Source organism: Gnatocerus cornutus, chromosome 3 (genome assembly GCF_029298725.1).
Source record: "Gnatocerus cornutus isolate USDA-ARS CGAHR chromosome 3, icGnaCorn1.1, whole genome shotgun sequence".
Taxonomy (NCBI): Eukaryota; Metazoa; Arthropoda; class Insecta; order Coleoptera; family Tenebrionidae; genus Gnatocerus; species Gnatocerus cornutus.
In genome coordinates, this window is record NC_142235.1 from 10364968 (window position 1) to 10437056 (window position 72089).

A 72089-nucleotide genomic window follows, 5' to 3' on the forward strand; every position below is an offset into this window, starting at 1 on the left:
AAAACAGCAGAATTCTGCACGAAATCGTCAAAATTCTTAGAGAAAACCGCATATTTCGATGCAAAACGACGATTTCTCGCCGATTTTCGTTGATTTCTGGCTTGAATTCGCAAAAGAGCACGAAATCTACAAAATCATCACTTTTTACCAAGATTCAACGGCTGAATTGCAAGAAAACAGCAGAATTTTGCACGAAATCATCAAAATTCTTAGAGAAAACTGCATATTTCGATGCAAAACAACGATTTCTCGCCGATTTTCGTTGTTTTCTATCTTGAATTCGCCAAGAAGAGCACGAAATCTACAAATTCATGACTTTTTACCTAGATTCAACGACTGAATTGCAAGAAAACAGCAGAATTCTGCACGAAATCATCAAAATTCTTACAGAAAACCGCATATTTCGATGCAAAACAACGATTTCTCGCCGATTTTCGTTGTTTTCTATCTTGAATTCGCCAAGAAGAGCACGAAATCTACAAAATCATGACTTTTTACCTAGATTCAACGGCTGAATTGCAGGAAAACAGCAGAATTCTCCACGAAATCGTCAAAATTCTTACAGAAAACCGCATATTTCGATGCAAAACGACGATTTTTCGCCGATTTTCGTTGTTTTCTGGCTTGAATTCGCAAAGAAGAGCACGAAATCTACAAAAATCATGACTTTTTACCAAGATTCAACGGCTGAATTGCAAGAAAACAGCAGAATTCTGCACGAAATCATCAAAATTTTTACAGAAAACCGCATATTTCGATGCAAAACGACGATTTCTCGCCGATTTTCGTTGTTTTCTGGCATGAATTTGCAAAGAAGAGCACAAAATCCACAAAATCATGACTTTTTACCAAGATTCAACGGCTGAATTGCAAGAAAACAGCAGAATTCTGCACGAAATCATCAAAATTCTTAGAGAAAACCGCATATTTCGATGCAAAACGACGATTTCTCGCTGATTTTCGTTGTTTTCTATCTTGAATTCGCAAAGAAGAGCACAAAATCTACAAAATCATGACTTTTTACCAAGATTCAACGGCTGAATTGCAAGAAAACAGCAGAATTCTGCACGAAATCGTCAAAATTCTTAGAGAAAACCGCATATTTCGATGCAAAACGACGATTTCTCGCCGATTTTCGATGTTTTCTGGCTTGAATTCGCAAAGAAGAGCACGAAATCTACAAAATCATGACTTTTTACCAAGATTCAACGGCTGAATTGCAAGAAAACTGCAGAATTCTGCACGAAATCGTCAAAATTCTTAGAGAAAACCGCATATTTCGATGCAAAACGACGATTTCTCGCCGATTTTCGTTGTTTTCTGGCTTGAATTCGCAAAGAAGAGCACGAAATCTACAAAATCATCACATTTTACCAAGATTCAACGGCTGAATTGCAAGAAAACAGCAGAATTCTGCACGAAATCATCAAAATTCTTAGAGAAAACCGCATATTTCGATGCAAAACGACGATTTCTCGCCGATTTTCGTTGTTTTCTGGCTTGAATTCGCAAAAGAGCACGAAATCTACAAAATCATCACTTTTTACCAAGATTCAACGGCTGAATTGCAAAAAAACAGCAGAATTCTGCAAGAAATCATCAAAATTCTTAGAGAAAACTGCATATTTCGATGCAAAACAACGATTTCTCGCCGATTTTCGTTGTTTTCTATCTTGAATTTGCCAAGAAGAGCACGAAATCTACAAAATCATGACTTTTTACCTAGATTCAACGGCTGAATTGCAAGAAAACAGCAGTATTCTGCACGAAATCATCAAAATTCTTACAGAAAACCGCATATTTCGATGCAAAACAACGATTTCTCGCCGATTTTCGTTGTTTTCTATCTTGAATTCGCCAAGAAGAGCACGAAATCTACAAAATCATGACTTTTTACCTAGATTCAACGGCTGAATTGCAGGAAAACAGCAGAATTCTCCACGAAATCATCAAAATTCTTACAGAAAACCGCATATTTCGATGCAAAACGACGATTTCTCGCCGATTTTCGTTGTTTTCTGGCATGAATTTGCAAAGAAGAGCACGAAATCTACAAAATCATGACTTTTTACCAAGATTCAACGGCTGAATTGCAAGAAAACAGCAGAATTCTGCACGAAATCATCAAAATTCTTAGAGAAAACCGCATATTTCGATGCAAAACGACGATTTCTCGCTGATTTTCATTGTTTTCTATCTTGAATTCGCAAATAAGAGCACAAAATCTACAAAATCATGACTTTTTACCAAGATTCAACGGCTGAATTGCAAGAAAACAGCAGAATTCTGCACGAAATCGTCAAAATTCTTAGAGAAAACCGCATATTTCGATGCAAAACGACGATTTCTCGCCGATTTTCGATGTTTTCTGGCTTGAATTCGCAAAGAAGAGCACGAAATCTACAAAATCATGACTTTTTACCAAGATTCAACGGCCGAATTGCAAGAAAACAGCAGAATTCTGCACGAAATCTTCAAAATTCTTAGAGAAAACCGCATATTTCGATGCAAAACGACGATTTCTCGCCGATTTTCGTTGTTTTCTGGCTTGAATTCGCAAAGAAGAGCACGAAATCTACAAAATCATCACTTTTTACCAAGATTCAAAGGCTGAATTGCAAGAAAACAGCAGAATTTTGCACGAAATCATCAAAATTCTTAGAGAAAACCGCATATTTCGATGCAAAACGACGATTTCTCGCCGATTTTCGTTGTTTTCTGGCTTGAATTCGCAAAGAGGAGCACGAAATCTACAAAATCATGACTTTTTACATAGATTCAACGGCTGAATTGCAAGAAAACAGCAGAATTCTGCACGAAATCATCAAAATTCTTAGAGAAAACTGCATATTTCGATGCAAAACAACGATTTCTCGCCGATTTTCGTTGTTTTCTATCTTGAATTCGCCAAGAAGAGCACGAAATCTACAAAATCATGACTATTTACCTAAATTCAACGGCTGAATTGCAAGAAAACAGCAGAATTCTGCACGAAATCATCAAAATTCTTACAGAAAACCGCATATTTCGATGCAAAACGACGATTTCTCGCCGATTTTCGTTGTTTTCTGGCTTGAATTCGCAAAGAAGAGCACGAAATCTACAAAATCATGACTTTTTACCAAGATTCAACGGCTGAATTGCAAGAAAACAGCAGAATTCTGCACGAAATCATCAAAATTCTTACAGAAAGCCGCATATTTCGATGCAAAACGACGATTTCTCGCCAATTTTCGTTGTTTTCTGGCATGAATTCGCAAAGAAGAGCACGAAATCTACAAAATCATGACTTTTTACCTAGATTCAACGGCTGAATTGCAAGAAAACAGCAGAATTCTGCACGAAATCATCAATATTCTTAGAGAAAACCGCATATTTCGATGCAAAACGACGATTTCTCGCTGATTTTCGTTGTTTTCTATCTTGAATTCGCAAAGAAGAGCACGAAATCTACAAAATCATGACTTTTTACCAAGATTCAACGGCTGAATTGCAAGAAAACAGCAGAATTCTGCACGAAATTGTCAAAATTCTTAGAGAAAACCGCATATTTCGATGCAAAACGACGATTTCTCGCCGATTTTCGTTGTTTTCTGGCTTGAATTCGCAAACAAGAGCACGAAATCTACAAAATCATGACTTTCTGCACGAAATCATAAAAATTCTTACAGAAAACCGCATTTTTCGATGCAAAACGACGATTTCTCGCCGATTTTCGTTGTTTTCTGGCTTGAATTCGCAAAGAAGAGCACGAAATCTACAAAATCATGACTTTTTACCAAGATTCTACGGCTGAATTGCAAGAAAACAGCAGAATTCTGCACGAAATCATCAAAATTCTTGCAGAAAACCGCATATTTCGATGCAAAACGACGATTTCTCGCCGATTTTCGTTGTTTTCTAGCTTGAATTCGCAAAGAAGAGCACGAAATCAACAAAATCATTACTTTTTACCAAGATTCAACGGCTGAATTGCAAGAAAACAGCAGAATTCTGCACGAAATCATCAAAATTCTTAGAGAAAACCGCATATTTCGATGCAAAACGACGATTTCTCGCCGATTTTCGTGGTTTTCTGGCTTGAATTCGCAAAGAAGAGTACGAAATCTATAAAATCATGACATTTTACCAAGATTCAACGGCTGAATTGCAAGAAAACAGCAGAAATCTGCACGAAATCATCAAAATTCTTAGAGAAAACCGCATATTTCGATGCAAAACGACGATTTCTCGCCGATGTTCGTGGTTTTCTGGCTTGAATTCGCAAAGAAGAGTACGAAATCTACAAAATCATGACATTTTACCAAGATTCAACGGCTGAATTGCAAGAAAACAGCAGAATTCTGCACGAAATCATCAAAATTCTTACAGATAACCGCATATTTCGATGCAAAACGATTATTTCTCGCCGATTTTCGTTGTTTTCTGGCTTGAATTCGCAAAGAAGAGCACGAAATCTACAAAATCATGACTTTTTACCAAGATTCAACGGCTGAATTGCAAGAAAACAGCAGAATTCTGCACGAAATCATCAAAAATCTAACAGAAAACCGCATATTTCGATGCAAAACGACGATTTCTCGCCGATTTTCGATGTTTTCTGGCTTGAATTCGCAAAGAAGAGCACGAAATCTACAAAATCATGACTTTTTACCAAGATTCAACGGCTGAATTGCAAGAAAACCGCAGAATTCTGCACGAAATTATCAAAATTCTTACAGAAAACCGCATATTTCGATGCAAAACAACGATTTCTCGCCGATTTTCGTTGTTTTCTGGCTTGAATTCGCAAAGAAGAGCACGAAATCTACAAAATTATCACTTTTTACCAAGATTCTACGTCTGAATTGCAAGAAAACAGCAGAATTCTGCACGAAATCATCAAAATTCTTACAGAAAACCGCATATTTCGATGCAAAACAACGATTTCTCGCCGATTTTCGTTGTTTTCTGGCTTGAATTCGCAAAGAAGAGCACAAAATCTACAAAATCATCACTTTTTACCAAGATTCATAGGCTGAATTGCAAGAAAACAGCAAAATTCTGCACGAAATCATCAAAATTCTTACAGAAAACCGCATATTTCGATGCAAAACGACGATTTCTCGCCGATCTTCGTTGTTTTCTGGCAAGAATTTGCAAAGAAGAGCACGAAATCTACAAAATCATGACTTTTTACCAAGATTCAACGGCTGAATTGCAAGAAAACATCAGAATTCTGCACGAAATCATCAAAATTCTTACAGAAAACCGCATATTTCGATGCAAAACAACGATTTCTCGCCGATTTTCGTTGTTTTCTGGCTTGAATTCGCAAAGAAGAGCACGAAATCTACAAAATCATGACTTTTTACCAAGATTCAACGGCTGAATTGCAAGAAAACAGCAGAATTCTGCACGAAATCGTCAAAATTCTTAGAAAAAACCGCATATTTCGATGCAAAACGACGATTTCCCGCCGATTTTCGTTGTTTCCTGGCTTGAATTCGCAAAAAAGAGCACGAAATCTACAAAATCATCACTTTTTACCAAGATTCAACGGCTGAATTGCAAGAAAACAGCAGAATTCTGCACGAAATCATCAAAATTCTTACAGAAAACCGCATATTTCGATGCAAAACAACGATTTCTCGCCGATTTTCGTTGTTTTCTGGCTTGAATTCGCAAAGAAGAGCACGAAATCTACAAAATCATGACTTTTTACCAAGATTCAACGGCTGAATTGCAAGAAAACAGCAGAATTCTGCACGAAATCATAAAAATTCTTAGAGAAAACTGCATATTTCGATGCAAAACAACGATTTCTCGCCGATTTTCGATGTTTTCTATCTTGAATTCGCCAAGAAGAGCACGAAATCTACAAAATCATGACTTTTTACATAGATTCAACGGCTGAATTGCAAGAAAACAGCAGAATTCTGCACGAAATCATCAAAATTCTTACAGAAAACCGCATATTTCGATGCAAAACAACGATTTCTCGCCGATTTTCGTTGTTTTCTATCTTGAATTCGCCAAGAAGAGCACGAAATCTACAAAATCATGACTTTTTACCTAGATTCAACGGCTGAATTGCAAGAAAACAGCAGAATTCTGCACGAAATCATCAAAATTCTTACAGAAAACCGGATATTTTGATGCAAAACGACGATTTCTCGCTGATTTTCGTTGTTTTCTATCTTGAATTCGCAAAGAAGAGCACGAAATCTACAAAATCATGACTTTTTACCAAGATTCAACGGCTGAATTGCAAGAAAACAGCAGAATTCTGCACGAAATCGTCAAAATTCTTAGAGAAAACCGCATATTTCGATGCAAAACGACGATTTCTCGCCGATTTTCGTTGTTTTCTGGCTTGAATTCGCAAAGAAGAGCACGAAATCTACAAAATCATCACTTTTTACCAAGATTCAACGGCTGAATTGCAAGAAAACAGCGGAATTCTGCACGAAATCATCAAAATTCTTAGAGAAAACCGCATATTTCGATGCAAAACGACGATTTCTCGCCGATTTTCGTTGTTTTCTGGCTTGAATTCGCAAAAGAGCACGAAATCTACAAAATCATCACTTTTTACCAAGATTCAACGGCTGAATTGCAAGAAAACAGCAGAATTTTGCACGAAATCATCAAAATTCTTAGAGAAAACTGCATATTTCGATGCAAAACAACGATTTCTCGCCGATTTTCGTTGTTTTCTATCTTGAATTCGCCAAGAAGAGCACGAAATCTACAAATTCATGACTTTTTACCTAGATTCAACGGCTGAATTGCAAGAAAACAGCAGAATTCTGCACGAAATCATCAAAATTCTTACAGAAAACCGCATATTTCGATGCAAAACAACGATTTCTCGCCGATTTTCGTTGTTTTCTATCTTGAATTCGCCAAGAAGAGCACGAAATCTACAAAATCATGACTTTTTACCTAGATTCAACGGCTGAATTGCAGGAAAACAGCAGAATTCTCCACGAAATCGTCAAAATTCTTACAGAAAACCGCATATTTCGATGCAAAACGACGATTTTTCGCCGATTTTCGTTGTTTTCTGGCTTGAATTCGCAAAGAAGAGCACGAAATCTACAAAATCATGAGTTTTTACCAAGATTCAACGGCTGAATTGCAAGAAATCAGCAGAATTCTGCACGAAATCATCAAAATTTTTACAGAAAACCGCATATTTCGATGCAAAACGACGATTTCTCGCCGATTTTCGTTGTTTTCTGGCATGAATTTGCAAAGAAGAGCACGCAATCCACAAAATCATGACTTTTTACCAAGATTCAACGGCTGAATTGCAAGAAAACAGCAGAATTCTGCACGAAATCATCAAAATTCTTAGAGAAAACCGCATATTTCGATGCAAAACGACGATTTCTCGCTGATTTTCGTTGTTTTCTATCTTGAATTCGCAAAGAAGAGCACAAAATCTACAAAATCATGACTTTTTACCAAGATTCAACGGCTGAATTGCAAGAAAACAGCAGAATTCTGCACGAAATCGTCAAAATTCTTAGAGAAAACCGCATATTTCGATGCAAAACGACGATTTCTCGCCGATTTTCGATGTTTTCTGGCTTGAATTCGCAAAGAAGAGCACGAAATCTACAAAATCATGACTTTTTACCAAGATTCAACGGCTGAATTGCAAGAAAACTGCAGAATTCTGCACGAAATCGTCAAAATTCTTAGAGAAAACCGCATATTTCGATGCAAAACGACGATTTCTCGCCGATTTTCGTTGTTTTCTGGCTTGAATTCGCAAAGAAGAGCACGAAATCTACAAAATCATCACTTTTTACCAAGATTCAACGGCTGAATTGCAAAAAAACAGCAGAATTCTGCACGAAATCATCAAAATTCTTAGAGAAAACTGCATATTTCGATGCAAAACAACGATTTCTCGCCGATTTTCGTTGTTTTCTATCTTGAATTTGCCAAGAAGAGCACGAAATCTACAAAATCATGACTTTTTACCTAGATTCAACGGCTGAATTGCAAGAAAACAGCAGTATTCTGCACGAAATCATCAAAATTCTTACAGAAAACCGCATATTTCGATGCAAAACAACGATTTCTCGCCGATTTTCGTTGTTTTCTATCTTGAATTCGCCAAGAAGAGCACAAAATCTACAAAATCATGACTTTTTACCTAGATTCAACGGCTGAATTGCAGGAAAACAGCAGAATTCTCCACGAAATCATCAAAATTCTTACAGAAAACCGCATATTTCGATGCAAAACGACGATTTCTCGCCGATTTTCGTTGTTTTCTGGCATGAATTTGCAAAGAAGAGCACGAAATCTACAAAATCATGACTTTTTACCAAGATTCAACGGCTGAATTGCAAGAAAACAGCAGAATTCTGCACGAAATCATCAAAATTCTTACAGAAAACCGCATATTTCGATGCAAAACGACGATTTCTCGCCGATCTTCGTTGTTTTCTGGCAAGAATTTGCAAAGAAGAGCACGAAATCTACAAAATCATGACTTTTTACCAAGATTCAACGGCTGAATTGCAAGAAAACATCAGAATTCTGCACGAAATCATCAAAATTCTTACAGAAAACCGCATATTTCGATGCAAAACAACGATTTCTCGCCGATTTTCGTTGTTTTCTGGCTTGAATTCGCAAAGAAGAGCACGAAATCTACAAAATCATGACTATTTTCCAAGATTCAACGGCTGAATTGCAAGAAAACAGCAGAATTCTGCACGAAATCGTCAAAATTCTTAGAAAAAACCGCATATTTCGATGCAAAACGACGATTTCCCGCCGATTTTCGTTGTTTCCTGGCTTGAATTCGCAAAGAAGAGCACGAAATCTACAAAATCATCACTTTTTACCAAGATTCAACGGCTGAATTGCAAGAAAACAGCAGAATTCTGCACGAAATCATCAAAATTCTTACAGAAAACCGGATATTTCGATGCAAAACGACGATTTCTCGCTGATTTTCGTTGTTTTCTATCTTGAATTCGCAAAGAAGAGCACGAAATCTACAAAATCATGACTTTTAACCAAGATTCAACGGCTGAATTGCAAGAAAACAGCAGAATTCTGCACGAAATCGTCAAAATTCTTAGAGAAAACCGCATATTTCGATGCAAAACGACGATTTCTCGCCGATTTTCGTTGTTTTCTGGCTTGAATTCGCAAAGAAGAGCACGAAATCTACAAAATCATCACTTTTTACTAAGATTCAACGGCTGAATTGCAAGAAAACAGCGGAATTCTGCACGAAATCATCAAAATTCTTAGAGAAAACTGCATATTTCGATGCAAAACAACGATTTCTCGCCGATTTTCGTTGTTTTCTATCTTGAATTCGCCAAGAAGAGAACGAAATCTACAAATTCATGACTTTTTACCTAGATTCAACGACTGAATTGCAAGAAAACAGCAGAATTCTCCACGAAATCATCAAAATTCTTACAGAAAACCGCATATTTCGATGCAAAACGACGATTTCTCGCCGATTTTCGTTGTTTTCTGGCATGAATTTGCAAAGAAGAGCACGAAATCTACAAAATCATGACTTTTTACCAAGATTCAACGGCTGAATTGCAAGAAAACAGCAGAATTCTGCACGAAATCATCAAAATTCTTAGAGAAAACCGCATATTTCGATGCAAAACGACGATTTCTCGCTGATTTTCATTGTTTTCTATCTTGAATTCGCAAAGAAGAGCACAAAATCTACAAAATCATGACTTTTTACCAAGATTCAACGGCTGAATTGCAAGAAAACAGCAGAATTCTGCACGAAATCGTCAAAATTCTTAGAGAAAACCGCATATTTCGATGCAAAACGACGATTTCTCGCCGATTTTCGATGTTTTCTGGCTTGAATTCGCAAAGAAGAGCACGAAATCTACAAAATCATGACTTTTTACCTAAATTCAACGGCTGAATTGCAAGAAAACAGCAGAATTCTGCACGAAATCATCAAAATTCTTACAGAAAACCGCATATTTCGATGCAAAACGACGATTTCTCGCCGATTTTCGTTGTTTTCTGGCTTGAATTCGCAAAGAAGAGCACGAAATCTACAAAATCATGACTTTTTACCAAGATTCAACGGCTGAATTGCAAGAAAACAGCAGAATTCTGCACGAAATCATCAATATTCTTACAGAAAGCCGCATATTTCGATGCAAAACGACGATTTCTCGCCAATTTTCGTTGTTTTCTGGCATGAATTCGCAAAGAAGAGCACGAAATCTACAAAATCATGACTTTTTACCTAGATTCAACGGCTGAATTGCAAGAAAACAGCAGAATTCTGCACGAAATCATCAATATTCTTAGAGAAAACCGCATATTTCGATGCAAAACGACGATTTCTCGCTGATTTTCGTTGTTTTCTATCTTGAATTCGCAAAGAAGAGCACGAAATCTACAAAATCATGACTTTTTACCAAGATTCAACGGCTGAATTGCAAGAAAACAGCAGAATTCTGCACGAAATTGTCAAAATTCTTAGAGAAAACCGCATATTTCGATGCAAAACGACGATTTCTCGCCGATTTTCGTTGTTTTCTGGCTTGAATTCGCAAAGAAGAGCACGAAATCTACAAAATCATCACTTTTTACCAAGATTCTACGGCTGAATTGCAAGAAAACAGCAGAATTCTGCACGAAATCATCAAAATTCTTGCAGAAAACCGCATATTTCGATGCAAAACGACGATTTCTCGCCGATTTTCGTTGTTTTCTGGCTTGAATTCGTAAAGAAGAGCACGAAATCAACAAAATCATTACTTTTTACCAAGATTTAACGGCTGAATTGCAAGAAAACAGCAGAATTCTGCACGAAATCATCAAAATTCTTAGAGAAAACCGCATATTTCGATGCAAAACGACGATTTCTCGCCGATTTTCGTGGTTTTCTGGCTTGAATTCGCAAAGAAGAGTACGAAATCTACAAAATCATGACATTTTACCAAGATTCAACGGCTGAATTGCAAGAAAACAGCAGAATTCTGCACGAAATCATCAAAATTCTTACAGAAAACCGCATATTTCGATGCAAAACAACGATTTCTCGCCGATTTTCGTTGTTTTCTGGCTTGAATTCGCAAAGAAGAGCACGAAATCTACAAAATCATCACTTTTTACCAAGATTCTACGGCTGAATTGCAAGAAAACAGCAGAATTCTGCACGAAATCATCAAAATTCTTGCAGAAAACCGCATATTTCGATGCAAAACGACGATTTCTCGCCGATTTTCGTTGTTTTCTGGCTTGAATTCGCAAAGAAGAGCACGAAATCAACAAAATCATTACTTTTTACCAAGATTCAACGGCTGAATTGCAAGAAAACAGCAGAATTCTGCACGAAATCATCAAAATTCTTAGAGAAAACCGCATATTTCGATGCAAAACGACGATTTCTCGCCGATTTTCGTGGTTTTCTGGCTTGAATTCGCAAAGAAGAGTACGAAATCTACAAAATCATGACATTTTACCAAGATTCAACGGCTGAATTGCAAGAAAACAGCAGAATTCTGCACGAAATCATCAAAATTCTTAGAGACAACCGCATATTTCGATGCAAAACGACGATTTCTCGCCGATTTTCGATGTTTTCTGGCTTGAATTCGCAAAGAAGAGCACGAAATCTACAAAATCATGACTTTTTACCAAGATTCAACGGCTGAATTGCAAGAAAACTGCAGAATTCTGCACGAAATCGTCAAAATTCTTAGAGAAAACCGCATATTTCGATGCAAAACGACGATTTCTCGCCGATTTTCGTTGTTTTCTGGCTTGAATTCGCAAAGAAGAGCACGAAATCTACAAAATCATCACATTTTACCAAGATTCAACGGCTGAATTGCAAGAAAACAGCAGAATTCTGCACGAAATCATCAAAATTCTTAGAGAAAACCGCATATTTCGATGCAAAACGACGATTTCTCGCCGATTTTCGTTGTTTTCTGGCTTGAATTCGCAAAAGAGCACGAAATCTACAAAATCATCACTTTTTACCAAGATTCAACGGCTGAATTGCAAAAAAACAGCAGAATTCTGCACGAAATCATCAAAATTCTTAGAGAAAACTGCATATTTCGATGCAAAACAACGATTTCTCGCCGATTTTCGTTGTTTTCTATCTTGAATTTGCCAAGAAGAGCACGAAATCTACAAAATCATGACTTTTTACCTAGATTCAACGGCTGAATTGCAAGAAAACAGCAGTATTCTGCACGAAATCATCAAAATTCTTACAGAAAACCGCATATTTCGATGCAAAACAACGATTTCTCGCCGATTTTCGTTGTTTTCTATCTTGAATTCGCCAAGAAGAGCACGAAATCTACAAAATTATGACTTTTTACCTAGATTCAACGGCTGAATTGCAGGAAAACAGCAGAATTCTCCACGAAATCATCAAAATTCTTACAGAAAACCGCATATTTCGATGCAAAACGACGATTTCTCGCCGATTTTCGTTGTTTTCTGGCATGAATTTGCAAAGAAGAGCACGAAATCTACAAAATCATGACTTTTTACCAAGATTCAACGGCTGAATTGCAAGAAAACAGCAGAATTCTGCACGAAATCATCAAAATTCTTACAGAAAGCCGCATATTTCGATGCAAAACGACGATTTCTCGCCAATTTTCGTTGTTTTCTGGCATGAGTTCGCAAAGAAGAGCACGAAATCTACAAAATCATGACTTTTTACCTAGATTCAACGGCTGAATTGCAAGAAAACAGCAGAATTCTGCACGAAATCATCAATATTCTTAGAGAAAACCGCATATTTCGATGCAAAACGACGATTTCTCGCTGATTTTCGTTGTTTTCTATCTTGAATTCGCAAAGAAGAGCACGAAATCTACAAAATCATGACTTTTTACCAAGATTCAACGGCTGAATTGCAAGAAAACAGCAGAATTCTGCACGAAATTGTCAAAATTCTTAGAGAAAACCGCATATTTCGATGCAAAACGACGATTTCTCGCCGATTTTCGTTGTTTTCTGGCTTGAATTCGCAAAGAAGAGCACGAAATCTACAAAATCATGACTTTCTGCACGAAATCATAAAAATTCTTACAGAAAACCGCATTTTTCGATGCAAAACGACGATTTCTCGCCGATTTTCGTTGTTTTCTGGCTTGAATTCGCAAAGAAGAGCACGAAATCTACAAAATCATGACTTTTTACCAAGATTCTACGGCTGAATTGCAAGAAAACAGCAGAATTCTGCACGAAATCATCAAAATTCTTACAGAAAACCGCATATTTCGATGCAAAACAACGATTTCTCGCCGATTTTCGTTGTTTTCTGATTTGAATTCGCAAAGAAGAGCACGAAATCTACAAAATCATCACTTTTTACCAAGATTCTACGGCTGAATTGCAAGAAAACAGCAGAATTCTGCACGAAATCATCAAAATTCTTGCAGAAAACCGCATATTTCGATGCAAAACGACGATTTCTCGCCGATTTTCGTTGTTTTCTGACTTGAATTCGCAAAGAAGAGCACGAAATCAACAAAATCATTACTTTTTACCAAGATTCAACGGCTGAATTGCAAGAAAACAGCAGAATTCTGCACGAAATCATCAAAATTCTTAGAGAAAACCGCATATTTCGATGCAAAACGACGATTTCTCGCCGATTTTCGTGGTTTTCTGGCTTGAATTCGCAAAGAAGAGTACAAAATCTACAAAATCATGACATTTTACCAAGATTCAACGGCTGAATTGCAAGAAAACAGCAGAATTCTGCACGAAATCATCAAAATTCTTAGAGAAAACCGCATATTTCGATGCAAAACGACGATTTCTCGCCGATGTTCGTGGTTTTCTGGCTTGAATTCGCAAAGAAGAGTACGAAATCTACAAAATCATGACATTTTACCAACATTCAACGGCTGAATTGCAAGAAAACAGCAGAATTCTGCACGAAATCATCAAAATTCTTACAGAAAACCGCATATTTCGATGCAAAACAACGATTTCTCGCCGATTTTCGTTGTTTTCTGGCTTGAATTCGCAAAGAAGAGCACGAAATCTACAAAATCATCACTTTTTACCAAGATTCTACGGCTGAATTGCAAGAAAACAGCAGAATTCTGCACGAAATCATCAAAATTCTTGCAGAAAACCGCATATTTCGATGCAAAACGACGATTTCTCGCCGATTTTCGTTGTTTTCTGGCTTGAATTCGCAAAGAAGAGCACGAAATCAACAAAATCATTACTTTTTACCAAGATTCAACGGCTGAATTGCAAGAAAACAGCAGAATTCTGCACGAAATCATCAAAATTCTTAGAGAAAACCGCATATTTCGATGCAAAACGACGATTTCTCGCCGATTTTCGTGGTTTTCTGGCTTGAATTCGCAAAGAAGAGTACGAAATCTACAAAATCATGACATTTTACCAAGATTCAACGGCTGAATTGCAAGAAAACAGCAGAATTCTGCACGAAATCATCAAAATTCTTACAGAAAGCCGCATATTTCGATGCAAAACGACGATTTCTCGCCAATTTTCGTTGTTTTCTGGCATGAATTCGCAAAGAAGAGCACGAAATCTACAAAATCATGACTTTTTACCTAGATTCAACGGCTGAATTGCAAGAAAACAGCAGAATTCTGCACGAAATCATCAATATTCTTAGAGAAAACCGCATATTTCGATGCAAAACGACGATTTCTCGCTGATTTTCGTTGTTTTCTATCTTGAATTCGCAAAGAAGAGCACGAAATCTACAAAATCATGACTTTTTACCAAGATTCAACGGCTGAATTGCAAGAAAACAGCAGAATTCTGCACGAAATTGTCAAAATTCTTAGAGAAAACCGCATATTTCGATGCAAAACGACGATTTCTCGCCGATTTTCGTTGTTTTCTGGCTTGAATTCGCAAAGAAGAGCACGAAATCTACAAAATCATGACTTTCTGCACGAAATCATAAAAATTCTTACAGAAAACCGCATTTTTCGATGCAAAACGACGATTTCTCGCCGATTTTCGTTGTTTTCTGGCTTGAATTCGCAAAGAAGAGCACGAAATCTACAAAATCATGACTTTTTACCAAGATTCTACGGCTGAATTGCAAGAAAACAGCAGAATTCTGCACGAAATCATCAAAATTCTTACAGAAAACCGCATATTTCGATGCAAAACAACGATTTCTCGCCGATTTTCGTTGTTTTCTGGCTTGAATTCGCAAAGAAGAGCACGAAATCTACAAAATCATCACTTTTTACCAAGATTCTACGGCTGAATTGCAAGAAAACAGCAGAATTCTGCACGAAATCATCAAAATTCTTGCAGAAAACCGCATATTTCGATGCAAAACGACGATTTCTCGCCGATTTTCGTTGTTTTCTGGCTTGAATTCGTAAAGAAGAGCACGAAATCAACAAAATCATTACTTTTTACCAAGATTTAACGGCTGAATTGCAAGAAAACAGCAGAATTCTGCACGAAATCATCAAAATTCTTAGAGAAAACCGCATATTTCGATGCAAAACGACGATTTCTCGCCGATTTTCGTGGTTTTCTGGCTTGAATTCGCAAAGAAGAGTACGAAATCTACAAAATCATGACATTTTACCAAGATTCAACGGCTGAATTGCAAGAAAACAGCAGAATTCTGCACGAAATCATCAAAATTCTTACAGAAAACCGCATATTTCGATGCAAAACAACGATTTCTCGCCGATTTTCGTTGTTTTCTGGCTTGAATTCGCAAAGAAGAGCACGAAATCTACAAAATCATCACTTTTTACCAAGATTCTACGGCTGAATTGCAAGAAAACAGCAGAATTCTGCACGAAATCATCAAAATTCTTGCAGAAAACCGCATATTTCGATGCAAAACGACGATTTCTCGCCGATTTTCGTTGTTTTCTGGCTTGAATTCGCAAAGAAGAGCACGAAATCAACAAAATCATTACTTTTTACCAAGATTCAACGGCTGAATTGCAAGAAAACAGCAGAATTCTGCACGAAATCATCAAAATTCTTAGAGAAAACCGCATATTTCGATGCAAAACGACGATTTCTCGCCGATTTTCGTTGTTTTCTGGCTTGAATTCGCAAAAGAGCACGAAATCTACAAAATCATCACTTTTTACCAAGATTCAACGGCTGAATTGCAAAAAAACAGCAGAATTCTGCACGAAATCATCAAAATTCTTAGAGAAAACTGCATATTTCGATGCAAAACAACGATTTCTCGCCGATTTTCGTTGTTTTCTATCTTGAATTTGCCAAGAAGAGCACGAAATCTACAAAATCATGACTTTTTACCTAGATTCAACGGCTGAATTGCAAGAAAACAGCAGTATTCTGCACGAAATCATCAAAATTCTTACAGAAAACCGCATATTTCGATGCAAAACAACGATTTCTCGCCGATTTTCGTTGTTTTCTATCTTGAATTCGCCAAGAAGAGCACGAAATCTACAAAATTATGACTTTTTACCTAGATTCAACGGCTGAATTGCAGGAAAACAGCAGAATTCTCCACGAAATCATCAAAATTCTTACAGAAAACCGCATATTTCGATGCAAAACGACGATTTCTCGCCGATTTTCGTTGTTTTCTGGCATGAATTTGCAAAGAAGAGCACGAAATCTACAAAATCATGACTTTTTACCAAGATTCAACGGCTGAATTGCAAGAAAACAGCAGAATTCTGCACGAAATCATCAAAATTCTTACAGAAAGCCGCATATTTCGATGCAAAACGACGATTTCTCGCCAATTTTCGTTGTTTTCTGGCATGAGTTCGCAAAGAAGAGCACGAAATCTACAAAATCATGACTTTTTACCTAGATTCAACGGCTGAATTGCAAGAAAACAGCAGAATTCTGCACGAAATCATCAATATTCTTAGAGAAAACCGCATATTTCGATGCAAAACGACGATTTCTCGCTGATTTTCGTTGTTTTCTATCTTGAATTCGCAAAGAAGAGCACGAAATCTACAAAATCATGACTTTTTACCAAGATTCAACGGCTGAATTGCAAGAAAACAGCAGAATTCTGCACGAAATTGTCAAAATTCTTAGAGAAAACCGCATATTTCGATGCAAAACGACGATTTCTCGCCGATTTTCGTTGTTTTCTGGCTTGAATTCGCAAAGAAGAGCACGAAATCTACAAAATCATGACTTTCTGCACGAAATCATAAAAATTCTTACAGAAAACCGCATTTTTCGATGCAAAACGACGATTTCTCGCCGATTTTCGTTGTTTTCTGGCTTGAATTCGCAAAGAAGAGCACGAAATCTACAAAATCATGACTTTTTACCAAGATTCTACGGCTGAATTGCAAGAAAACAGCAGAATTCTGCACGAAATCATCAAAATTCTTGCAGAAAACCGCATATTTCGATGCAAAACGACGATTTCTCGCCGATTTTCGTTGTTTTCTGACTTGAATTCGCAAAGAAGAGCACGAAATCAACAAAATCATTACTTTTTACCAAGATTCAACGGCTGAATTGCAAGAAAACAGCAGAATTCTGCACGAAATCATCAAAATTCTTAGAGAAAACCGCATATTTCGATGCAAAACGACGATTTCTCGCCGATTTTCGTGGTTTTCTGGCTTGAATTCGCAAAGAAGAGTACAAAATCTACAAAATCATGACATTTTACCAAGATTCAACGGCTGAATTGCAAGAAAACAGCAGAATTCTGCACGAAATCATCAAAATTCTTAGAGAAAACCGCATATTTCGATGCAAAACGACGATTTCTCGCCGATGTTCGTGGTTTTCTGGCTTGAATTCGCAAAGAAGAGTACGAAATCTACAAAATCATGACATTTTACCAAGATTCAACGGCTGAATTGCAAGAAAACAGCAGAATTCTGCACGAAATCATCAAAATTCTTACAGAAAACCGCATATTTCGATGCAAAACAACGATTTCTCGCCGATTTTCGTTGTTTTCTGGCTTGAATTCGCAAAGAAGAGCACGAAATCTACAAAATCATCACTTTTTACCAAGATTCTACGGCTGAATTGCAAGAAAACAGCAGAATTCTGCACGAAATCATCAAAATTCTTGCAGAAAACCGCATATTTCGATGCAAAACGACGATTTCTCGCCGATTTTCGTTGTTTTCTGGCTTGAATTCGCAAAGAAGAGCACGAAATCAACAAAATCATTACTTTTTACCAAGATTCAACGGCTGAATTGCAAGAAAACAGCAGAATTCTGCACGAAATCATCAAAATTCTTAGAGAAAACCGCATATTTCGATGCAAAACGACGATTTCTCGCCGATTTTCGTGGTTTTCTGGCTTGAATTCGCAAAGAAGAGTACGAAATCTACAAAATCATGACATTTTACCAAGATTCAACGGCTGAATTGCAAGAAAACAGCAGAATTCTGCACGAAATCATCAAAATTCTTAGAGACAACCGCATATTTCGATGCAAAACGACGATTTCTCGCCGATGTTCGTGGTTTTCTGGCTTGAATTCGCAAAGAAGAGTACGAAATCTACAAAATCATGACATTTTACCAAGATTCAACGGCTGAATTGCAAGAAAACAGCAGAATTCTGCACGAAATCATCAAAATTCTTACAGAAAACCGCATATTTCGATGCAAAACGATTATTTCTCGCCGAATTTCGTTGTTTTCTGGCTTGAATTCGCAAAGAAGAGCACGAAATCTACAAAATCATGACTTTTTACCAAGATTCAACGGCTGAATTGCAAGAAAACAGCAGAATTCTGCACGAAATCATCAAAATTCTAACAGAAAACCGCATATTTCGATGCAAAACGACGATTTCTCGCCGATTTTCGATGTTTTCTGGCTTGAATTCGCAAAGAAGAGCACGAAATCTACAAAATCATGACTTTTTACCAAGATTCAACGGCTGAATTGCAAGAAAACCGCAGAATTCTGCACGAAATTATCAAAATTCTTACAGAAAACCGCATATTTCGATGCAAAACAACGATTTCTCGCCGATTTTCGTTGTTTTCTGGCTTGAATTCGCAAAGAAGAGCACGAAATCTACAAAATCATCACTTTTTACCAAGATTCTACGGCTGAATTGCAAGAAAACAGCAGAATTCTGCACGAAATCATCAAAATTCTTACAGAAAACCGCATATTTCGATGCAAAACAACGATTTCTCGCCGATTTTCGTTGTTTTCTGGCTTGAATTCGCAAAGAAGAGCACAAAATCTACAAAATCATCACTTTTTACCAAGATTCAACGGCTGAATTGCAAGAAAACAGCAAAATTCTGCACGAAATCATCAAAATTCTTACAGAAAACCGCATATTTCGATGCAAAACGACGATTTCTCGCCGATCTTCGTTGTTTTCCGGCAAGAATTTGCAAAGAAGAGCACGAAATCTACAAAATCATGACTTTTTACCAAGATTCATCGGCTGAATTGCAAGAAAACATCAGAATTCTGCACGAAATCATCAAAATTCTTACAGAAAACCGCATATTTCGATGGAAAACAACGATTTCTCGCCGATTTTCGTTGTTTTCTGGCTTGAATTCGCAAAGAAGAGCACGAAATCTACAAAATCATGACTTTTTACCAAGATTCAACGGCTGAATTGCAAGAAAACAGCAGAATTCTGCACGAAATCGTCAAAATTCTTAGAAAAAACCGCATATTTCGATGCAAAACGACGATTTCCCGCCGATTTTCGTTGTTTCCTGGCTTGAATTCGCAAAGAAGAGCACGAAATCTACAAAATCATCACTTTTTACCAAGATTCAACGGCTGAATTGCAAGAAAACAGCAGAATTCTGCACGAAATCATCAAAATTCTTAGAGAAAACCGCATATTTCGATGCAAAACGACGATTTCTCGCCGATTTTCGTTGTTTTCTGGCTTGAATTCGCAAAGAAGAGCACGAAATCTACAAAATCATCACTTTTTACCAAGATTCAACGGCTGAATTGCAAGAAAACAGCAGAATCCTGCACGAAATCATCAAAATTCTTAGAGAAAACCGCATATTTCGATGCAAAACTACGATTTCTCGCTGATTTTCGTTGTTTTCTATCTTGAATTCGCAAAGAAGAGCACGGAATCTACAAAATCATGACTTTTTACCAAGATTCAACGGCTGAATTGTTAGAAAACAGCAGAATTCTGCACGAAATCATCAAAATTCTTACAGAAAACCGCATATTTCGATGCAAAACGACGATTTCTCGCCGATTTTCGTTGTTTTCTGGCCTGAATTCGCAAAGAAGAGCACGAAATCTACAAAATCATGACTTTTTACCAAGATTCAACGGCTGAATTGCAAGAAAACAGCAGAATTCTGCACGAAATCATCAAAATTCTTACAGAAAACCGCATATTTCGATGCAAAACAACGATTTCTCGCCGATTTTCGTTGTTTTCTGGCTTGAATTCGCAAAGAAGAGCACGAAATTTACAAAATCATCACTTTTTACCAAGATTCTACGGCTGAATTGCAAGAAAACAGCAGAATTCTGCACGAAATCATCAAAATTCTTACAGAAAACCGCATATTTCGATGCAAAACGACGATTTCTCGCCAATTCTCGTTGTTTTCTGGCATGAATTTGCAAAGAAGAGCACGAAATCTACAAAATCATGACTTTTTACCAAGATTCAACAGCTGAATTGCAAGAAAACAGCAGAATTCTACACGAAATCATCAAAATTCTTAGAGAAAACTGCATATTTCGATGCAAAACAACGATTTCTCGCCGATTTTCGTTGTTTTCTATCTTGAATTCGCCAAGAAGAGCACGAAATCTACAAAATCATGACTTTTTACCTAAATTCAACGGCTGAATTGCAAGAAAACAGCAGAATTCTGCACGAAATCATCAAAATTCTTACAGAAAACCGCATAGTTCGATGCAAAACGACGATTTTTCGCCGATTTTCGTTGTTTTCTGGCTTGAATTCGCAAAGAAGAGCACGAAATCTACAAAATCATGACTTTTTACCAAGATTCAACGGCTGAATTGCAAGAAAACAGCAGAATTCTGCACGAAATCATCAAAATTCTTACAGAAAACCGAATATTTCGATGCAAAACAACGATTTCTCGCCGATTTTCGTTGTTTTCTGGCTTGAATTCGCAAAGAAGAGCACGAAATCTACAAAATCATCACTTTTTACCAAGATTCTACGGCTGAATTGCAAGAAAACAGCAGAATTCTGCAGGAAATCATCAAAATTCTTACAGAAAACCGCATATTTCGATGCAAAACGACGATTTCTCGCCGATTTTCGTTGTTTTCTGGCTTGAATTCGCAAAGAAGAGCACGAAATCTACAAAATCATGACTTTTTACCAAGATTCAACGGCTGAATTGCAAGAAAACAGCAAAATTCTGCACGAAATCATCAAAATTCTTAGAGAAAACTGCATATTTCGATGCAAAACAACGATTTCTCGCCGATTTTCGTTGTTTTCTATCTTGAATTCGCCAAGAAGAGCACGAAATCTACAAAATCATGACTTTTTACCAAGATTCAACGGCTGAATTGCAAGAAAACAGCAGAATTCTGCACGAAATCGTCAAAATTCTTAGAGAAAACCGCATATTTCGATGCAAAACGACTATTTCTCGCCGATTTTCGTTGTTTTCTGGCTTGAATTCGCAAAGAAGAGCACGAAATCAATAAAATCATTACTTTTTACCAAGATTCAAAGGCTGAATGGCAAGAAAACAGCAGAATTCTGCACGAAATCATCAAAATTCTTAGAGAAAACCGCATATTTCGATGCAAAACGACGATTTCTCGCCGATTTTCGTGGTTTTCTGGCTTGAATTCGCAAAGAAGAGTACGAAATCTACAAAATCATGACATTTTACCAAGATTCAACGGCTGAATTGCAAGAAAGCAGAATTCTGCACGAAATCATCAAAATTCTTACAGAAAACCGCATATTTCGATGCAAAACGATTATTTCTCGCCGATTTTCGTTGTTTTCTGGCTTGAATTCGCAAAGAAGAGCACGAAATCTACAAAATCATGACTTTTTACCAAGATTCAACGGCTGAATTGCAAGAAAACAGCAGAATTCTGCACGAAATCATCAAAATTCTTACAGAAAACCGCATATTTCGATGCAAAACGACGATTTTTCGCCGATTTTCGATGTTTTCTGGCTTGAATTCGCAAAGAAGAGCACGAAATTTACAAAATCATGACTTTTTACCAAGATTCAACAGCTGAATTGCAAGAAAACCGCAGAATTCTGCACGAAATTATCAAAATTCTTACAGAAAACCGCATATTTCGATGCAAAACAACGATTTCTCGCCGATTTTCGTTGTTTTCTGGCTTGAATTCGCAAAGACGAGCACGAAATCTACAAAATCATCACTTTTTACTAAGATTCTACGGCTGAATTGCAAGAAAACAGCAGAATTCTGCTCGAAATCATCAAAATTCTTACAGAAAACCGCATATTTCGATGCAAAACAAAGATTTCTCGCCGATTTTCGTTGTTTTCTGGCTTGAATTCGCAAAGAAGAGCACGAAATCTACAAAATCATGACTTTTTACCAAGATTCAACGGCTGAATTGCAAGAAAACAGCAGAATTCTGCACGAAATCATCAAAATTCTTACAGAAAACCGCATATTTCGATGCAAAACAACAATTTCTCGCCGATTTTCGTTGTTTTCTGGCTTGAATTCGCAAAGAAGAGCACGAAATCTACAAAATCATCACTTTTTACCAAGATTCTACAGCTGAATTGCAAGAAAACAGCAGAATTCTGCACGAAATCATCAAAATTCTTACAGAAAACCGCATATTTCGATGCAAAACGACGATTTCTCGCCGATTTTCGTTGTTTTCTATCTTGAATTCGCCAAGAAGAGCACGAAATCTACAAAATCATGACTTTTTACCTAGATTCAACGGCTGAATTGCAAGAAAACAGCAGAATTCTACACGAAATCATCAAAATTCTTACAGAAAACCGCATATTTCGATGCAAAACAACGATTTTTCGCCGATTTTCGTCGTTTTCTATCTTGAATTCGCCAAGAAGAGCACGAATTCTATAAAATCATGACTTTTTACCTAGATTCAACGGCTGAATTGCAAGAAAACAGCAGAATTCTGCACGAAATCATCAAAATTCTTACAGAAAACCGCATATTTCGATGCAAAACGACGATTTCTCGCCGATTTTCGTTGTTTTGTCGCTTGAATTCGCAAAGAAGAGCACGAAATCTACAAAATCATGACTTTTTACCAAGATTCAACGGCTGAATTGCAAGAAAACAGCAGAATTCTGCACGAAATCATCAAAATTCTTACAGAAAACCGCATATTTCGATGCAAAACGACGATTTCTCGCCGATTTTCGTTGTTTTCTGGCATGAATTTGCAAAGAAGAGCACGAAATCTACAAAATCATGACTTTTTACCAAGATTCAACGGCTGAATTGCAAGAAAACAGCAGAATTCTGCACGAAATCATCAAAATTCTTAGAGAAAACCGCATATTTCGATGCAAAACGACGATTTCTCGCTGATTTTCGTTGTTTTCTATCTTGAATTCGCAAAGAAGAGCACGAAATCTACAAAATCATCACTTTTTACCTAGATTCAACGGCTGAATTGCAAGAAAACAGCAGACTTCTGCACGAAATCATCAAAATTCTTAGAGAAAACCGCATATTTCGATGCAAAACGACGATTTCTCGCCAATTTTCGTTGTTTTCTGGCTTGAATTCGCAAAGAAGAGCACGAAATCTACAAAATCATCACTTTTTACCAAGATGCAACGGCTGAATTGCAAGAAAACAGCAGAATTCTGCACGAAATCCTCAAAATTCTTAGAGAAAACCGCATATTTCGATGCAAAACGACGATTTCTCGCCGATTTTCGTTGTTTTCTGGCTTGAATTCGCAAAGAAGAGCACGAAATCTACAAAATCATCACTTTTTACCAAGATTCAACGGCTGAATTGCAAGAAAACAGCAGAATTCTGCACGAAATCATCAAAATTCTTACAGAAAACCGCATATTTCGATGCAAAACGACGATTTCTCGCCGATTTTCGTTGTTTTCTGGCATGAATTTGCAAAGAAGAGCACGAAATCTACAAAATCATGACTTTTTACCAAGATTCAACGGCTGAATTGCAAGAAAACAGCAGAATTCTGCACGAAATCGTCAAAATTCTTAGAGAAAACCGCATATTTCGATGCAAAACGACGATTTCTCGCCGATTTTCGTTGTTTTCTGGCTTGAATTCGCAAAGAAGAGCACGAAATCTACAAAATCATCACTTTTTACCTAGATTCAACGGCTGAATTGCAAGAAAACAGCAGACTTCTGCACGAAATCATCAAAATTCTTAGAGAAAACCGCATATTTCGATGCAAAACGACGATTTCTCGCCAATTTTCGTTGTTTTCTGGCTTGAATTCGCAAAGAAGAGCACGAAATCTACAAAATCATCACTTTTTACCAAGATGCAACGGCTGAATTGCAAGAAAACAGCAGAATTCTGCACGAAATCATCAAAATTCTTAGAGAAAACCGCATATTTCGATGCAAAACGACGATTTCTCGCCGAGTTTCGTTGTTTTCTGGCTTGAATTCGCAAAGAAGAGCACGAAATCTACAAAATCATCACTTTTTACCAAGATTCAACGGCTGAATTGCAAGAAAACAGCAGAATTCTGCACGAAATCATCAAAATTCTTAGAGAAAACCGCATATTTCGATGCAAAACGACGATTTCTCGCCGATTTTCGTTGTTTTCTGGCTTGAATTCGCAAAGAAGAGCACGAAATCTACAAAATCATCACTTTTTACCAAGATTCAACGGCTGAATTGCAAGAAAACAGCAGAATTCTGCACGAAATCATCAAAATTCTTAGAGAAAACCGCATATTTCGATGCAAAACGACGATTTCTCGCCGATTTTCGTTGTTTTCTGGCTTGAATTCGCAAAGAAGAGCACGATATCTACAAAATCATCACTTTTTACCAAGATTCAACATCTGAATTGCAAGAAAACAGCAGAATTCTGCACGAAATCATCAAAATTCTAACAGAAAACCGCATATTTCGATGCAAAACGACGATTTCTCGCCGATTTTCGTTGTTTTCTCGCTTGAGTTCGCAAAGAAGAGCACGAAATCTACAAAATCATGACTTTTACCAAGATTCAACGGCTGAATTGCAAGAAAACAGCAGAATTCTGCACGAAATCATCAAAATTCTTAGAGAAAACCGCATATTTCGATGCAAAACGACGATTTCTCGCTGATTTTCGTTGTTTTCTATCTTGAATTCGCAAAGAAGAGCACGAAATCTACAAAATCATCACTTTTTACCAAGATTCAACGGCTGAATTGCAAGAAAACAGCAGAATTCTGCACGAAATCATCAAAATTCTTAGAGAAAACCGCATATTTCGATGCAAAACGACGATTTCTCGCCGATTTTCGTGGTTTTCTGGCTTGAATTCGCAAAGAAGAGCACGAAATCTACAAAATCATGACTTTTTACCAAGATTCAACGGCTGAATTGCAAGAAAACAGCAGTATTCTGCACAAAATCATCAAAATTCTAACAGAAAACCGCATATTTCGATGCAAAACGATTATTTCTCGCCGATTTTCGTTGTTTTCTGGCTTGAATTCGCAAAGAAGAGCACGAAATCTACAAAATCATGACTTTTTACCAAGATTCAACGGCTGAATTGCAAGAAAACAGCAGAATTCTGCACGAAATCATCAAAATTCTTACCGAAAACCGCATATTTCGATGCAAAACGACGATTTCTCGCCGATTTTCGTGGTTTTCTGGCTTGAATTCGCAAAGAAAAGCACGAAATCTACAAAATCATGACTTTTTACTAAGATTCAACGGCTGAATTGCAAGAAAACCGCAGAATTCTGCACGAAATCATCAAAATTTTTACAGAAAACCGCATTTTTCGATGCAAATCTACGATTTCTCACCGATTTTCGTTGTTTTCTGGCTTGAATTCGCAAAGAAGAGCACGAAATCTACAAAATCATGACTTTTTACCAAGATTCAACGGCTGAATTGCAAGAAAACAGCAGAATTCTGCACGAAATCATCAAAATTTTTACAGAAAACCGCATATTTCGATGCAAAACAACGATTTCTCGCCGATTTTCGTTGTTTTCTGGCTTGAATTCGCAAAGAAGAGCACGAAATCTACAAAATCATCACTTTTTACCAAGATTCTACGCCTGAATTGCAAGAAAACAGCAGAATTCTGCACGAAATCATCAAAATTCTTACAGAAAACCGCATATTTCGATGCAAAATGACGATTTCTCGCCGATTTTCGTTGTTTTCTGGCTTGAATTCGCAAAGAAGAGCACGAAATCTACAAAATCATGACTTTTTACCAAGATTCAACGGCTGAATTGCAAGAAAACAGCAGAATTTTGCACGAAATCATCAAAATTCTTAGAGAAAACTGCATATTTCGATGCAAAACAACGATTTCTCGCCGATTTTCGTTGTTTTCTATCTTGAATTCGCCAAGAAGAGCACGAAATCTACAAAATCATGACTTTTTACCTAGATTCAACGGCTGAATTGCAAGAAAACAGCAGAATTCTACACGAAATCATCAAAATTCTTACAGAAAACCGCATATTTCGATGCAAAACAACGATTTCTCGCCGATTTTCGTTGTTTTCTATCTTGAATTCGCCAAGAAGAGCACGAATTCTATAAAATCATGACTTTTTACCTAGATTCAACGGCTGAATTGCAAGAAAACAGCAGAATTCTGCACGAAATCATCAAAATTCTTACAGAAAACCGCATATTTCGATGCAAAACGACGACCTCTCGCCGATTTTCGTTGTTTTGTCGCTTAAATTCGCAAAGAAGAGCACGAAATCTACAAAATCATGACTTTTTACCAAGATTCAACGGCTGAATTGCAAGAAAACAGCAGAATTCTGCACGAAATCATCAAAATTCTTACAGAAAACCGCATATTTCGATGCAAAACGACGATTTCTCGCCGATTTTCGTTGTTTTCTGGCATGAATTTGCAAAGAAGAGCACGAAATCTACAAAATCATGACTTTTTACCAAGATTCAACGGCTGAATTGCAAGAAAACAGCAGAATTCTGCACGAAATCATCAAAATTCTTAGAGAAAACCGCATATTTCGATGCAAAACGACGATTTCTCGCTGATTTTCGTTGTTTTCTATCTTGAATTCGCAAAGAAGAGCACGAAATCTACAAAATCATGACTTTTTACCAAGATTCAACGGCTGAATTGCAAGTAAACAGCAGAATTCTGCACGAAATCGTCAAAATTCTTAGAGAAAACCGCATATTTCGATGCAAAACGACGATTTCTCGCCGATTTTCGTTGTTTTCTGGCTTGAATTCGCAAAGAAGAGCACGAAATCTACAAAATCATCACTTTTTACCTAGATTCAACGGCTGAATTGCAAGAAAACAGCAGACTTCTGCACGAAATCATCAAAATTCTTAGAGAAAACCGCATATTTCGATGCAAAACGACGATTTCTCGCCAATTTTCGTTGTTTTCTGGCTTGAATTCGCAAAGAAGAGCACGAAATCTACAAAATCATCACTTTTTACCAAGATGCAACGGCTGAATTGCAAGAAAACAGCAGAATTCTGCACGAAATCATCAAAATTCTTAGAGAAAACCGCATATTTCGATGCAAAACGACGATTTCTCGCCAATTTTCGTTGTTTTCTGGCTTGAATTCGCAAAGAAGAGCACGAAATCTACAAAATCATCACTTTTTACCAAGATGCAACGGCTGAATTGCAAGAAAACAGCAGAATTCTGCACGAAATCATCAAAATTCTTAGAGAAAACCGCATATTTCGATGCAAAACGACGATTTCTCGCCGATTTTCGTTGTTTTCTGGCTTGAATTCGCAAAGAAGAGCACGAAATCTACAAAATCATCACTTTTTACCAAGATTCAACGGCTGAATTGCAAGAAAACAGCAGAATTCTGCACGAAATCATCAAAATTCTTAGAGAAAACCGCATATTTCGATGCAAAACGACGATTTCTCGCCGATTTTCGTTGTTTTCTGGCTTGAATTCGCAAAGAAGAGCACGAAATCTACAAAATCATCACTTTTTACCAAGATTCAACATCTGAATTGCAAGAAAACAGCAGAATTCTGCACGAAATCATCAAAATTCTAACAGAAAACCGCATATTTCGATGCAAAACGACGATTTCTCGCCGATTTTCGTTGTTTTCTCGCTTGAATTCGCAAAGAAGAGCACGAAATCTACAAAATCATGACTTTTTACCAAGATTCAACGGCTGAATTGCAAGAAAACAGCAGAATTCTGCACGAAATCATCAAAATTCTTACAGAAAACCGAATATTTCGATGCAAAACAACGATTTCTCGCCGATTTTCGTTGTTTTCTGGCTTGAATTCGCAAAGAAGAGCACGAAATCTACAAAATCATCACTTTTTACCAAGATTCTACGGCTGAATTGCAAGAAAACAGCAGAATTCTGCAGGAAATCATCAAAATTCTTACAGAAAACCGCATATTTCGATGCAAAACGACGATTTCTCGCCGATTTTCGTTGTTTTCTGGCTTGAATTCGCAAAGAAGAGCACGAAATCTACAAAATCATGACTTTTTACCAAGATTCAACGGCTGAATTGCAAGAAAACAGCAAAATTCTGCACGAAATCATCAAAATTCTTAGAGAAAACTGCATATTTCGATGCAAAACAACGATTTCTCGCCGATTTTCGTTGTTTTCTATCTTGAATTCGCCAAGAAGGGCACGAAATCTACAAAATCATGACTTTTTACCAAGATTCAACGGCTGAATTGCAAGAAAACAGCAGAATTCTGCACGAAATCGTCAAAATTCTTAGAGAAAACCGCATATTTCGATGCAAAACGACGATTTCTCGCCGATTTTCGTTGTTTTCTGGCTTGAATTCGCAAAGAAGAGCACGAAATCAATAAAATCATTACTTTTTACCAAGATTCAAAGGCTGAATGGCAAGAAAACAGCAGAATTCTGCACGAAATCATCAAAATTCTTAGAGAAAACCGCATATTTCGATGCAAAACGACGATTTCTCGCCGATTTTCGAGGTTTTCTGGCTTGAATTCGCAAAGAAGAGTACGAAATCTACAAAATCATGACATTTTACCAAGATTCAACGGCTGAATTGCAAGAAAGCAGAATTCTGCACGAAATCATCAAAATTCTTACAGAAAACCGCATATTTCGATGCAAAACGATTATTTCTCGCCGATTTTCGTTGTTTTCTGGCTTGAATTCGCAAAGAAGAGCACGAAATCTACAAAATCATGACTTTTTACCAAGATTCAACAGCTGAATTGCAAGAAAACAGCAGAATTCTGCACGAAATCATCAAAATTCTTACAGAAAACCGCATATTTCGATGCAAAACGACGATTTTTTGCCGATTTTCGATGTTTTCTGGCTTGAATTCGCAAAGAAGAGCACGAAATTTACAAAATCATGACTTTTTACCAAGATTCAACAGCTGAATTGCAAGAAAACCGCAGAATTCTGCACGAAATTATCAAAATTCTTACAGAAAACCGCATATTTCGATGCAAAACAACGATTTCTCGCCGATTTTCGTTGTTTTCTGGCTTGAATTCGCAAAGAAGAGCACGAAATCTACAAAATCATCACTTTTTACTAAGATTCTACGGCTGAATTGCAAGAAAACAGCAGAATTCTGCTCGAAATCATCAAAATTCTTACAGAAAACCGCATATTTCGATGCAAAACAAAGATTTCTCGCCGATTTTCGTTGTTTTCTGGCTTGAATTCGCAAAGAAGAGCACGAAATCTACAAAATCATGACTTTTTACCAAGATTCAACGGCTGAATTGCAAGAAAACAGCAGAATTCTGCACGAAATCATCAAAATTCTTACAGAAAACCGCATATTTCGATGCAAAACAACAATTTCTCGCCGATTTTCGTTGTTTTCTGGCTTGAATTCGCAAAGAAGAGCACGAAATCTACAAAATCATCACTTTTTACCAAGATTCTACAGCTGAATTGCAAGAAAAAAGCAGAATTCTGCACGAAATCATCAAAATTCTTACAGAAAACCGCATATTTCGATGCAAAACGACGATTTCTCGCCGATTTTCGTTGTTTTCTATCTTGAATTCGCCAAGAAGAGCACGAAATCTACAAAATCATGACTTTTTACCTAGATTCAACGGCTGAATTGCAAGAAAACAGCAGAATTCTACACGAAATCATCAAAATTCTTACAGAAAACCGCATATTTCGATGCAAAACAACGATTTTTCGCCGATTTTCGTTGTTTTCTATCTTGAATTCGCCAAGAAGAGCACGAATTCTATAAAATCATGACTTTTTACCTAGATTCAACGGCTGAATTGCAAGAAAACAGCAGAATTCTGCACGAAATCATCAAAATTCTTACAGAAAACCGCATATTTCGATGCAAAACGACGATTTCTCGCCGATTTTCGTTGTTTTGTCGCTTGAATTCGCAAAGAAGAGCACGAAATCTACAAAATCATGACTTTTTACCAAGATTCAACGGCTGAATTGCAAGAAAACAGCAGAATTCTGCACGAAATCATCAAAATTCTTACAGAAAACCGCATATTTCGATGCAAAACGACGATTTCTCGCCGATTTTCGTTGTTTTCTGGCATGAATTTGCAAAGAAGAGCACGAAATCTACAAAATCATGACTTTTTACCAAGATTCAACGGCTGAATTGCAAAAAAACAGCAGAATTCTGCACGAAATCATCAAAATTCTTAGAGAAAACCGCATATTTCGATGCAAAACGACGATTTCTCGCTGATTTTCGTTGTTTTCTATCTTGAATTCGCAAAGAAGAGCACGAAATCTACAAAATCATGACTTTTTATCAAGATTCAACGGCTGAATTGCAAGTAAACAGCAGAATTCTGCACGAAATCGTCAAAATTCTTAGAGAAAACCGCATATTTCGATGCAAAACGACGATTTCTCGCCGATTTTCGTTGTTTTCTGGCTTGAATTCGCAAAGAAGAGCACGAAATCTACAAAATCATCACTTTTTACCTAGATTCAACGGCTGAATTGCAAGAAAACAGCAGACTTCTGCACGAAATCATCAAAATTCTTAGAGAAAACCGCATATTTCGATGCAAAACGACGATTTCTCGCCAATTTTCGTTGTTTTCTGGCTTGAATTCGCAAAGAAGAGCACGAAATCTACAAAATCATCACTTTTTACCAAGATGCAACGGCTGAATTGCAAGAAAACAGCAGAATTCTGCACGAAATCATCAAAATTCTTAGAGAAAACCGCATATTTCGATGCAAAACGACGATTTCTCGCCGATTTTCGTTGTTTTCTGGCTTGAATTCGCAAAGAAGAGCACGAAATCTACAAAATCATCACTTTTTACCAAGATTCAACGGCTGAATTGCAAGAAAACAGCAGAATTCTGCACGAAATCATCAAAATTCTTAGAGAAAACCGCATATTTCGATGCAAAACGACGATTTCTCGCCGATTTTCGTTGTTTTCTGGCTTGAATTCGCAAAGAAGAGCACGAAATCTACTAAATCATCACTTTTTACCAAGATTCAACATCTGAATTGCAAGAAAACAGCAGAATTCTGCACGAAATCATCAAAATTCTAACAGAAAACCGCATATTTCGATGCAAAACGACGATTTCTCGCCGATTTTCGTTGTTTTCTCGCTTGAGTTCGCAAAGAAGAGCACGAAATCTACAAAATCATGACTTTTACCAAGATTCAACGGCTGAATTGCAAGAAAACAGCAGAATTCTGCACGAAATCATCAAAATTCTTAGAGAAAACCGCATATTTCGATGCAAAACGACGATTTCTTGCTGATTTTCGTTGTTTTCTATCTTGAATTCGCAAAGAAGAGCACGAAATCTACAAAATCATCACTTTTTACCAAGATTCAACGGCTGAATTGCAAGAAAACAGCAGAATTCTGCACGAAATCATCAAAATTCTTAGAGAAAACCGCATATTTCGATGCAAAACGACGATTTCTCGCCGATTTTCGTGGTTTTCTGGCTTGAATTCGCAAAGAAGAGCACGAAATCTACAAAATCATGACTTTTTACCAAGATTCAACGGCTGAATTGCAAGAAAACAGCAGTATTCTGCACAAAATCATCAAAATTCTAACAGAAAACCGCATATTTCGATGCAAAACGATTATTTCTCGCCGATTTTCGTTGTTTTCTGGCTTGAATTCGCAAAGAAGAGCACGAAATCTACAAAATCATGACTTTTTACCAAGATTCAACGGCTGAATTGCAAGAAAACAGCAGAATTCTGCACGAAATCATCAAAATTCTTACCGAAAACCGCATATTTCGATGCAAAACGACGATTTCTCGCCGATTTTCGTGGTTTTCTGGCTTGAATTCGCAAAGAAAAGCACGAAATCTACAAAATCATGACTTTTTACTAAGATTCAACGGCTGAATTGCAAGAAAACCGCAGAATTCTGCACGAAATCATCAAAATTCTTACAGAAAACCGCATTTTTCGATGCAAATCTACGATTTCTCACCGATTTTCGTTGTTTTCTGGCTTGAATTCGCAAAGAAGAGCACGAAATCTACAAAATCATGACTTTTTACCAAGATTCAACGGCTGAATTGCAAGAAAACAGCAGAATTCTGCACGAAATCATCAAAATTCTTACAGAAAACCGCATATTTCGATGCAAAACAACGATTTCTCGCCGATTTTCGTTGTTTTTTGGCTTGAATTCGCAAAGAAGAGCACGAAATCTACAAAATCATCACTTGTTACCAAGATTCTACGCCTGAATTGCAAGAAAACAGCAGAATTCTGCACGAAATCATCAAAATTCTTACAGAAAACCGCATATTTCGATGCAAAATGACGATTTCTCGCCGATTTTCGTTGTTTTCTGGCTTGAATTCGCAAAGAAGAGCACGAAATCTACAAAATCATGACTTTTTACCAAGATTCAACGGCTGAATTGCAAGAAAACAGCAGAATTTTGCACGAAATCATCAAAATTCTTAGAGAAAACTGCATATTTCGATGCAAAACAACGATTTCTCGCCGATTTTCGTTGTTTTCTATCTTGAATTCGCCAAGAAGAGCACGAAATCTACAAAATCATGACTTTTTACCTAGATTCAACGGCTGAATTGCAAGAAAACAGCAGAATTCTACACGAAATCATCAAAATTCTTACAGAAAACCGCATATTTCGATGCAAAACAACGATTTCTCGCCGATTTTCGTTGTTTTCTATCTTGAATTCGCCAAGAAGAGCACGAATTCTATAAAATCATGACTTTTTACCTAGATTCAACGGCTGAATTGCAAGAAAACAGCAGAATTCTGCACGAAATCATCAAAATTCTTACAGAAAACCGCATATTTCGATGCAAAACGACGACCTCTCGCCGATTTTCGTTGTTTTGTCGCTTAAATTCGCAAAGAAGAGCACGAAATCTACAAAATCATGACTTTTTACCAAGATTCAACGGCTGAATTGCAAGAAAACAGCAGAATTCTGCACGAAATCATCAAAATTCTTACAGAAAACCGCATATTTCGATGCAAAACGACGATTTCTCGCCGATTTTCGTTGTTTTCTGGCATGAATTTGCAAAGAAGAGCACGAAATCTACAAAATCATGACTTTTTACCAAGATTCAATGGCTGAATTGCAAGAAAACAGCAGAATTCTGCACGAAATCATCAAAATTCTTAGAGAAAACCGCATATTTCGATGCAAAACGACGATTTCTCGCTGATTTTCGTTGTTTTCTATCTTGAATTCGCAAAGAAGAGCACGAAATCTACAAAATCATGACTTTTTACCAAGATTCAACGGCTGAATTGCAAGTAAACAGCAGAATTCTGCACGAAATCGTCAAAATTCTTAGAGAAAACCGCATATTTCGATGCAAAACGACGATTTCTCGCCGATTTTCGTTGTTTTCTGGCTTGAATTCGCAAAGAAGAGCACGAAATCTACAAAATCATCACTTTTTACCAAGATGCAACGGCTGAATTGCAAGAAAACAGCAGAATTCTGCACGAAATCATCAAAATTCTTAGAGAAAACCGCATATTTCGATGCAAAACGACGATTTCTCGCCGATTTTCGTTGTTTTCTGGCTTGAATTCGCAAAGAAGAGCGCGAAATCTACAAAATCATCACTTTTTACCAAGATTCAACATCTGAATTGCAAGAAAACAGCAGAATTCTGCACGAAATCATCAAAATTCTAACAGAAAACCGCATATTTCGATGCAAAACGACGATTTCTCGCCGATTTTCGTTGTTTTCTCGCTTGAATTCGCAAAGAAGAGCACGAAATCTACAAAATCATGACTTTTACCAAGATTCAACGGCTGAATTGCAAGAAAACAGCAGAATTCTGCACGAAATCATCAAAATTCTTAGAGAAAACCGCATATTTCGATGCAAAACGACGATTTCTCGCTGATTTTCGTTGTTTTCTATCTTGAATTCGCAAAGAAGAGCACGAAATCTACAAAATCATCACTTTTTACCAAGATTCAACGGCTGAATTGCAAGAAAACAGCAGAATTCTGCACGAAATCATCAAAATTCTTAGAGAAAACCGCATATTTCGATGCAAAACGACGATTTCTCGCCGATTTTCGTGGTTTTCTGGCTTGAATTCGCAAAGAAGAGCACGAAATCTACAAAATCATGACTTTTTACCAAGATTCAACGGCTGAATTGCAAGAAAACAGCAGAATTCTGCACAAAATCATCAAAATTCTTAGAGAAAACTGCATATTTCGATGCAAAACAACGATTTCTCGCCGATTTTCGTTGTTTTCTATCTTGAATTCGCAAAGAAGAGCACGAAATCTACAAAATCATGACTTTTTACCAAGATTCAACGGCTGAATTGCAAGAAAACAGCAGAATTCTACACGAAATCATCAAAATTCTTACAGAAAACCGCATATTTCGATGCAAAACAACGATTTCTCGCCGATTTTCGTTGTTTTCTATCTTGAATTCGCCAAGAAGAGCACGAAATCTATAAAATCATGACTTTTTACCTAGATTCAACGGCTGAATTGCAAGAAAACAGCAGAATTCTGCACGAAATCATCAAAATTCTTACAGAAAACCGCATATTTCGATGCAAAACGACGATTTCTCGCCGATTTTCGTTGTTTTCTGGCATGAATTTGCAAAGAGGAGCACGAAATCTACAAAATCATGACTTTTTACCAAGATTCAACGGCTGAATTGCAAGAAAACAGCAGAATTCTGCACGAAATCATCAAAATTCTTAGAGAAAACCGCATATTTCGATGCAAAACGACGATTTCTCGCTGATTTTCGTTGTTTTCTATCTTGAATTCGCAAAGAAGAGCACGAAATCTACAAAATCATGACTTTTTACCAAGATTCAACGGCTGAATTGCAAGTAAACAGCAGAATTCTGCACGAAATCGTCAAAATTCTTAGAGAAAACCGCATATTTCGATGCAAAACGACGATTTCTCGCCGATTTTCGTTGTTTTCTGGCTTGAATTCGCAAAGAAGAGCACGAAATCTACAAAATCATCACTTTTTACCTAGATTCAACGGCTGAATTGCAAGAAAACAGCAGACTTCTGCACGAAATCATCAAAATTCTTAGAGAAAACCGCATATTTCGATGCAAAACGACGATTTCTCGCCGATTTTCGTTGTTTTCTGGCTTGAATTCGCAAAGAAGAGCACGAAATCTACAAAATCATCACTTTTTACCAAGATGCAACGGCTGAATTGCAAGAAAACAGCAGAATTCTGCACGAAATCATCAAAATTCTTAGAGAAAACCGCATATTTCGATGCAAAACGACGATTTCTCGCCGATTTTCGTTGATTTCTGGCTTGAATTCGCAAAGAAGAGCACGGAATCTACAAAATCATCACTTTTTACCTAGATTCAACGGCTGAATTGCAAGAAAACAGCAGACTTCTGCACGAAATCATCAAAATTCTTAGAGAAAACCGCATATTTCGATGCAAAACGACGATTTCTCGCCAATTTTCGTTGTTTTCTGGCTTGAATTCGCAAAGAAGAGCACGAAATCTACAAAAACATCACTTTTTACCAAGATGCAACGGCTGAATTGCAAGAAAACAGCAGAATTCTGCACGAAATCATCAAAATTCTTAGAGAAAACCGCATATTTCGATGCAAAACGACGATTTCTCGCCGATTTTCGTTGTTTTCTGGCTTGAATTCGCAAAGAAGAGCACGAAATCTACAAAATCATCAAAATTCTAACAGAAAACCGCATATTTCGATGCAAAACGATTATTTCTCGCCGATTTTTGTTGTTTTCTGGCTTGAATTCGCAAAGAAGAGCACGAAATCTACAAAATCATGACTTTTTACCAAGATTCAACGGCTGAATTGCAAGAAAACAGCAGAATTCTGCACGAAATCATCAAAATTCTTACCGAAAACCGCATATTTCGATGCAAAACGACGATTTCTCGCCGATTTTCGTTGTTTTCTGGCTTGAATTCGCAAAGAAAAGCACGAAATCTACAAAATCATGACTTTTTACTAAGATTCAACGGCTGAATTGCAAGAAAACCGCAGAATTCTGCACGAAATCATCAAAATTCTTACAGAAAACCGCATTTTTCGATGCAAATCTACGATTTCTCGCCGATTTTCGTTGTTTTCTGGCTTGAATTCGCAAAGAAGAGCACGAAATCTACAAAATCATGACTTTTTACCAAGATTCAACGGCTGAATTGCAAGAAAACAGCAGAATTCTGCACGAAATCATCAAAATTCTTACAGAAAACCGCATATTTCGATGCAAAACAACGATTTCTCGCCGATTTTCGTTGTTTTCTGGCTTGAATTCGCAAAGAAGAGCACGAAATCTACAAAATCATCACTTTTTACCAAGATTCTACGGCTGAATTGCAAGAAAACAGCAGAATTCTGCACGAAATCATCAAAATTCTTACAGAAAACCGCATATTTCGATGCAAAACGACGATTTCTCGCCGATTTTCGTTGTTTTCTGGCTTGAATTCGCAAAGAAGAGCACGAAATCTACAAAATCATGACTTTTTACCAAGATTCAACGGCTGAATTGCAAGAAAACAGCAGAATTCTGCACGAAATCATCAAAATTCTTGGAGAAAACTGCATATTTCGATGCAAAACAACGATTTCTCGCCGATTTTCGTTGTTTTCTATCTTGAATTCGCCAAGAAGAGCACGAAATCTACAAAATCATGACTTTTTACCTAGATTCAACGGCTGAATTGCAAGAAAACAGCAGAATTCTACACGAAATCATCAAAATTCTTACAGAAAACTGCGTATTTCGATGCAAAACAACGATTTCTCGCCGATTTTCGTTGTTTTCTATCTTAAATTCGCCAAGAAGAGCACGAAATCTATAAAATCATGACTTTTTACCTAGATTCAACGGCTGAATTGCAAGAAAACAGCAGAATTCTGCACGAAATCATCAAAATTCTTACAGAAAACCGCATATTTCGATGCAAAACGACGATTTCTCGCCGATTTTCGTTGTTTTCTGGCATGAATTTGCAAAGAAGAGCACGAAATCTACAAAATCATGACTTTTTACCAAAATTCAACGGCTGAATTGCAAGAAAACAGCAGAATTCTGCACGAAATCATCAAAATTCTTAGAGAAAACCGCATATTTCGATGCAAAACGACGATTTCTCGCTGATTTTCGTTGTTTTCTATCTTGAATTTGCCAAGAAGAGCACGAAATCTACAAAATCATGACTTTTTACCTAGATTCAACGGCTGAATTGCAAGAAAACAGCAGAAATCTACACGAAATCATCAAAATTCTTACAGAAAACCGCATATTTCGATGCAAAACGACGATTTCTCGCCGATTTTCGTTGTTTTCTGGCATGAATTTGCAAAGAAGAGCACGAAATCTACAAAATCATCACTTTTTACCAAGATTCTACGGCTGAATTGCAAGAAAACAGCAGAATTCTGCACAAAATCATCAAAATTCTTACAGAAAACCGCATATTTCGATGCAAAACAACGATTTCTCGCCGATTTTCGTTGTTTTCTGGCTTGAATTCGCAAAGAAGAGCACGAAATCTACAAAATCATCACTTTTTACCAAGATTCTACGGCTGAATTGCAAGAAAACAGCAGAATTCTGCACGAAATCATCAAAATTCTTACAGAAAACCGCATATTTCGATGCAAAACGACGATTTCTCACCGATTTTCGTTGTTTTCTGGCTTGAATTCGCAAGGAAGAGCACGAAATCTACAAAATCATGACTTTTTACCAAGATTCAACGGCTGAATTGCAAGTAAACAGCAGAATTCTGCACGAAATCGTCAAAATTCTTAGAGAAAACCGCATATTTCGATGCAAAACGACGATTTCTCGCCGATTTTCGTTGTTTTCTGGCTTGAATTCGCAAAGAAGAGCACGAAATCTACAAAATCATCACTCTTTACCTAGATTCAACGGCTGAATTGCAAGAAAACAGCAGACTTCTGCACGAAATCATTAAAATTCTTAGAGAAAACCGCATATTTCGATGCAAAACGACGATTTCTCGCCGATTTTCGTTGTTTTCTGGCTTGAATTCGCAAAGAAGAGCACGAAATCTACAAAATCATCACTTTTTACCAAGATGCAACGGCTGAATTGCAAGAAAACAGCAGAATTCTGCACGAAATCATCAAAATTCTTAGAGAAAACCGCATATTTCGATGCAAAACGACGATTTCTCGCCGATTTTCGTTGATTTCTGGCTTGAATTCGCAAAGAAGAGCACGAAATCTACAAAATCATCACTTTTTACCTAGATTCAACGGCTGAATTGCAAGAAAACAGCAGACTTCTGCACGAAATCATCAAAATTCTTAGAGAAAACCGCATATTTCGATGCAAAACGACGATTTCTTCCCAATTTTCGTTGTTTTCTGGCTTGAATTCGCAAAGAAGAGCACGAAATCTACAAAATCATCACTTTTTACCAAGATGCAACGGCTGAATTGCAAGAAAACAGCAGAATTCTGCACGAAATCATCAAAATTCTTAAAGAAAACCGCATATTTCGATGCAAAACGACGATTTCTCGCCGATTTTCGTTGTTTTCTGGCTTGAATTCGCAAAGAAGAGCACGAAATCTACAAAATCATCACTTTTTACCAAGATTCAACATCTGAATTGCAACAAAACAGCAGAATTCTGCACGAAATCATCAAAATTCAAACAGAAAACCGCATATTTCGATGCAAAACGACGATTTCTCGCCGATTTTCGTTGTTTTCTGGCTTGAATTCGCAAAGAAGAGCACAAAATCTACAAAATCATGACTTTTTACCAAGATTCAACGGCAAGAAAACAGCAGAATTCTGCACGAAATCATCAAAATTCTTAGAGAAAACCGCATATTTCGATGCAAAACGACGATTTCTCGCTGATTTTCGTTGTTTTCTATCTTGAATTCGCAAAGAAGAGCACGAAATCTACAAAATCATCACTTTTTACCTAGATTCAACGGCTGAATTGCAAGAAAACAGCAGAATTCTACACGAAATCATCAAAATTCTTACAGAAAACCGCATATTTCGATGCAAAACAACGATTTCTCGCCGATTTTCGTTGTTTTCTATCTTGAATTCGCCAAGAAGAGCACGAAATCTATAAAATCATGACTTTTTACCTAGATTCAACGGCTGAATTGCAAGAAAACAGCAGAATTCTGCACGAAATCATCAAAATTCTTAGAGAAAACCGCATATTTCGATGCAAAACGACGATTTCTCGCCAATTTTCGTTGTTTTCTGGCTTGAATTCGCAAAGAAGAGCACGAAATCTACAAAATCATCACTTTTTACCAAGATGCAACGGCTGAATTGCAAGAAAACAGCAGAATTCTGCACGAAATCATCAAAATTCTTAGAGAAAACCGCATATTTCGATGCAAAACGACGATTTCTCGCCGATTTTCGTTGTTTTCTGGCTTGAATTCGCAAAGAAGAGCACGAAATCTACAAAATCATCACTTTTTACCAAGATTCAACGGCTGAATTGCAAGAAAACAGCAGAATTCTGCACGAAATCATCAAAATTCTTAGAGAAAACCGCATATTTCGATGCAAAACGACGATTTCTCGCTGATTTTCGTTGTTTTCTATCTTGAATTCGCAAAGAAGAGCACGAAATCTACAAAATCATCACTTTTTACCAAGATTCAACGGCTGAATTGCAAGAAAACAGCAGAATTCTGCACGAAATCATCAAAATTCTTAGAGAAAACCGCATATTTCGATGCAAAACGACGATTTCTCGCCGATTTTCGTGGTTTTCTGGCTTGAATTCGCAAAAAAGAGCACGAAATCTACAAAATCATGACTTTTTACCAAGATTCAACGGCTGAATTGCAAGAAAACAGCAGAATTCTGCACAAAATCATCAAAATTCTAACAGAAAACCGCATATTTCGATGCAAAACGATTATTTCTCGCCGATTTTCGTTGTTTTCTGGCTTGAATTCGCAAAGAAGAGCACGAAATCTACAAAATCATGACTTTTTACCAAGATTCAACGGCTGAATTGCAAGAAAACAGCAGAATTCTGCACGAAATCATCAAAATTCTTAGAGAAAACTGCATATTTCGATGCAAAACAACGATTTCTCGCCGATTTTCGTTGTTTTCTATCTTGAATTCGCCAAGAAGAGCACAAAATCTACAAAATCATGACTTTTTACCTAGATTCAACGGCTGAATTGCAAGAAAACAGCAGAATTCTACACGAAATCATCAAAATTCTTACAGAAAACCGCATATTTCGATGCAAAACAACGATTTCTCGCCGATTTTCGTTGTTTTCTATCTTGAATTCGCCAAGAAGAGCACGAAATCTATAAAATCATGACTTTTTACCTAGATTCAACGGCTGAATTGCAAGAAAACAGCAGAATTCTGCACGAAATCATCAAAATTCTTACAGAAAACCGCATATTTCGATGCAAAACGACGATTTCTCGCTGATTTTCGTTGTTTTCTATCTTGAATTCGCAAAGAAGAGCACGAAATCTACAAAATCATGACTTTTTACCAAGATTCAACAGCTGAATTGCAAGTAAACAGCAGAATTCTGCACGAAATCGTCAAAATTCTTAGAGAAAACCGCATATTTCGATGCAAAACGACGATTTCTCGCCGATTTTCGTTGTTTTCTGGCTTGAATTCGCAAAGAAGAGCACGAAATCTACAAAAACATCACTTTTTACCAAGATGCAACGGCTGAATTGCAAGAAAACAGCAGAATTCTGCACGAAATCATCAAAATTCTTAGAGAAAACCGCATATTTCGATGCAAAACGACGATTTCTCGCCGATTTTCGTTGATTTCTGGCTTGAATTCGCAAAGAAGAGCACGGAATCTACAAAATCATCACTTTTTACCTAGATTCAACGGCTGAATTGCAAGAAAACAGCAGACTTCTGCACGAAATCATCAAAATTCTTAGAGAAAACCGCATATTTCGATGCAAAACGACGATTTCTCGCCAATTTTCGTTGTTTTCTGGCTTGAATTCGCAAAGAAGAGCACGAAATCTACAAAAACATCACTTTTTACCAAGATGCAACGGCTGAATTGCAAGAAAACAGCAGAATTCTGCACGAAATCATCAAAATTCTTAGAGAAAACCGCATATTTCGATGCAAAACGACGATTTCTCGCCGATTTTCGTTGTTTTCTGGCTTGAATTCGCAAAGAAGAGCACGAAATCTACAAAATCATCACTTTTTACCTAGATTCAACGGCTGAATTGCAAGAAAACAGCAGAATTCTGCACAAAATCATCAAAATTCTAACAGAAAACCGCATATTTCGATGCAAAACGATTATTTCTCGCCGATTTTCGTTGTTTTCTGGCTTGAATTCGCAAAGAAGAGCACGAAATCTACAAAATCATGACTTTTTACCAAGATTCAACGGCTGAATTGCAAGAAAACAGCAGAATTCTGCACGAAATCATCAAAATTCTTACCGAAAACCGCATATTTCGATGCAAAACGACGATTTCTCGCCGATTTTCGTTGTTTTCTGGCTTGAATTCGCAAAGAAAAGCACGAAATCTACAAAATCATGACTTTTTACTAAGATTCAACGGCTGAATTGCAAGAAAACCGCAGAATTCTGCACGAAATCATCAAAATTCTTACAGAAAACCGCATTTTTCGATGCAAATCTACGATTTCTCGCCGATTTTCGTTGTTTTCTGGCTTGAATTCGCAAAGAAGAGCACGAAATCTACAAAATCATGACTTTTTACCAAGATTCAACGGCTGAATTGCAAGAAAACAGCAGAATTCTGCACGAAATCATCAAAATTCTTACAGAAAACCGCATATTTCGATGCAAAACAACGATTTCTCGCCGATTTTCGTTGTTTTCTGGCTTGAATTCGCAAAGAAGAGCACGAAATCTACAAAATCATCACTTTTTACCAAGATTCTACGGCTGAATTGCAAGAAAACAGCAGAATTCTGCACGAAATCATCAAAATTCTTACAGAAAACCGCATATTTCGATGCAAAACGACGATTTCTCGCCGATTTTCGTTGTTTTCTGGCTTGAATTCGCAAAGAAGAGCACGAAATCTACAAAATCATGACTTTTTACCAAGATTCAACGGCTGAATTGCAAGAAAACAGCAGAATTCTGCACGAAATCATCAAAATTCTTAGAGAAAACTGCATATTTCGATGCAAAACAACGATTTCTCGCCGATTTTCGTTGTTTTCTATCTTGAATTCGCCAATAAGAGCACGAAATCTACAAAATCATGACTTTTTACCTAGATTCAACGGCTGAATTGCAAGAAAACAGCAGAATTCTACACGAAATCATCAAAATTCTTACAGAAAACCGCATATTTCGATGCAAAACAACGATTTCTCGCCGATTTTCGTTGTTTTCTATCTTAAATTCGCCAAGAAGAGCACGAAATCTATAAAATCATGACTTTTTACCTAGATTCAACGGCTGAATTGCAAGAAAACAGCAGAATTCTGCACGAAATCATCAAAATTCTTACAGAAAACCGCATATTTCGATGCAAAACGACGATTTCTCGCCGATTTTCGTTGTTTTCTGGCATGAATTTGCAAAGAAGAGCACGAAATCTACAAAATCATGACTTTTTACCAAGATTCAACGGCTGAATTGCAAGAAAACAGCAGAATTCTGCACGAAATCATCAAAATTCTTAGAGAAAACCGCATATTTCGATGCAAAACGACGATTTCTCGCTGATTTTCGTTGTTTTCTATCTTGAATTCGCCAAGAAGAGCACGAAATCTACAAAATCATAACTTTTTACCTAGATTCAACGGCTGAATTGCAAGAAAACAGCAGAATTCTACACGAAATCATCAAAATTCTTACAGAAAACCGCATATTTCGATGCAAAACGACGATTTCTCGCCGATTTTCGTTGTTTTCTGGCATGAATTTGCAAAGAAGAGCACGAAATCTACAAAATCATCACTTTTTACCAAGATTCTACGGCTGAATTGCAAGAAAACAGCAAAATTCTGCACAAAATCATCAAAATTCTTACAGAAAACCGCATATTTCGATGCAAAACAACGATTTCTCGCCGATTTTCGTTGTTTTCTGGCTTGAATTCGCAAAGAAGAGCACGAAATCTACAAAATCATCACTTTTTACCAAGATTCAACGGCTGAATTGCAAGAAAACAGCAGAATTCTGCACGAAATCATCAAAATTCTTACAGAAAACCGCATATTTCGATGCAAAACGACGATTTCTCGCCGATTTTCGTTGTTTTCTGGCTTGAATTCGCAAAGAAGAGCACGAAATCTACAAAATCATCACTTTTTACCTAGATTTAACGGCTGAATTGCAAGAAAACAGCAGACTTCTGCACGAAATCATCAAAATTCTTAGAGAAAACCGCATATTTCGATGCAAAACGACGATTTCTCGCCGATTTTCGTTGTTTTCTGGCTTGAATTCGCAAAGAAGAGCACGAAATCTACAAAATCATCTCTTTTTACCAAGATGCAACGGCTGAATTGCAAGAAAACAGCAGAATTCTGCACGAAATCATCAAAATTCTTAGAGAAAACCGCATATTTCGATGCAAAACGACGATTTCTCGCCGATTTTCGTTGATTTCTGGCTTGAATTCGCAAAGAAGAGCACGAAATCTACAAAATCATCACTTTTTACCTAGATTCAACGGCTGAATTGCAAGAAAACAGCAGACTTCTGCACGAAATCATCAAAATTCTTAGAGAAAACCGCATATTTCGATGCAAAACGACGATTTCTTCCCAATTTTCGTTGTTTTCTGGCTTGAATTCGCAAAGAAGAGCACGAAATCTACAAAATCATCACTTTTTACCAAGATGCAACGGCTGAATTGCAAGAAAACAGCAGAATTCTGCACGAAATCATCAAAATTCTTAGAGAAAACCGCATATTTCGATGCAAAACGACGATTTCTCGCCGATTTTCGTTGTTTTCTGGCTTGAATTCGCAAAGAAGAGCACGAAATCTACAAAATCATCACTTTTTACCAAGATTCAACATCTGAATTGCAAGAAAACAGCAGAATTCTGCACGAAATCATCAAAATTCAAACAGAAAACCGCATATTTCGATGCAAAACGACGATTTCTCGCCGATTTTCGTTGTTTTCTGGCTTGAATTCGCAAAGAAGAGCACGAAATCTACAAAATCATCACTTTTTACCAAGATTCTACGGCTGAATTGCAAGAAAACAGCAGAATTCTGCACGAAATCATCAAAATTCTTACAGAAAACCGCATATTTCGATGCAAAACGACGATTTCTCGCCGATTTTCGTTGTTTTCTGGCTTGAATTCGCAAAGAAGAGCACGAAATCTACAAAATCATGACTTTTTACCAAGATTCAACGGCTGAATTGCAAGAAAACAGCAGAATTCTGCACGAAATCATCAAAATTCTTAGAGAAAACTGCATATTTCGATGCAAAACAACGATTTCTCGCCGATTTTCGTTGTTTTCTATCTTGAATTCGCCAATAAGAGCACGAAATCTACAAAATCATGACTTTTTACCTAGATTCAACGGCTGAATTGCAAGAAAACAGCAGAATTCTACACGAAATCATCAAAATTCTTACAGAAAACCGCATATTTCGATGCAAAACAACGATTTCTCGCCGATTTTCGTTGTTTTCTATCTTAAATTCGCCAAGAAGAGCACGAAATCTATAAAATCATGACTTTTTACCTAGATTCAACGGCTGAATTGCAAGAAAACAGCAGAATTCTGCACGAAATCATCAAAATTCTTACAGAAAACCGCATATTTCGATGCAAAACGACGATTTCTCGCCGATTTTCGTTGTTTTCTGGCATGAATTTGCAAAGAAGAGCACGAAATCTACAAAATCATGACTTTTTACCAAGATTCAACGGCTGAATTGCAAGAAAACAGCAGAATTCTGCACGAAATCATCAAAATTCTTAGAGAAAACCGCATATTTCGATGCAAAACGACGATTTCTCGCTGATTTTCGTTGTTTTCTATCTTGAATTCGCCAAGAAGAGCACGAAATCTACAAAATCATAACTTTTTACCTAGATTCAACGGCTGAATTGCAAGAAAACAGCAGAATTCTACACGAAATCATCAAAATTCTTACAGAAAACCGCATATTTCGATGCAAAACGACGATTTCTCGCCGATTTTCGTTGTTTTCTGGCATGAATTTGCAAAGAAGAGCACGAAATCTACAAAATCATCACTTTTTACCAAGATTCTACGGCTGAATTGCAAGAAAACAGCAAAATTCTGCACAAAATCATCAAAATTCTTACAGAAAACCGCATATTTCGATGCAAAACAACGATTTCTCGCCGATTTTCGTTGTTTTCTGGCTTGAATTCGCAAAGAAGAGCACGAAATCTACAAAATCATCACTTTTTACCAAGATTCAACGGCTGAATTGCAAGAAAACAGCAGAATTCTGCACGAAATCATCAAAATTCTTACAGAAAACCGCATATTTCGATGCAAAACGACGATTTCTCGCCGATTTTCGTTGTTTTCTGGCTTGAATTCGCAAAGAAGAGCACGAAATCTACAAAATCATCACTTTTTACCTAGATTTAACGGCTGAATTGCAAGAAAACAGCAGACTTCTGCACGAAATCATCAAAATTCTTAGAGAAAACCGCATATTTCGATGCAAAACGACGATTTCTCGCCGATTTTCGTTGTTTTCTGGCTTGAATTCGCAAAGAAGAGCACGAAATCTACAAAATCATCTCTTTTTACCAAGATGCAACGGCTGAATTGCAAGAAAACAGCAGAATTCTGCACGAAATCATCAAAATTCTTAGAGAAAACCGCATATTTCGATGCAAAACGACGATTTCTCGCCGATTTTCGTTGATTTCTGGCTTGAATTCGCAAAGAAGAGCACGAAATCTACAAAATCATCACTTTTTACCTAGATTCAACGGCTGAATTGCAAGAAAACAGCAGACTTCTGCACGAAATCATCAAAATTCTTAGAGAAAACCGCATATTTCGATGCAAAACGACGATTTCTTCCCAATTTTCGTTGTTTTCTGGCTTGAATTCGCAAAGAAGAGCACGAAATCTACAAAATCATCACTTTTTACCAAGATGCAACGGCTGAATTGCAAGAAAACAGCAGAATTCTGCACGAAATCATCAAAATTCTTAGAGAAAACCGCATATTTCGATGCAAAACGACGATTTCTCGCCGATTTTCGTTGTTTTCTGGCTTGAATTCGCAAAGAAGAGCACGAAATCTACAAAATCATCACTTTTTACCAAGATTCAACATCTGAATTGCAAGAAAACAGCAGAATTCTGCACGAAATCATCAAAATTCAAACAGAAAACCGCATATTTCGATGCAAAACGACGATTTCTCGCCGATTTTCGTTGTTTTCTGGCTTGAATTCGCAAAGAAGAGCACGAAATCTACAAAATCATGACTTTTTACCAAGATTCAACGGCAAGAAAACAGCAGAATTCTGCACGAAATCATCAAAATTCTTAGAGAAAACCGCATATTTCGATGCAAAACGACGATTTCTCGCTGATTTTCGTTGTTTTCTATCTTAAATTCGCAAAGAAGAGCACGAAATCTACAAAATCATGACTTTTTACCAAGATTCAACGGCTGAATTGCAAGTAAACAGCAGAATTCTGCACGAAATCGTCAAAATTCTTAGAAAAAACCGCATATTTCGATGCAAAACGACGATTTCTCGCCGATTTTCGTTGTTTTCTGGCTTGAATTCGCAAAGAAGAGCACGAAATCTACAAAATCATCACTTTTTACCTAGATTCTACGGCTGAATTGCAAGAAAACAGCAGAATTCTGCACGAAATCATCAAAATTCTTACAGAAAACCGCATATTTCGATGCAAAACGACGATTTCTCGCCGATTTTCGTTGTTTTCTGGCTTGAATTTGCAAAGAAGAGCACGAAATCTACAAAATCATGACATTTTACCAAGATTCAACGGCTGAATTGCAAGAAAACAGCAGAATTCTGCACGAAATCATCAAAATTCTTAGAGAAAACTGCATATTTCGATGCAAAACAACGATTTCTCGCCGATTTTCGTTGTTTTCTATCTTGAATTCGCCAAGAAGAGCACGAAATCTACAAAATCATGACTTTTTACCTAGATTCAACGGCTGAATTGCAAGAAAACAGCAGAATTCTACACGAAATCATCAAAATTCTTACAGAAAACCGCATATTTCGATGCAAAACAACGATTTCTCGCCGATTTTCGTTGTTTTCTATCTTGAATTCGCCAAGAAGAGCACGAAATCTATAAAATCATGACTTTTTACCTAGATTCAACGGCTGAATTGCAAGAAAACAGCAGAATTCTGCACGAAATCATCAAAATTCTTGCAGAAAACCGCATATTTCGATGCAAAACGACGATTTCTCGCCGATTTTCGTTGTTTTGTCGCTTAAATTCGCAAAGAAGAGCACGAAATCTACAAAATCATGACTTTTTACCAAGATTCAACGGCTGAATTGCAAGAAAACAGCAGAATTCTGCACGAAATCATCAAAATTCTTACAGAAAACCGCATATTTCGATGCAAAACGACGATTTCTCGCCGATTTTCGTTGTTTTCTGGCATGAATTTGCAAAGAAGAGCACGAAATCTACAAAATCATGACTTTTTACCAAGATTCAACGGCTGAATTGCAAGAAAACAGCAGAATTCTGCACGAAATCATCAAAATTCTTAGAGAAAACCGCATATTTCGATGCAAAACGACGATTTCTCGCCGATTTTCGTTGTTTTCTGGCTTGAATTCGCAAAGAAGAGCACGAAATCTACAAAATCATCACTTTTTACCTAGATTCAACGGCTGAATTGCAAGAAAACAGCAGACTTCTGCACGAAATCATCAAAATTCTTAGAGAAAACCGCATATTTCGATGCAAAACGACGATTTCTCGCCGATTTTCGTTGTTTTCTATCTTGAATTCGCCAAGAAGAGCACGAAATCTACAAAATCATGACTTTTACCTAGATTCAACGGCTGAATTGCAAGAAAACAGCAGAATTCTACACGAAATCATCAAAATTCTTACAGAAAACCGCATATTTCGATGCAAAACAACGATTTCTCGCCGATTTTCGTTGTTTTCTATCTTGAATTCGCCAAGAAGAGCACGAAATCTATAAAATCATGACTTTTTACCAAGATTCAACGGCTGAATTGCAAGAAAACAGCAGAATTCTGCACGAAATCATCAAAATTCTTACAGAAAACCGCATATTTCGATGCAAAACGACGATTTCTCGCCGATTTTCGTTGTTTTCTGGCATGAATTTGCAAAGAAGAGCACGAAATCTACAAAATCATGACTTTTTACCAAGATTCAACGGCTAAATTGCAAGAAAACAGCAGAATTCTGCACGAAATCATCAAAATTCTTAGAGAAAACCGCATATTTCGATGCTAAACGACGATTTCTCGCTGATTTTCGTTGTTGTCTATCTTGAATTCGCAAAGAAGAGCACGAAATCTACAAAATCATGACTTTTTACCAAGATTCAACGGCTGAATTGCAAGTAAACAGCAGAATTCTGCACGAAATCGTCAAAATTCTTAAAGAAAACCGCATATTTCGATGCAAAACGACGATTTCTCGCCGATTTTCGTTGTTTTCTGGCTTGAATTCGCAAAGAAGAGCACGAAATCTACAAAATCATCACTTTTTACCTAGATTCAACGGCTGAATTGCAAGAAAACAGCAGATTTCTGCACGAAATCATCAAAATTCTTAAAGAAAACCGCATATTTCGATGCAAAACGACGATTTCTCGCCGATTTTCGTTGTTTTCTGGCTTGAATTCGCAAAGAAGAGCACGAAATCTACAAAATCATCACTTTTTACCAAGATGCAACGGCTGAATTGCAAGAAAACAGCAGAATTCTGCACGAAATCATCAAAATTCTTAGAGAAAACCGCATATTTCGATGCAAAACGACGATTTCTCGCCGATTTTCGTTGATTTCTGGCTTGAATTCGCAAAGAAGAGCACGAAATCTACAAAATCATCACTTTTTACCAAGATTCAACGGCTGAATTGCAAGAAAACAGCAGAATTCTGCACGAAATCATCAAAATTCTTAGAGAAAACCGCATATTTCGATGCAAAACGACGATTTCTCGCCGATTTTCGTTGTTTTCTGGCTTGAATTCGCAAAGAAGAGCACGAAATCTACAAAATCATCACTTTTTACCAAGATTCAACATCTGAATTGCAAGAAAACAGCAGAATTCTGCACGAAATCATCAAAATTCAAACAGAAAACCGCATATTTCGATGCAAAACGACGATTTCTCGCCGATTTTCGTTGTTTTCTGGCTTGAATTCGCAAAGAAGAGCACGAAATCTACAAAATCATCACTTTTTACCAAGATTCAACATCTGAATTGCAAGAAAACAGCAGAATTCTGCACGAAATCATCAAAATTCTTAGAGAAAACCGCATATTTCGATGCAAAACGACGATTTCTCGCCGATTTTCGTTGATTTCTGGCTTGAATTCGCAAAGAAGAGCACGAAATCTACAAAATCATCACTTTTTACCAAGATTCAACGGCTGAATTGCAAGAAAACAGCAGAATTCTGCACGAAATCATCAAAATTCTTAGAGAAAACCGCATATTTCGATGCAAAACGACGATTTCTCGCCGATTTTCGTTGTTTTCTGGCTTGAATTCGCAAAGAAGAGCACGAAATCTACAAAATCATCTCTTTTTACCAAGATGCAACGGCTGAATTGCAAGAAAACAGCAGAATTCTGCACGAAATCATCAAAATTCTTAGAGAAAACCGCATATTTCGATGCAAAACGACGATTTCTCGCCGATTTTCGTTGATTTCTGGCTTGAATTCGCAAAGAAGAGCACGAAATCTACAAAATCATCACTTTTTACCTAGATTCAACGGCTGAATTGCAAGAAAACAGCAGACTTCTGCACGAAATCATCAAAATTCTTAGAGAAAACCGCATATTTCGATGCAAAACGACGATTTCTTCCCAATTTTCGTTGTTTTCTGGCTTGAATTCGCAAAGAAGAGCACGAAATCTACAAAATCATCACTTTTTACCAAGATGCAACGGCTGAATTGCAAGAAAACAGCAGAATTCTGCACGAAATCATCAAAATTCTTAGAGAAAACCGCATATTTCGATGCAAAACGACGATTTCTCGCCGATTTTCGTTGTTTTCTGGCTTGAATTCGCAAAGAAGAGCACGAAATCTACAAAATCATCACTTTTTACCAAGATTCAACATCTGAATTGCAAGAAAACAGCAGAATTCTGCACGAAATCATCAAAATTCAAACAGAAAACCGCATATTTCGATGCAAAACGACGATTTCTCGCCGATTTTCGTTGTTTTCTGGCTTGAATTCGCAAAGAAGAGCACGAAATCTACAAAATCATGACTTTTTACCAAGATTCAACGGCAAGAAAACAGCAGAATTCTGCACGAAATCATCAAAATTCTTAGAGAAAACCGCATATTTCGATGCAAAACGACGATTTCTCGCTGATTTTCGTTGTTTTCTATCTTAAATTCGCAAAGAAGAGCACGAAATCTACAAAATCATGACTTTTTACCAAGATTCAACGGCTGAATTGCAAGTAAACAGCAGAATTCTGCACGAAATCGTCAAAATTCTTAGAAAAAACCGCATATTTCGATGCAAAACGACGATTTCTCGCCGATTTTCGTTGTTTTCTGGCTTGAATTCGCAAAGAAGAGCACGAAATCTACAAAATCATCACTTTTTACCTAGATTCTACGGCTGAATTGCAAGAAAACAGCAGAATTCTGCACGAAATCATCAAAATTCTTACAGAAAACCGCATATTTCGATGCAAAACGACGATTTCTCGCCGATTTTCGTTGTTTTCTGGCTTGAATTTGCAAAGAAGAGCACGAAATCTACAAAATCATGACATTTTACCAAGATTCAACGGCTGAATTGCAAGAAAACAGCAGAATTCTGCACGAAATCATCAAAATTCTTAGAGAAAACTGCATATTTCGATGCAAAACAACGATTTCTCGCCGATTTTCGTTGTTTTCTATCTTGAATTCGCCAAGAAGAGCACGAAATCTACAAAATCATGACTTTTTACCTAGATTCAACGGCTGAATTGCAAGAAAACAGCAGAATTCTACACGAAATCATCAAAATTCTTACAGAAAACCGCATATTTCGATGCAAAACAACGATTTCTCGCCGATTTTCGTTGTTTTCTATCTTGAATTCGCCAAGAAGAGCACGAAATCTATAAAATCATGACTTTTTACCTAGATTCAACGGCTGAATTGCAAGAAAACAGCAGAATTCTGCACGAAATCATCAAAATTCTTGCAGAAAACCGCATATTTCGATGCAAAACGACGATTTCTCGCCGATTTTCGTTGTTTTGTCGCTTAAATTCGCAAAGAAGAGCACGAAATCTACAAAATCATGACTTTTTACCAAGATTCAACGGCTGAATTGCAAGAAAACAGCAGAATTCTGCACGAAATCATCAAAATTCTTACAGAAAACCGCATATTTCGATGCAAAACGACGATTTCTCGCCGATTTTCGTTGTTTTCTGGCATGAATTTGCAAAGAAGAGCACGAAATCTACAAAATCATGACTTTTTACCAAGATTCAACGGCTGAATTGCAAGAAAACAGCAGAATTCTGCACGAAATCATCAAAATTCTTAGAGAAAACCGCATATTTCGATGCAAAACGACGATTTCTCGCCGATTTTCGTTGTTTTCTGGCTTGAATTCGCAAAGAAGAGCACGAAATCTACAAAATCATCACTTTTTACCTAGATTCAACGGCTGAATTGCAAGAAAACAGCAGACTTCTGCACGAAATCATCAAAATTCTTAGAGAAAACCGCATATTTCGATGCAAAACGACGATTTCTCGCCGATTTTCGTTGTTTTCTATCTTGAATTTGCCAAGAAGAGCACGAAATCTACAAAATCATGACTTTTACCTAGATTCAACGGCTGAATTGCAAGAAAACAGCAGAATTCTACACGAAATCATCAAAATTCTTACAGAAAACCGCATATTTCGATGCAAAACAACGATTTCTCGCCGATTTTCGTTGTTTTCTATCTTGAATTCGCCAAGAAGAGCACGAAATCTATAAAATCATGACTTTTTACCAAGATTCAACGGCTGAATTGCAAGAAAACAGCAGAATTCTGCACGAAATCATCAAAATTCTTACAGAAAACCGCATATTTCGATGCAAAACGACGATTTCTCGCCGATTTTCGTTGTTTTCTGGCATGAATTTGCAAAGAAGAGCACGAAATCTACAAAATCATGACTTTTTACCAAGATTCAACGGCTAAATTGCAAGAAAACAGCAGAATTCTGCACGAAATCATCAAAATTCTTAGAGAAAACCGCATATTTCGATGCTAAACGACGATTTCTCGCTGATTTTCGTTGTTGTCTATCTTGAATTCGCAAAGAAGAGCACGAAATCTACAAAATCATGACTTTTTACCAAGATTCAACGGCTGAATTGCAAGTAAACAGCAGAATTCTGCACGAAATCGTCAAAATTCTTAAAGAAAACCGCATATTTCGATGCAAAACGACGATTTCTCGCCGATTTTCGTTGTTTTCTGGCTTGAATTCGCAAAGAAGAGCACGAAATCTACAAAATCATCACTTTTTACCTAGATTCAACGGCTGAATTGCAAGAAAACAGCAGATTTCTGCACGAAATCATCAAAATTCTTAAAGAAAACCGCATATTTCGATGCAAAACGACGATTTCTCGCCGATTTTCGTTGTTTTCTGGCTTGAATTCGCAAAGAAGAGCACGAAATCTACAAAATCATCACTTTTTACCAAGATGCAACGGCTGAATTGCAAGAAAACAGCAGAATTCTGCACGAAATCATCAAAATTCTTAGAGAAAACCGCATATTTCGATGCAAAACGACGATTTCTCGCCGATTTTCGTTGATTTCTGGCTTGAATTCGCAAAGAAGAGCACGAAATCTACAAAATCATCACTTTTTACCAAGATTCAACGGCTGAATTGCAAGAAAACAGCAGAATTCTGCACGAAATCATCAAAATTCTTAGAGAAAACCGCATATTTCGATGCAAAACGACGATTTCTCGCCGATTTTCGTTGTTTTCTGGCTTGAATTCGCAAAGAAGAGCACGAAATCTACAAAATCATCACTTTTTACCAAGATTCAACATCTGAATTGCAAGAAAACAGCAGAATTCTGCACGAAATCATCAAAATTCTTACCGAAAACCGCATATTTCGATGCAAAACGACGATTTCTCGCCGATTTTCGTTGTTTTCTGGCTTGAATTCGCAAAGAAAAGCACGAAATCTACAAAATCATGACTTTTTACTAAGATTCAACGGCTGAATTGCAAGAAAACCGCAGAATTCTGCACTAAATCATCAAAATTCTTACAGAAAACCGCATTTTTCGATGCAAATCTACGATTTCTCACCGATTTTCGTTGTTTTCTGGCTTGAATTCGCAAAGAAGAGCACGAAATCTACAAAATCATGACTTTTTACCAAGATTCAACGGCTGAATTGCAAGAAAACAGCAGAATTCTGCACGAAATCATCAAAATTCTTACAGAAAACCGCATATTTCGATGCAAAACAACGATTTCTCGCCGATTTTCGTTGTTTTCTGGCTTGAATTCGCAAAGAAGAGCACGAAATCTACAAAATCATCACTTTTTACCAAGATTCTACGGCTGAATTGCAAGAAAACAGCAGAATTCTGCACGAAATCATCAAAATTCTTACAGAAAACCGCATATTTCGATGCAAAACGACGATTTCTCGCCGATTTTCGTTGTTTTCTGGCTTGAATTTGCAAAGAAGAGCACGAAATCTACAAAATCATGACTTTTTACCAAGATTCAACGGCTGAATTGCAAGAAAACAGCAGAATTCTGCACGAAATCATCAAAATTCTTAGAGAAAACTGCATATTTCGATGCAAAACAACGATTTCTCGCCGATTTTCGTTGTTTTCTATCTTGAATTCGCCAAGAAGAGCACGAAATCTACAAAATCATGACTTTTTACCTAGATTCAACGGCTGAATTGCAAGAAAACAGCAGAATTCTACACGAAATCATCAAAATTCTTACAGAAAACCGCATATTTCGATGCAAAACAACGATTTCTCGCCGATTTTCGTTGTTTTCTATCTTGAATTCGCCAAGAAGAGCACGAAATCTATAAAATCATGACTTTTTACCTAGATTCAACGGCTGAATTGCAAGAAAACAGCAGAATTCTGCACGAAATCATCAAAATTCTTACAGAAAACCGCATATTTCGATGCAAAACGACGATTTCTCGCCGATTTTCGTTGTTTTGTCGCTTAAATTCGCAAAGAAGAGCACGAAATCTACAAAATCATGACTTTTTACCAAGATTCAACGGCTGAATTGCAAGAAAACAGCAGAATTCTGCACGAAATCATCAAAATTCTTACAGAAAACCGCATATTTCGATGCAAAACGACGATTTCTCGCCGATTTTCGTTGTTTTCTGGCATGAATTTGCAAAGAAGAGCACGAGATCTACAAAATCATGACTTTTTACCAAGATTCAACGGCTGAATTGCAAGAAAACAGCAGAATTCTGCACGAAATCATCAAAATTCTTAGAGAAAACCGCATATTTCGATGCAAAACGACGATTTCTCGCCGATTTTCGTTGTTTTCTGGCTTGAATTCGCAAAGAAGAGCACGAAATCTACAAAATCATCACTTTTTACCTAGATTCAACGGCTGAATTGCAAGAAAACAGCAGACTTCTGCACGAAATCATCAAAATTCTTAGAGAAAACCGCATATTTCGATGCAAAACGACGATTTCTCGCCGATTTTCGTTGTTTTCTATCTTGAATTCGCCAAGAAGAGCACGAAATCTACAAAATCATGACTTTTTACCTAGATTCAACGGCTGAATTGCAAGAAAACAGCAGAATTCTACACGAAATCATCAAAATTCTTACAGAAAACCGCATATTTCGATGCAAAACAACGATTTCTCGCCGATTTTCGTTGTTTTCTATCTTGAATTCGCCAAGAAGAGCACGAAATCTATAAAATCATGACTTTTTACCAAGATTCAACGGCTGAATTGCAAGAAAACAGCAGAATTCTGCACGAAATCATCAAAATTCTTACAGAAAACCGCATATTTCGATGCAAAACGACGATTTCTCGCCGATTTTCGTTGTTTTCTGGCATGAATTTGCAAAGAAGAGCACGAAATCTACAAAATCATGACTTTTTACCAAGATTCAACGGCTAAATTGCAAGAAAACAGCAGAATTCTGCACGAAATCATCAAAATTCTTAGAGAAAACCGCATATTTCGATGCAAAACGACGATTTCTCGCTGATTTTCGTTGTTTTCTATCTTGAATTCGCAAAGAAGAGCACGAAATCTACAAAATCATGACTTTTTACCAAGATTCAACGGCTGAATTGCAAGTAAACAGCAGAATTCTGCACGAAATCGTCAAAATTCTTAAAGAAAACCGCATATTTCGATGCAAAACGACGATTTCTCGCCGATTTTCGTTGTTTTCTGGCTTGAATTCGCAAAGAAGAGCACGAAATCTACAAAATCATCACTTTTTACCTAGATTCAACGGCTGAATTGCAAGAAAACAGCAGACTTCTGCACGAAATCATCAAAATTCTTAGAGAAAACCGCATATTTCGATGCAAAACGACGATTTCTCGCCGATTTTCGTTGTTTTCTGGCTTGAATTCGCAAAGAAGAGCACGAAATCTACAAAATCATCACTTTTTACCAAGATGCAACGGCTGAATTGCAAGAAAACAGCAGAATTCTGCACGAAATCATCAAAATTCTTAGAGAAAACCGCATATTTCGATGCAAAACGACGATTTCTCGCCGATTTTCGTTGATTTCTGGCTTGAATTCGCAAAGAAGAGCACGAAATCTACAAAATCATCACTTTTTACCAAGATTCAACGGCTGAATTGCAAGAAAACAGCAGAATTCTGCACGAAATCATCAAAATTCTTAGAGAAAACCGCATATTTCGATGCAAAACGACGATTTCTCGCCGATTTTCGTTGTTTTCTGGCTTGAATTCGCAAAGAAGAGCACGAAATCTACAAAATCATCACTTTTTACCAAGATTCAACATCTGAATTGCAAGAAAACAGCAGAATTCTGCACGAAATCATCAAAATTCTAACAGAAAACCGCATATTTCGATGCAAAACGACGATTTCTCGCTGATTTTCGTTGTTTTCTATCTTGAATTCGCAAAGAATAGCACGAAATCTACAAAATCATGACTTTTTACCAAGATTCAACGGCTGAATTGCAAGTAAACAGCAGAATTCTGCACGAAATCGTCAAAATTCTTAGAGAAAACCGCATATTTCGATGCAAAAAGACGATTTCTCGCCGATCTTCGTTGTTTTCTGGCTTGAATTCGCAAAGAAGAGCACGAAATCTACAAAATCATCACTTTTTACCAAGATTCTACGGCTGAATTGCAAGAAAACAGCAGAATTCTGCACGAAATCATCAAAATTCTTACAGAAAACCGCATATTTCGACGCATAACAACGATTTCTCGCCGATTTTCGTTGTTTTCTGGCTTGGATTCGCAAAGAAGAGCACGAAATCTACAAAATCATCACTTTTTACCAAGATTCTACGGCTGAATTGCAAGAAAACAGCAGAATCCTGCACGAAATCATCAAAATTCTTACAGAAAACCGCATTTTTTTATGCAAAACGACGATTTCTCGCCGATTTTCGTTGTTTTCTGGCATGAATTTGCAAAGAAGAGCACGAAATCTACAAAATCATGACTTTTTACCAAGATTCAACGGCTGGATTGCAAGAAAACAGCAGAATTCTGCACGAAATCATCAAAATTCTTAGAGAAAACCGCATATTTCGATGCAAAACGACGATTTCTTGCCGATTTTCGTTGTATTCTGGCTTGAATTCGCAAAGAAGAGCACGAAATCTACAAAATCATCACTTTTTACCAAGATTCAACGACTGAATTGCAAGAAAACAGCAGAATTCTGCACGAAATCATCAAAATTCTTACAGAAAACCGCATTTTTCGATGCAAATCGACGATTTCTCACCGATTTTCGTTGTTTTCTGGCTTGAATTCGCAAAGAAGAGCACGAAATCTACAAAATCATGACTTTTTACCAAGATTCAACGGCTGAATTGCAAGAAAACAGCAGAATTCTGCACGAAATCATCAAAATTCTTACAGAAAACTGCATATTTCGATGCAAAACAACGATTTCTCACCGATTTTCGTTGTTTTCTGGCTTGAATTCGCAAAGAAGAGCACGAAATCTACAAAATCATGACTTTTTACCAAGATTCAACGGCTGAATTGCAAGAAAACAGCAGAATTCTGCACGAAATCATCAAAATTCTTACCGAAAACCGCATATTTCGATGCAAAACGACGATTTCTCGCCGATTTTCGTTGTTTTCTGGCTTGAATTCGCAAAGAAGAGCACGAAATCTACAAAATCATGACTTTTTACTAAGATTCAACGGCTGAATTGCAAGAAAATTGCAGAATTCTGCACAAAATCATCAAAATTCTTACAGAAAACCGCATATTTCGATGCAAAACGACGATTTCTCGCCGATTTTCGTGGTTTTCTGGCTTGAATTCGCAAAGAAGAGCACGAAATCTACAAAATCATGACTTTTTACCAAGATTCAACGGCTGAATTGCAAGAAAACAGCAGAATTCTGCACAAAATCATCAAAATTCTTACAGAAAACCGCATATTTCGATGCAAAACGATTATTTCTCGCCGATTTTCGTTGTTTTCTGGCTTGAATTTGCAAAGAAGAGCACGAAATCTACAAAATCATGACTTTTTACCAAGATTCAACGGCTGAATTGCAAGAAAACAGCAGAATTCTGCACGAAATCATTAAAATTCTTACAGAAAACCGCATTTTTCGATGCAAATCTACGATTTCTTACCGATTTTCGTTGTTTTCTGGCTTGAATTCGCAAAGAAGAGCACGAAATCTACAAAATCATGACTTTTTACCAAGATTCAACGGCTGAATTGCAAGAAAACAGCAGAATTCTGCACGAAATCATCAAAATTCTTACAGAAAACCGCATATTTCGATGCAAAACAACGATTTCTCGCCGATTTTCGTTGTTTTCTGGCTTGAATTCGCAAAGAAGAGCACAAAATCTACAAAATCATCACTTTTTACCAAGATTCTACGGCTGAATTGCAAGAAAACAGCAGAATTCTGCACGAAATCATCAAAATTCTTACAGAAAACCGCATATTTCGATGCAAAACGACGATTTCTCGCCGATTTTCATTGTTTTCTGGCTTGAATTCGCAAAGAAGAGCACGAAATCTACAAAATCATGACTTTTTACCAAGATTCAACGGCTGAATTGCAAGAAAACAGCAGAATTCTGCACGAAATCATCAAAATTCTTAGAGAAAACTACATATTTCGATGCAAAACAACGATTTCTCGCCGATTTTCGTTGTTTTCTATCTTGAATTCGCCAAGAAGAGCACGAAATCTACAAAATCATGACTTTTTACCTAGATTCAACGGCTGAATTGCAAGAAAACAGCAGAATTCTACACGAAATCATCAAAATTCTTACAGAAAACCGCATATTTCGATGCAAAACAACGATTTCTCGCCGATTTTCGTTGTTTTCTATCTTGAATTCGCCAAGAAGAGCACGAAATCTATAAAATCATTACTTTTTACCTAGATTCAACGGCTGAATTGCAAGAAAACAGCAGAATTCTGCACGAAATCATCAAAATTCTTACAGAAAACCGCATATTTCGATGCAAAACGACGATTTCTCGCCGATTTTCGTTGTTTTCTCGCTTGAATTCGCAAAGAAAAGCACGAAATCTACAAAATCATGACTTTTACCAAGATTCAACGGCTGAATTGCAAGAAAACAGCAGAATTCTGCACGAAATCATCAAAATTCTTAGAGAAAACCGCATATTTCGATGCAAAACGACGATTTCTCGCTGATTTTCGTTGTTTTCTATCTTGAATTCGCAAAGAAGAGCACGAAATCTACAAAATCATGACTTTTTACCAAGATTCAACGGCTGAATTGCAAGTAAACAGCAGAATTCTGCACGAAATCGTCAAAATTCTCAGAGAAAACCGCATATTTCGATGCAAAACGACGATTTCTCGGGGATTTTCGTTGTTTTCTGGCTTGAATTCGCAAAGAAGAGCACGAAATCTACAAAATCATCACTTTTTACCAAGATTCTACGGCTGAATTGCAAGAAAACAGCAGAATTCTGCACGAAATCATCAAAATTCTTACAGAAAACCGCATATTTCGACGCATAACAACGATTTCTCGCCGATTTTCGTTGTTTTCTGGCTTGGATTCGCAAAGAAGAGCACGAAATCTACAAAATCATCACTTTTTACCAAGATTCTACGGCTGAATTGCAAGAAAACAGCAGAATTCTGCACGAAATCATCAAAATTCTTACAGAAAACCGCATTTTTTTATGCAAAACGACGATTTCTCGCCGATTTTCGTTGTTTTCTGGCATGAATTTGCAAAGAAGAGCACGAAATCTACAAAATCATGACTTTTTACCAAGATTAAACTGCTGAATTGCAAGAAAACAGCAGAATTCTGCACGAAATCATCAAAATTCTTAGAGAAAACCGCATATTTCGATGCAAAACGACGATTTCTCGCCGATTTTCGTTGTTTTCTGGCTTGAATTCGCAAAGAAGAGCACGAAATCTACAAAATCATCACTTTTTACCAAGATTCAACGGCTGAATTGCAAGAAAACAGCAGAAATCTGCACGAAATCATCAAAATTCTTAGAGAAAACCGCATATTTCGATGCAAAACGACGATTTCTCGCCGATTTTCGTTGTTTTCTGGCTTGAATTCGCAAAGAAGAGCACGAAATCTACAAAATCATCACTTTTTACCAAGATTCAACGGCTGAATTGCAAGAAAACAGCAGAATTCTGCACGAAATCATCAAAATTCTTAGCAAAAACCGCATATTTCGATGCAAAACGACGATTTCTCGCCGATTTTCGTTGTTTTCTGGCTTGAATTCGCAAATAAGAGCACGAAATCTACAAAATCATGACTTTTTACCAAGATTCAACGGTTGAATTGCAAGAAAACAGCAGAATTCTGCACGAAATCATCTCAATTCTTACAGAAAACCGCATTTTTCGATGCAAAACGACGATTTCTCGCCGATTTTCGTTGTTTTCTGGCTTGAATTCGCAAAGAAGAGCACGAAATCTACAAAATCATAACTTTTTACCAAGATTCAACGGCTGAATTGCAAGAAAACAGCAGAATTCTGCACGAAATCATCAAAATTCTTACAGAAAACCGCATGTTTCGATGCAAAACAACGATTTCTCGCCGATTTTCGTTGTTTTCTGGCTTGAATTCGCAAAGAAGAGCACAAAATCTACAAAATCATCACTTTTTACCAAGATTCTACGGCTGAATTGCAAGAAAACAGCAGAATTCTGCACGAAATCATCAAAATTTTTACAGAAAACCGCATATTTCGATGCAAAACGACGATTTCTCGCCGATTTTCGTTGTTTTCTGGCTTGAATTCGCAAAGAAGAGCACGAAATCTACAAAATCATCACTTTTTACCAAGATTCTACGGCTGAATTGCAAGAAAACAGCAGAATTCTGCACGAAATCATCAAAATTCTTACAGAAAACCGCATATTTCGACGCATAACAACGATTTCTCGCCGATTTTCGTTGTTTTCTGGCTTGAATTCGCAAAGAAGAGCACGAAATCTACAAAATCATCACTTTTTACCAAGATTCTACGGCTGAATTGCAAGAAAACAGCAGAATACTGCACGAAATCATCAAAATTCTTACAGAAAACCGCATATTTCGATGCAAAACGACGATTTCTCGCCGATTTTCGTTGTTTTCTGGCTTGAATTCGCAAAGAAGAGCACGAAATCTACAAAATCATGACTTTTTACCAAGATTCAACGGCTGAATTGCAAGAAAACAGCAGAATTCTGCACGAAATCATCAAAATTCTTAGAGAAAACTGCATATTTCGATGCAAAACAACGATTTCTCGCCGATTTTCGTTGTTTTCTATCTTGAATTCGCCAAGAAGAGCACGAAATCTACAAAATCATGACTTTTTACCAAGATTCAACGGCTGAATTGCAAGAAAACAGCAGAATTCTGCACGAAATCGTCAAAATTCTTAGAGAAAACCGCATATTTCGATGCAAAACGACGATTTCTCGCCGATTTTCGTTGTTTTCTGGCTTGAATTCGCAAAGAAGAGCACGAAATCTACAAAATCATCACTTTTTACCAAGATTCAACGGCTGAATTGCAAGAAAACAGCAGAATTCTGCACGAAATCATCAAAATTCTTAGAGAAAACCGCATATTTCGATGCAAAACGACGATTTCTCGCCGATTTTCGTGGTTTTCTGGCTTGAATTCGCAAAGAAGAGCACGAAATCTACAAAATCATGACTTTTTACCAAGATTCAACGGCTGAATTGCAAGAAAACAGCAGAATTTTGCACGAAATCATCAAAATTCTTACAGAAAACCGCATATTTCGATGCAAAACGACGATTTCTCGCCGATTTTCGTTGTTTTCTGGCTTGAATTCGCAAAGGAGAGCACGAAATCTACAAAATCATGACTTTTTACCAAGATTCAACGGCTGAATTGCAAGAAAACCGCAGAATTCTGCACGAAATCATCAAAATTCTTACAGAAAACCGCATTTTTCGATGCAAATCGACGATTTCTCGCCGATTTTCGTTGTTTTCTGGCTTGAATTCGCAAAGAAGAGCACGAAATCTACAAAATCATGACTTTTTACCAAGATTCAACGGCTGAATTGCAAGAAAACAGCAGAATTCTGCACGAAATCATCAAAATTCTTACAGAAAACCGCATATTTCGATGCAAAACGACGATTTCTTCGTTGTTTTCTGGCATGAGTTTGCAAAGAAGAGCACGAAATCTACAAAATCATGACTTTTTACCAAGATTCAACTGCTGAATTGCAAGAAAACAGCAGAATTCTGCACGAAATCATCAAAATTCTTAGAGAAAACCGCATATTTCGATGCAAAACGACGATTTCTCGCTGATTTTCGCTGTTTTCTGTCTTGAATTCGCAAAGAAGAGCACGAAATCTACAAAATCATGACTTTTTACCAAGATTCAACGGCTGAATTGCAAGTAAACAGCAGAATTCTGCACGAAATCGTCAAAATTCTTAGAGAAAACTGCATATTTCGATGCAAAACGACGATTTCTCGCCGATTTTCGTTGTTTTCTGGCTTGAATTCGCAAAGAAGAGCACGAAATCTACAAAATCATGACTTTTTACCAAGATTCAACAGCTGAATTGCAAGAAAACAGCAGAATTCTGCACGAAATCATCAAAATTCTTAGAGAAAACTGCATATTTCGATGCAAAACAACGATTTCTCGCCGATTTTCGTTGTTTTCTATCTTGACTTCGATAAGAAGAGCACGAAATCTACAAAATCATGACATTTTACCTAGATTCAACGGCTGAATTGCAAGAAAACAGCAGAATTCTGCACGAAATCATCAAAATTCTTACAGAAAACCGCATATTTCGATGCAAAACAACGATTTCTCGCCGATTTTCGTTGTTTTCTATCTTGAATTTGCCAAGAAGAGCACGAAATCTATAAAATCATGACTTTTTACCTAGATTCAACGGCTGAATTTCAAGAAAACAGCAGAATTCTGCACGAAATCGTCAAAATTCTTACAGAAAACCGCATATTTCGAAGCAAAACGACGATTTCTCGCCGATTTTCGTTGTTTTCTGGCTTGAATTCGCAATGAAGAGCACGAAATCTACAAAATCATGACTTTTTACCAAGATTCAACGGCTGAATTGCAAGAAAACAGCAGAATTCTGCACGAAATCATCAAAATTCTTACAGAAAACCGCATATTTCGATGCAAAACGACGATTTCTCGCCGATTTTCGTTGTTTTCTGGCATGAATTTCAAAGAAGAGCACGAAATCTACAAAATCATGACTTTTTACCAAGATTCAACGGCTGAATTGCAAGAAAACAGCAGAATTCTGCACGAAATCATCAAAATTTTTAGAGAAAACCGCATATTTCGATGCAAAACGACGATTTCTCGCCGATTTTCGTTGTTTTCTGGCTTGAATTCGCAAAGAAGAGCACGAAATCTACAAAATCATCACTTTTTACCAACATTTAACGGCTGAATTGCAAGAAAACAGCAGAATTCTGCACGAAATCATCAAAATTCTTAAAGAAAACCGCATATTTCGATGCAAAACGACGATTTCTCGCCGATTTTCGTTGTTTTCTGGCTTGAATTCGCAAAGAAGAGCACGAAATCTACAAAATCATCACTTTTTACCAAGATTCAACGGCTGAATTGCAAGAAAACAGCAGAATTCTACACGAAATCATCAAAATTCTTAGAGAAAACCGCATATTTCGATGCAAAACGACGATTTCTCGCTGATTTTCGTTGTTTTCTATCTTGAATTCGCAAAGAAGAGCACGGAATCTACAAAATCATGATTTTTACCAAGATTCAACGGCTGAATTGCAAGAAAACAGCAGAATTCTGCACGAAATCATCAAAATTCTTACAGAAAACCGCATATTTCGATGCAAAACGACGATTTCTCGCCGATTTTCGTTGTTTTCTGGCTTGAATTCGCAAAGAAGAGCACGAAATCTACAAAATCATGACTTTTTACCAAGATTCAACGGCTGAATTGCAAGAAAACAGCAGAATTCTGCACGAAATCATCAAAATTTTTAGAGAAAACCGCATATTTCGATGCAAAACGACGATTTCTCGCTGATTTTCGTTGTTTTCTATCTTGAATTCGCAAAGAAGAGCACGAAATCTACAAAATCATGACTTTTTACCAAGACTCAACGGCTGAATTGCAAGTAAACAGCAGAATTCTGCACGAAATCGTCAAAATTCTTAGAGAAAACCGCATATTTCGATGCAAAACGACGATTTCTCGCCGATTTTCGTTGTTTTCTGGCTTGAATTCGCAAAGAAGAGCACGAAATCTACAAAATCATCACTTTTTACCAACATTCAACGGCTGAATTGCAAGAAAACAGCAGAATTCTGCACGAAATCATCAAAATTCTTAAAGAAAACCGCATATTTCGATGCAAAACGACGATTTCTCGCCGATTTTCGTTGTTTTCTGGCTTGAATTCGCAAAGAAGAGCACGAAATCTACAAAATCATCACTTTTTACCAAGATTCAACGGCTGAATTGCAAGAAAACAGCAGAATTCGGAACGAAATCATCAAAATTCTTAGAGAAAACCGCATATTTCGATGCAAAACGACGATTTCTCGCTGATTTTCGTTGTTTTCTATCTTGAATTCGCAAAGAAGAGCACGGAATCTACAAAATCATGATTTTTACCAAGATTCAACGGCTGAATTGCTAGAAAACAGCAGAATTCTGCACGAAATCATCAAAATTCTTACAGAAAACCGCATATTTCGATGCAAAACGACGATTTCTCGCCGATTTTCGTTGTTTTCTGGCTTGAATTCGCAAAGAAGAGCACGAAATCTACAAAATCATGACTTTTTACCAAGATTCAACGGCTGAATTGCAAGAAAACAGCAGAATTCTGCACGAAATCATCAAAATTCTTACAGAAAACCGCATTTTTCGATGCAAAACGACGATTCCTCGCCGATTTTCGTTGTTTTCTGGCTTGAATTCGCAAAGAAGAGCACGAAATGTACAAAATCATGACTTTTTACCAAGATTCAACGGCTGAATTGCAAGAAAACAGCAAAATTCTGCACGAAATCATCAAAATTCTTACAGAAAACCGCATATTTCGATGCAAAACAACGATTTCTTGCCGATTTCCGTTGTTTTCTGGCTTGAATTCGCAAAGAAGAGCACGAAATCTACAAAATCATCACTTTTTACCAAGATTCTACGGCTGAATTGCAAGAAAACAGCAGAATTCTGCACGAAATCATCAAAATTCTTACAGAAAACCGCATATTTCGATGCAAAACGACGATTTCTCGCCGATTTTCGTTGTTTTCTGGCTTGAATTCGCAAAGAAGAGCACGAAATCTACAAAATCATCACTTTTTACCAAGATTCTACGGCTGAATTGCAAGAAAACAGCAGAATTCTGCACGAAATCATCAAAATTCGTACAGAAAACCGCATTTTTCGATGCAAAACGACGATTTCTCGCCGATTTTCGTTGTTTTCTGGCTTGAATTCGCAAAGAAGAGCACGAAATCTACAAAATCATGACTTTTTACCAAGATTCAACGGCTGAATTGCAAGAAAACAGCAAAATTCTGCACGAAATCATCAAAGTTCTTACAGAAAACCGCATATTTCGATGCAAAACAACGATTTCTTGCCGATTTTCGTTGTTTTCTGGCTTGAATTCGCAAAGAAGAGCACGAAATCTACAAAATCATCACTTTTTACCAAGATTCTACGGCTGAATTGCAAGAAAACAGCAGAATTCTGCACGAAATCATCAAAATTCTTACAGAAAACCGCATATTTCGATGCAAAACGACGATTTCTCGCCGATTTTCGTTGTTTTCTGGCTTGAATTCGCAAAGAAGAGCACGAAATCTACAAAATCATGACTTTTTACCAAGATTCAACGGCTGAATTGCAAGAAAACAGCAGAATTCTGCACGAAATCATCAAAATTTTTAGAGAAAACCGCATATTTCGATGCAAAACGACGATTTCTCGCTGATTTTCGTTGTTTTCTATCTTGAATTCGCAAAGAAGAGCACGAAATCTACAAAATCATGACTTTTTACCAAGACTCAACGGCTGAATTGCAAGTAAACAGCAGAATTCTGCACGAAATCGTCAAAATTCTTAGAGAAAACCGCATATTTCGATGCAAAACGACGATTTCTCGCCGATTTTCGTTGTTTTCTGGCTTGAATTCGCAAAGAAGAGCACGAAATCTACAAAATCATCACTTTTTACCAACATTCAACGGCTGAATTGCAAGAAAACAGCAGAATTCTGCACGAAATCATCAAAATTCTTAAAGAAAACCGCATATTTCGATGCAAAACGACGATTTCTCGCCGATTTTCGTTGTTTTCTGGCTTGAATTCGCAAAGAAGAGCACGAAATCTACAAAATCATCACTTTTTACCAAGATTCAACGGCTGAATTGCAAGAAAACAGCAGAATTCGGAACGAAATCATCAAAATTCTTAGAGAAAACCGCATATTTCGATGCAAAACGACGATTTCTCGCTGATTTTCGTTGTTTTCTATCTTGAATTCGCAAAGAAGAGCACGGAATCTACAAAATCATGATTTTTACCAAGATTCAACGGCTGAATTGCTAGAAAACAGCAGAATTCTGCACGAAATCATCAAAATTCTTACAGAAAACCGCATATTTCGATGCAAAACGACGATTTCTCGCCGATTTTCGTTGTTTTCTGGCTTGAATTCGCAAAGAAGAGCACGAAATCTACAAAATCATGACTTTTTACCAAGATTCAACGGCTGAATTGCAAGAAAACAGCAGAATTCTGCACGAAATCATCAAAATTCTTACAGAAAACCGCATTTTTCGATGCAAAACGACGATTCCTCGCCGATTTTCGTTGTTTTCTGGCTTGAATTCGCAAAGAAGAGCACGAAATGTACAAAATCATGACTTTTTACCAAGATTCAACGGCTGAATTGCAAGAAAACAGCAAAATTCTGCACGAAATCATCAAAATTCTTACAGAAAACCGCATATTTCGATGCAAAACAACGATTTCTTGCCGATTTCCGTTGTTTTCTGGCTTGAATTCGCAAAGAAGAGCACGAAATCTACAAAATCATCACTTTTTACCAAGATTCTACGGCTGAATTGCAAGAAAACAGCAGAATTCTGCACGAAATCATCAAAATTCTTACAGAAAACCGCATATTTCGATGCAAAACGACGATTTCTCGCCGATTTTCGTTGTTTTCTGGCTTGAATTCGCAAAGAAGAGCACGAAATCTACAAAATCATCACTTTTTACCAAGATTCTACGGCTGAATTGCAAGAAAACAGCAGAATTCTGCACGAAATCATCAAAATTCGTACAGAAAACCGCATTTTTCGATGCAAAACGACGATTTCTCGCCGATTTTCGTTGTTTTCTGGCTTGAATTCGCAAAGAAGAGCACGAAATCTACAAAATCATGACTTTTTACCAAGATTCAACGGCTGAATTGCAAGAAAACAGCAAAATTCTGCACGAAATCATCAAAGTTCTTACAGAAAACCGCATATTTCGATGCAAAACAACGATTTCTTGCCGATTTTCGTTGTTTTCTGGCTTGAATTCGCAAAGAAGAGCACGAAATCTACAAAATCATCACTTTTTACCAAGATTCTACGGCTGAATTGCAAGAAAACAGCAGAATTCTGCACGAAATCATCAAAATTCTTACAGAAAACCGCATATTTCGATGCAAAACGACGATTTCTCGCCGATTTTCGTTGTTTTCTGGCTTGAATTCGCAAAGAAGAGCACGAAATCTACAAAATCATCACTTTTTACCAAGATTCTACTGCTGAATTGCAAGAAAACAGCAGAATTCTGCACGAAATCATCAAAATTCTTACAGAAAACCGCATATTTCGATGCAAAACAACGATTTCTCGCCGATTTTCGTTGTTTTCTGGCTTGAATTCGCATAGAAGAGCACGAAATCTACAAAATCATCACTTTTTACCAAGATTCTACGGCTGAATTGCAAGAAAACAGCAGAATTCTGCACGAAATCATCAAAATTCTTACAGAAAACCGCATATTTCGATGCAAAACGACGATTTCTCGCCGATTTTCGTTGTTTTCTGGCTTGAATTCGCAAAAAAGAGCACGAAATCTACAAAATCATGACTTTTTACCAAGATTCAACGGCTGAATTGCAAGAAAACAGCAGAATTCTTCACGAAATCATCAAAATTCTTAGAGAAAACTGCATATTTCGATGCAAAACAACGATTTCTCGCCGATTTTCGTTGTTTTCTATCTTGAATTCGCCAAGAAGAGCACGAAATCTACAAAATCATGACTTTTTACCAAGATTCAACGGCTGAATTGCAAGAAAACAGCAGAATTCTGCACGAAATCGTCAAAAATCTTAGAGAAAACCGCATATTTCGATGCAAAACGACGATTTCTCGCCGATTTTCGTGGTTTTCTGGCTTGAATTCGGAAAGAAGAGCACGAAATCTACAAAATCATGACTTTTTGCCATGATTCAACGGCTGAATTGCAAGAAAACAGCAGAATTTTGCACGAAATCATCAAAATTCTTACAGAAAACCGCATATTTCGATGCAAAACGATTATTTCTCGCCGATTTTCGTTGTTTTCTGGCTTGAATTCGCAAAGATGAGCACGAAATCTACAAAATCATGACTTTTTACCAAGATTCAACGGCTGAATTGCAAGAAAACAGCAGAATTCTGCACGAAATCATCAAAATTCTTACAGAAAACCGCATATTTCGATGCAAAACGACGATTTCTCGCCGATTTTCGTTGTTTTCTGGCTTGAATTCGCAAAGAAGAGCACGAAATCTACAAAATCATGACTTTTTACCAAGATTCAACTTCTGAATTGCAAGAAAACCGCAGAATTCTGCACGAAATCATCAAAATTCTTACAGAAAACCGCATTTTTCGATACAAATCGACGATTTCTCGCCGATTTTCGTTGTTTTCTGGCTCGAATTCGCAAAGAAGAGCACGAAATCTACAAAATCATGACTTTTTACCAAGATTCAACGGCTGAATTGCAAGAAAACAGCAGAATTCTGCACGAAATCATCAAAATTCTTACAGAAAACCGCAAATTTCGATGCAAAACGACGATTTCTCGGCGATTTTCGTTGTTTTCTGGCATGAATTTGCAAAGAAGAGCACGAAATCTACAAAATCATGACTTTTTACCAAGATTCAACTGCTGAATTGCAAGAAAACAGCAGAATTCTGCACGAAATCATCAAAATTCTTAGAGAAAACCGCATATTTCGATGCAAAACGACGATTTCTCGCTGATTTTCGTTGTTTTCTGTCTTGAATTCGCAAAGAAGAGCACGAAATCTACAAAATCATGACTTTTTACCAAGATTCAACGGCTGAATTACAAGTAAACAGCAGAATTCTGCACGAAATCGTCAAAATTCTTAGAGAAAACCGCATATTTCGATGCAAAACGACGATTTCTCGCCGATTTTCGTTGTTTTCTGGCTTGAATTCGCAAAGAAGAGCACGAAATCTACAAAATCATGACTTTTTACCAAGATTCAACAGCTGAATTGCAAGAAAACAGCAGAATTCTGCACGAAATCATCAAAATTCTTAGAGAAAACTGCATATTTCGATGCAAAACAACGATTTCTCGCCGATTTTCGTTGTTTTCTATCTTGACTTCGCCATGAAGAGCACGAAATCTATAAAATCATGACTTTTTACCTAGATTCAACGGCTGAATTTCAAGAAAACAGCAGAATTCTGCACGAAATCATCAAAATTCTTACAGAAAACCGCATATTTCGATGCAAAACGACGATTTCTCGCCGATTTTCGTTGTTTTCTGGCTTGAATTCGCAAAGAAGAGCACTAAATCTACAAAATCATGACTTTTTACCAAGATTCAACGGCTGAATTGCAAGAAAACAGCAGAATTCTGCACGAAATCATCAAAATTCTTACAGAAAACCGCATATTTCGATGCAAAACGACGATTTCTCGCCGATTTTCGTTGTTTTCTGGCATGAATTTCAAAGAAGAGCACGAAATCTACAAAATCATGACTTTTTACCAAGATTCAACGGCTGAATTGCAAGAAAACAGCAGAATTCTGCACGAAATCATCAAAATTTTTGGAGAAAACCGCATATTTCGATGCAAAACGACGATTTCTCGCTGATTTTCGTTGTTTTCTATCTTGAATTCGCAAAGAAGAGCACGAAATCTACAAAATCATGACTTTTTACCAAGATTCAACGGCTGAATTGCAAGTAAACAGCAGAATTCTGCACGAAATCGTCAAAATTCTTAGAGAAAACCGCATATTTCGATGCAAAACGACGATTTCTCGCCGATTTTCGTTGTTTTCTGGCTTGAATTCGCAAAGAAGAGCACGAAATCTACAAAATCATCACTTTTTACCAAGATTCAACGGCTGAATTGCAAGAAAACAGCAGAATTCTGCACGAAATCATCAAAATTCTGAAAGAAAACCGCATATTTCGATGCAAAACGACGATTTCTCGCCGATTTTCGATGTTTTCTGGCTTGAACTCGCAAAGAAGAGCACGAAATCTACAAAATCATGACTTTTTACCAAGATTCAACGGCTGAATTGCAAGAAAACAGCAAAATTCTGCACGAAATCATCAAAATTCTTACAGAAAACCGCATATTTCGATGCAAAACAACGATTTCTTGCCGATTTTCGTTGTTTTCTGGCTTGAATTCGCAAAGAAGAGCACGAAATCTACAAAATCATCACTTTTTACCAAGATTCTACGGCTGAATTGCAAGAAAACAGCAGAATTCTGCACGAAATCATCAAAATTCTTACAGAAAACCGCATATTTCGATGCAAAACGACGATTTCTCGCCGATTTTCGTTGTTTTCTGGCTTGAATTCGCAAAGAAGAGCACGAAATCTACAAAATCATCACTTTTTACCAAGATTCTACGGCTGAATTGCAAGAAAACAGCAGAATTCTGCACAAAATCATCAAAATTCTTACAGAAAACCGCATATTTCGATGCAAAACAACGATTTCTCGCCGATTTTCGTTGTTCTCTGGCTTGAATTCGCAAAGAAGAGCACGAAATCTACAAAATCATCACTTTTTACCAAAATTCTACGGCTGAATTGCAAGAAAACAGCAGAATTCTGCACGAAATCATCAAAATTCTTACAGAAAACCGCATATTTCGATGCAAAACGACGATTTCTCGCCGACTTTCGTATTTTTCTGGCTTGAATTCGCAAAGAAGAGCACGAAATCTACAAAATCATGACTTTTTACCAAGATTCAACGGCTGAATTGCAAGAAAACAGCAGAATTCTGCACGAAATCATCAAAATTCTTAGAGAAAACTGCATATTTCGATGCAAAACAACGATTTCTCGCCGATTTTCGTTGTTTTCTATCTTGAATT